Source organism: Toxorhynchites rutilus, chromosome 2, assembly GCF_029784135.1.
Source record: "Toxorhynchites rutilus septentrionalis strain SRP chromosome 2, ASM2978413v1, whole genome shotgun sequence".
NCBI classification, from domain to species: Eukaryota; Metazoa; Arthropoda; class Insecta; order Diptera; family Culicidae; genus Toxorhynchites; species Toxorhynchites rutilus.
In genome coordinates, this window is record NC_073745.1 from 87,607,069 (window position 1) to 87,679,157 (window position 72,089).

At 38.1% G+C, this 72,089-nt stretch overlaps 1 protein-coding gene across 1 annotated transcript; it reads left to right on the plus strand.

The window, feature by feature from the left end:
- Positions 1-932: 932 nt before the first annotated feature.
- On the plus strand, positions 933-29,153 carry LOC129765900 (uncharacterized). The gene is made up of 4 exons (XM_055766339.1): positions 933-936; positions 7,160-7,701; positions 13,671-14,796; positions 23,809-29,153. The coding sequence occupies exons 1-4, from the start codon at positions 933-935 to the stop codon at positions 29,151-29,153; spliced, it is 7,017 nt and encodes a 2,338-aa protein (XP_055622314.1).
- The last annotated feature ends 42,936 nt before the right edge of the window (positions 29,154-72,089 follow it).

Genomic DNA, 72,089 nt, shown 5'->3' on the forward strand with positions numbered 1-72,089 from the left:
TATAAGAATCAGACAGCCAGAAAGACAGAAAGACAGAAAGATAGAAAGACAGAAAGACAGAAAGACAGAAAGACAGAAAGACAGAAAGACAGAAAGACAGAAAGACAGAAAGACAGAAAGACAGAAAGACAGAAAGACAGAAAGACAGAAAGACAGAAAGACAGAAAGACAGAAAGACAGAAAGACAGAAAGACAGAAAGACAGAAAGACAGAAAGACAGAAAGACAGAAAGACAGAAAGACAGAAAGACAGAAAGACAGAAAGACAGAAAGACAGAAAGACAGAAACACAGAAAGACAGAAAGACAGAAAGACAGAAAGACAGAAAGACAGAAAGACAGAAAGACAGAAAGACAGAAAGACAGAAAGACAGAAAGACAGAAAGACAGAAAGACAGAAAGACAGAAAGACAGAAAGACAGAAAGACAGAAAGACAGAAAGACAGAAAGACAGAAAGACAGAAAGACAGAAAGACAGAAAGACAGAAAGACAGAAAGACAGAAAGACAGAAAGACAGAAAGACAGAAAGACAGAAAGACAGAAAGACAGAAAGACAGAAAGACAGAAAGACAGAAAGACAGAAAGACAGAAAGACAGAAAGACAGAAAGACAGAAAGACAGAAAGACAGAAAGACAGAAAGACAGAAAGACAGAAAGACAGAAAGACAGAAAGACAGAAAGACAGAAAGACAGAAAGACAGAAAGACAGAAAGACAGAAAGACAGAAAGACAGAAAGACAGAAAGACAGAAAGACAGAAAGACAGAAAGACAGAAAGACAGAAAGACAGAAAGACAGAAAGACAGAACTCCATTTTCATATCCATACAGCGATTTCATGCCAAACCGATAAAGTAAAAATAAGTTAACAATTTGACGTTTAAAATGGGGATGTTATTTCGTTGTAAAAATAAGTTAACAATTTTACGTTTATAATGGGTATGTTATTCCAACCACTCTAGAGATGAACCAGCCTTTGGCTGAAAATCTCTTTACTAAAGAAAGTAAAACAAATATTCCAACCACTCGTTTTCCCCCACAACGCAACGAGCAATCTGTTTGCATACAATTCGGCGTTAGCTCACATTGTGATTAGATACGTATTATGAATTATTCTCAATTTGCCTATAATAGGCATTTATCAGTTGGCAGAACCAATGGAGGGATGATCTAGAAATGATCTTGAAGATGATACTGGATGGTTTCACCCTATTCTACCCAAAGATTTGACGAGAGCTTGGCCCGAAAGGTTGACAAAGATTTTATTAGATTGAAGTTTAGGTTGTTGTACAATCAATTCGTGCTCAATTCCCGTTTTATCCTGTACTTCTTGTTACTAACAGTTTATGTAATTGTGGTCCAGGATATCATTATATCGAGCATGTTGTTTGGTTATGTAAAAATGCAATTAGTGGATTTCAAAAAAGGAGTTCGAAAGGATTTTTTATTTTTTTATTTAGGGTGTCTTTCTATTTTAGGGCGGTTCAAAAAATCAAATTTTTCCAATTTTTTCCAAAAATGTTTTTTTTTAAATTCATAAATTTTGAACTACTGGACCGATTCATACAATCGACATATAAAATTAAAGCCAATTATCTTTAAAGAAAGTATAAATAGTTTAAATAGTTGATTGTTTCTATAATCTAGAGAGTGGCCTTACCCCGGGTGGCCGTCTTCCCTCGTCCTCCTCTAAATGAGAACAGGATGCATGAAATCGTTAGTCCGTCAGAGAGAGAATGGTTGGGAGAGAATGGTTGGGAGAGAATTTATTCGATTTTTGCTGCTCTCTCGCAACTGAAGGATAGTTCAACTCATTCACAATTTATGTGTCAATTGATAATGATTTCTTGAATTGAGGTCGAATTGATTAAACGCATCAACTCACATTGTGAGCTAACGCTCGAATTTAGGCATAAAGAATGATCGTTGCGTCGGGAGGAAAGCGAGTGGTTAGTGCATCAAAAGAAAACATACCCCTTTTCAAATTGTTAACTTTTTTACTATATTCACTGTTCATGTTTCAAGCAAAAAAAAAGCTGGATAAATTTCCTGTCTAATGGTATATAACACAACATATGTCGCAATAACGATTTTGAGTAATATGCATTTGAAAACTCTTAATGAATTGTTACATTTTTCCCAGATTAGATTAGATTAGCTCTAAAAGTCGTACGAAGACAGTTTTGATGTAGAATTGCCTTTTAGAGCTTATCAATGCCAGCATTTTGCGTTGAAGAATTTGTCAATATCCTAGTCCTGCTCAAAGTTATTGATAGGGTTTTACAAAAAAACTCATGATTTCAATTTTAATTTACTCAAACACAAAAGATAACATATATTTCAAATATTTAAAAATTACATATTGTATAGAGTGAAATTTGTTCTTTCACATTCCGTCAACAAACATTTCAGATGTTTGCCCCAGAAAGAATGGCAAACAATTGAAGAGAGCGTATTCTTTGGGAAGAAATATCAATAACTTTGAGTGAAGATGAGATATTGACAAGTTCGGCATCGCAACATGTTTGTGTTAGTAAGGTCTAAAAGTCTTTCGAAGACATGTATGTAGAATTGTATGTAGAATTTAAAATATAAAAGTTAGAGCAAAAAACATGGTTTTTCATGGTGATCCTAACGTAACCTAGAAAAAAGGCGCTATATCGGTTATTTCAAGAGATAGAAAAAAAAACTTTGTTCTACAAAAAAGCCTCGAAGAACTGAGACTACAATATTGTCGAACTATGTTTTCCTCTATCTATAAAGATAAGAAAGTTATTTTTTTTTCATCGACAATTTTGGTCACCCTATTTTTGATAACATAAAAATGAGCGCTCTGTTATATGTAACAATTTGGTCGAAGACAATTTTTGTCTAGAGAATAACTGTCGAGCTCCAAATGCTAATTTCCACTTAAATGCATCTCCTGGACCATTGTGCATTGTTTTTGTTGGCGAAGAAACATTTCTTCATTTTGAGAAAGAGGCTTTGATGGCGAAAAAAAAAATGAATAGGTCATGAATCCGAAGGCAGAACTGGCCACAGCCGACAGGTACTAGAGTTCGTTCAAGCGAACACTAATGATATCGTTCCCACATTTAACACTTCAATTCATTTCCGCTCAAATGACAAAACGCCCGGGAGCAATAAATTTGATTATTGTAGAGCGGTAGGATTGAAGGTAATTTTCTCGCAAATTTATGATTATGCAGTCCAGTTTACCGGCGTGTGCGAGGCAAAAAAAAAATCACACTTCTCATGTGTGAAATTTCTGCTGCCGGCCAAAGTGAAGCGTAAAACGAGGCGAACCAGAACATTGCAAACGAAATGTCCTCCTAACTCTCCGCTGGGAATTGATTTCTTCTGCTGGTTCTCACCTGCTCGGTGGACAAGTTTTTTTCCACGCCGCACGCCATTCCGACCTCGGGAACCATATATTTCAATTGAACTGGAACCTACTCTGGACTTCGTCGTGCAGAGTCGTGGTGTGTGTGTGTGCTTCTGATTCAGTTGGGAGTGGAAAAGCAAAAAAAGCTAAACCCACCCAAAGAAAACCATAGCGAACTCGCCAAGTGTAAATTATTGCTATGCAAGTGGCAATCTGTGCCATATTTTACGTCTTTTAAGAAGTGAAAAGAACCACACATATGCTGCTGCTGCTGCTGCCGCTACTGGTACTTGTAGGAGTTTTGTTCGCTGCCGGAGAGTGGGGGAGGATCGGCTACGGACTCAATTTTCCAACGTTTCCCACTGACTTCATTTTGATTCCGCACGAGTCGCGCTGCCACTGCCATGTGAGAAGTTCACCATCTCTCGATTTTTTGTCACCATAAAGAACCGATCGTTTCGTTATCGTGACGAGCCAGCTGCCAGTTGGAGACTGGACCAGAACCAGCAGGTGTAATTCACCCGAGGGCAATTAAATCTTGGGTTTTGTGTCGGAATATCGGTCAGAGCAGCGAAGAATGCCACCAGAAATTACAAATATGTTATACCTTGGAAACCAGAGGAAATAATGTGGATTTATCAATCGATGTCCGGAAATGTGCGAAATTTCACACGGCTGCCTGTACGAGTGTGGGAGTCCTTTCCCGTTCATCGAAGGAATTCGAATGGATGAAGTGTTTTCGTTGTATTTTGAAGAGCCACTCCACTCGGACTGTTTTTATTTCGTTTCGGTATTTATTTTTCTCTGACACATTGGACGATTCGAATGGACCCAGTTGAATGGCGATGGGTCATCGAAAAAGAAGTTCTCGCCCTGCATGGGCGCTGTAACATACACACTGAGGAATCGAGTAACGATTTTCCGGAAAATGAAAAAAAAAGTTTGCTTGTGATAGAACCGGAACGCAAAACCATTCGCAATGCGACACATTATGCCGCATGCATTATCCCATTTAATTTGCAAACATTTCCGCCGGAAGAACTCAGTGGCAGAACTTTTCCTGTGAGCTGACGCGCGTTGAGTGTCATACACACTCGACAAAAGCCAGATTATTCGCACATTATTAACACGATCCTCATTTCGGTCGTTTTATTCGATGGGCGGAGGGATAATGGGGTGAGCGGGATGGATGCTCTCTCACTAGCGTCAAATCTCTGCGTTTTTGAAGCAGGCAGAAGAAACTTTTTTCCGCTCATCACACTAACTAACCCATCCACACCCTGAAGATGATGACGAGATAATAATGAGGCTGTGGGGGTGGGGAAGCAGCAAATTTCTTCTGCATACACACGAAATTCCTACCGCCTTCTGTGCGGGAATCCGGCACTGCAAGGATAATCAGAGCACACCGCGAGCCATGTATGTGGTGATTCAATTAAACTTGATGATTATGCAAAGAAGCAGCTAATTAAAATTAATACTGTATGCATACATACCGAAACGGTTCGAGATTGTTGCCACCGCCCATATCTTTCGAAGGGTGCTCCGCTGCGGTAGTTGCCAGCGATGATGGAGGCTCAAAAATCAGATTTGCACTGGGTTGTAGTAGCAGCCACGATGGACGGTATAACTTAACCACATCCCATCACTAGTTCCCGGCAGTGGGTTGGGTTTAGCGTTGATCCTCTCAAAACGATGTAATCTTGTGTGATGTGTGGACTCACGTTACTGCGGGAATCGGTGGAACATCCGTTTTACAGTGCTGGTGAAAATAGAGCGAACATGTTTCAGAATTCAATGTTTGCGAATATAAGACCGTAGCTGCATCGATTTGAGATTTCGCAGAGCTTACAGCTATGAATCCAAAGAATCCAAAGGGGAAACTCCCTATTTACAGGAAGGAAGGCCTGATGGAGTTTCATAATAAACTCGGAAATAGTAAAAACTCTCAAGGATTGGTGAATCTGTTGGTTTTTTCCAAAATATTTGATGGTGCTGGTCGTTTTAGTAAAGGTAGGGATGTTGAGAAAGGCTGAATCGATTCTACAAGAAAGATATTAGACCTTCTTCCGGAGTCTACATGATTGGGCTCTACTTCTGCAGCGATGACCGATGGTGATCCGCTGCCAAGCGATCAAGGAAAAAGTGAAGGCTCCTCATGGTACTGAATGCATACTAACCATTGCACTCCTTGACCAGCTTCAATGTTTCTTCCATCCATGGAACTAATGACACATAGGGCAACCAATCTTTACCCGTAGCTACAAAATCACCAAACAAGATCCTTCACCCCAACTGAATCACCAGCGATTCAGCACTAACCATCCTCAACAAATTAGAAAGACTATGATATCGAATGTTCGGCCAGTGATTTGGACACAACCTTGGAGTTAGTACTATATCAACCTGATGAAGAAAGATTACTCCGATTCGTAATAGAAACCTTCCTATAGGATTAGATTCCAAGTATTTCGGCAGAGATGAATGACTTTCGCATTAATGTTCCGAAAATGTCATAATCATAATAATAATCATAATAATAATCATAATCCAGGAATTGGGCTGCGCCAGGACCAGATTTCGTGCACAATTTCTGGTACAAAAAGTTTTCTTCAACTCATGGGCGAATGGCAGAGTGCTTCAATAAGGTATTAGAAAATCCCCAAACAACACCGGAGTTCGTGACCAGGGGAATTACTCATCTGATGCCAAAGGATCAAGACACAGCGAATGCGGCGAAGTACAGGCCAATAACATGTCTAACGAGCCTGTACAAGCTACTTACGTCGGTGATTAATAAAAAGATACAAAACCATTGCGATGTTAACGAAATATTAACAGAAGAACAGAAAGGCTGTAAACAGAACACGCGGGGCTGCAAAGATCAAGTCGTTATCGATGCAGTCATCGTCGGACAAGCAAGCCGAAACAGAAGGAACCTGAGTATGGCGTACATTGACTATAAAAAAGCATACGACTCAGTACCGCATACGTACCTGATAAAGGTACTAAAAATGTACAAGATACATGATGGCGTCATCAGGTTTATGGAACACGCAATGGTAAACTGGAACACCACGCTTAGTATAACCGACGGAACAACTATGTTGAGATCCAGAACTCTCAATATTCGCAGGGGAATATTCCAAGGTGACACATTCAGTCCTTTGTGGTTTTGCCTTGCGATGAACCCCTTGAGCAGAGCACTCAACCGAAGCAGCCATGGCTACCATATCAACAGAACAACGACAATAAACCATACCTTCTATATGGACGACTTGAAACTGTTTGCGGAATCAACAGAAGCGCTACATAGTCTTCTACAGTGTGTTAGCGACTTTAGTTCCGATGTGCGGATGGAACTCGGAATCGAAAAGTGTAAGGCAGTACAGCTCCATCGTGGACGATTGGTGGAGACTGAAGGATTCCGCATTAACGAGAGTGAAGTGATTCAAGATTTGGTGGAAGGCGAATCCTATAAGTACCTGGGATTTCTGCAATTGAAAGGGATTTGTCACACAAAAATCAAGAAGGAACTCCAGGAACAATTCTTGATCAGAATCAACCAGGTTTTGAAAACAAACCTCTGCGGCGGAAAAAAAATCAAAGCCGTCAATACGTTTGCCGTTCCTTTACTCGCGTACAGTTTCGGGGTGCTGAAATGGACGAAAACCGATTTAGAAACAATAGAAAGAGCAATGAGAGTGACGTTCACAAAGCACCGTATGCACCATCCAAAGTCGTCCATAGAAAGATTCACCTTGCCACGTGTTGAAGGAGGAAGAGGTGTCACTGACATTAGAGCGCTCTGCAGTTCCCAGATCCAGCAGTTGCGGAGTTACTTCGTGGAAAGTCAGACCCGTCACGATATCTATCGCGCTGTCTGTGAAACGGACCGTGGATTCAGTGCCCTGCATCTGGCGCAGGAGCAGTACGAACTTAGCTGCAATTTGCAGACCATAGAAGAAAAAATAACATCATGGAAGCAAAAGGAACTTCATGGGACACACCCCCATCGTTTAGAGCAAACGCATATCGCCAAAGTATTATCGAACACGTGGCTGGTGCGAGGTGAACTCTTTTCTGAAACAGAAGGGTTTATGGTAGCCATCCAGGACCGGATAATAGCGACTAAAAACTACTGGAAGTACATCTTGCACGAAAACGTTGTTGACTGTTGCAGAAAGTGCAATAAAGTAGGAGAGACGATTGTACACGTCATAGCCGGCTGTGGAGCGCTAGCCGAATCAGCTTATCTCAATCGTCACAACTCGGTTGCCAAGATTGTTCATCAACAGCTAGCATCAAAACGCAACTTGGTAAATCAGTTGGTACCCTACTACAAGTATATTCCGGATCCGGTTTTGGAAAATAGCTGCTACAAGTTGTACTGGGATCGCGAGATTATTACGGATGTCCGAATAGCAGCTAATCGCCCTGATATTGTGGTCTAAGATAAAAATAAGAAAGAATTGCTGATAATAGACATTGCAATACCGTTAGACCACAATCTACAATCTACGTTTGCTGCCAAGATAACCAAGTATCACGACTTGGCAGAAGAACTAAAACAAATGTGGCATTTGAAAGGCATCCGTATTATACCAGTAGTGATCTCTGCTACTGGTTTAGTTCCACACTCTCTCACGCAGTCATTGGAGGAGCTGCAAGTAACAGAGCAGCTTGCGGTTATGCAGAAAGCGGTGATTCTTGGAACGTGTAACATAGTGCGACGGTTCCTGAATCACCATAATTAGAACACGATGATTGTGCAGACACTATTACAAAGAGAAAAAAAAAAAAAGATACCACAGAGCCTAATCCCCCTTTGGCATTTAAGAAGCCCGGGGGTAGGTGAATATTCCAGCTCAATGCTGAGAAGTGCCATAAATCATAATCATAATCATAATCATAATCATAATCATAATCATATTCATAATCATAATCATAATCATAATCATAATCATAATCATAATCACAATCATAATCATAATCATAATCATAATCATATTCATAATCATAATCATAATCATAATCATAATCATAATCACAATCATAATCATAATCACAATCATAATCATAATCATAATCATAATCATAATCATAATCATAATCATAATCATAATCATAATCATAATCATAATCATAATCATAATCATAATCATAATCATAATCATAATCATAATCATAATCATAATCATAATCATAATCATAATCATAATCATAATCATAATCATAATCATAATCATAATCATAATCATAATCATAATCATAATCATAATCATAATCATAATCATAATCATAATCATAATCATAATCATAATCATAATCATAATCATAATCATAATCATAATCATAATCATAATCATAATCATAATCATAATCATAATCATAATCATAATCATAATCATAATCATAATCATAATCATAATCATAATCATAATCATAATCATAATCATAATCATAATCATAATCATAATCATAATCATAATCATAATCATAATCATAATCATAATCATAATCATAATCATAATCATAATCATAATCATAATCATAATCATAATCATAATCATAATCATAATCATAATCATAATCATAATCATAATCATAATCATAATCATAATCATAATCATAATCATAATCATAATCATAATCATAATCATAATCATAATCATAATCATAATCATAATCATAATCATAATCATAATCATAATCATAATCATAATCATAATCATAATCATAATCATAATCATAATCATAATCATAATCATAATCATAATCATAATCATAATCATAATCATAATCATAATCATAATCATAATCATAATCATAATCATAATCATAATCATAATCATAATCATAATCATAATCATAATCATAATCATAATCATAATCATAATCATAATCATAATCATAATCATAATCATAATCATAATCATAATCATAATCATAATCATAATCATAATCATAATCATAATCATAATCATAATCATAATCATAATCATAATCATAATCATAATCATAATCATAATCATAATCATAATCATAATCATAATCATAATCATAATCATAATCATAATCATAATCATAATCATAATCATAATCATAATCATAATCATAATCATAATCATAATCATAATCATAATCATAATCATAATCATAATCATAATCATAATCATAATCATAATCATAATCATAATCATAATCATAATCATAATCATAATCATAATCATAATCATAATCATAATCATAATCATAATCATAATCATAATCATAATCATAATCATAATCATAATCATAATCATAATCATAATCATAATCATAATCATAATCATAATCATAATCATAATCATAATCATAATCATAATCATAATCATAATCATAATCATAATCATAATCATAATCATAATCATAATCATAATCATAATCATAATCATAATCATAATCATAATCATAATCATAATCATAATCATAATCATAATCATAATCATAATCATAATCATAATCATAATCATAATCATAATCATAATCATAATCATAATCATAATCATAATCATAATCATAATCATAATCATAATCATAATCATAATCATAATCATAATCATAATCATAATCATAATCATAATCATAATCATAATCATAATCATAATCATAATCATAATCATAATCATAATCATAATCATAATCATAATTTCGTGATGTAATTGTCTTTTCTCGGTTAGTTATAAGGTCAATTGACCTTTTCCAAGGCTAAATGCGAATGATCTGAGAAAACTTCTACAATTCAAAACACCATCATCATAATCTAATGTTCATAATGTGTAACGTCCAGTACGTAGAGTCGCTTTCAAAATAATTAATTATTTTTTGAAAAAAAGTTGCTTTCTCAGACTAACCAAAATGGAGAAATGATTTTTTGAAAATTTATTAATTTTTTATATCTTGTGGAATCGTAACCATTTGAGAAAAGTAATATGAATAATAGAATCTAGATGCGATTCAACATGAAAAACTATTGATAATGTTTTACTTTAAGACTAGCCGTTCTCGAGATATAACCAACCTCTTATAATGAGAATAATTTTACCGCGTAAAAAGCTACTTTAGTGTATCACGAACATAATTTTATTTATTAGTTCAAATTGGTTATACATATCTCGAGAACATAGCATAAAACGTAAAATATAGTTTTTCATGTTGAATCGTATATAGATTCTATTTTGCATATCACTTTTCTTAAATGGTTATGATTTCACAAAGTATTGAAATTTCATAAATTCTCAAAAAATCTTATCCCCCCCATTTTGGTCGGTCCGACACGGCACCATTATACGTCAAACTTTGTTAAGTTAGAAAGATTTTCGGATAAAATATGCAAGAAAACGTCGAAGGAGGGTGTTTTGAGATATAAGAGTTAATATTATATTCAATTCTTGAGTCATGTTTTTTAATAGCGTTTTTTAATTATTTTCTTAAATGGTTATTTGATTTTCCGACAATTTTGTAAAAAATCATATTTTAAATAGACATCTGTATTTTATGCTAGATATTGTTAAAGAAAGATCAATGATTTGGAATACGTTTTTTTCAAAAACCAGTCGTAATTTAAATTGATCATTTTATAATAAAAATTGTGATTTTTGGTAGCTTTCATCATGAGTATCAAGTTGGGTCGAAATTTGCTGTTTTCTGGTTGATTTTGGGTGGAATAGCTATATGGAATATTTGATGTTCTGATGAAGGTTAATTTTTTTTGTTCTGCCCGAATCGACATTTAGGGGGGACCCTACTCAGGAAGACCGAAAAAAGAGGATTTTCGTGATTTTTTTTTTGAATGTTGGAAATGAAGTTGAGTGTTGGGACATTTTGGTGATTGGTTATGGTATATTTGAAGATGTATTTTTGTTCTTGTTTTTTTTTGGATCCCAATATTGGATCAATATAGTGATTATCATGCTGTTACCAGCTAGGCGCGTGGATGATCTCTAATACTGGTGGTACGTTTTTTCTCAAAATCTAGTGGACCGATCTGGCTGATTTTTTTCAGCATGTAGTAATGAATTAACAAAATTGTTTATGACTTTTAAAATACTGATTTTCGTTGGAAGGCAGCACATTTTTTATTTAAATGACCGTAATTTTGGCAATTTTTGAATTTTTAATCCGTTTATTTTCGAGGGGAGACCCTCCCTCAAGGGGGTAATCTAGTGTAGAGGCACGAATTTCGGACAGTTTATCGAACTTCGAAAGCGGCTGTTTGAAAACTGCTGTTTCAAATAAGTTTTCTTACATTTCTCGATTTTTAAAAAATCGTTAAATCAAAAATATATTTTTTTTTTGTTTTATGTGGTAAAGAGATGCATACAGATTGTATTCATATAACATAAATCGGTTCAGTAGAACTTGAGATATTGTGTATGCTAGTTTGAAAAAACTAATTTCGAAAAAAACGCGTTTGAAGTTAATTGTTATGACCGTGCTAGATTAGATACCGCATCACTAAAATAGCAAAAACTCGGTAAAACATTTCTTCAGGAACTAATTTTATGAGTAATTCCTGTTAACCGTGTGTATCCAAGCTGATCAGTGTCTGTCTGCATTCTCATTTTTCTATGCTAATTCCAGCTTCTGACAGTTGTTCTTGTTAGTACTCAATAGACTTTTTCACGCTTTTGGTGCTGTTCTGCTCACACTCACATAAATTCATGTGGGTAACTGCAGTAACTGCTGCCAATGTTGGCAGTTACGTATTAACGCCACCGGAGCGCATTTTTATTATGTATTTATTTTTTGAAAAAAAAAAGTGCTCCAATGACGTTAATACGTGATGATGAAGGACTTTTTTTTGCAGTAGAAATGTTTCGAAATTTTCTTTGGTTTGATTTGTAGCGAAGCTGCTGCTGAATGAAGTATTTCAATCTGAAACGATATAATGAGTCGAAACATGCGTCAAAATGTAGTGAGTTTGCGAAGGGTTGTATGGAAGCAGCTGTTCAAACGAATAGCTTATTACGAAACGATTGGAGAACATGCAGAAGATCTGATTTCAAAGGTTGAAAGTAAGATCTACTGACATTGTATTTTATTCAGTGGCGATGGATGAGAATACATATATTTATTATAAAATCAATCTTTATTTATAAAAGAGAGTTTTTCCCACGTACGTAATACTCATCATCAGAGGGGAACGGCTCAGATCTGCGTCGTCCATATATTTTGTAAGTTTGTCTTTACCCAAATTAGGATGATACAATACTTTGGAGGATATTTGAGATAAATGAGAAAATTTAAAAAAAATTACTATGCATAATTTATATTTAGGACAAGGATATTGAAAATAAAAAGGGAATATTCGAAAAAAAGAGGTACGCATGTGTATGTTTCGCAGTGAAAACCATAATTTGGACCAATTTTACAGATCTGAACGATAACATACAAACTTTCTTGAAATATAATCGTTGTTTTTACCAACCAATATATTCGCTTGAAATAAATTATAAGGCAGAACAACGTTTGCCGGGTCAGCTAGTTAGCTATATATTTTGGGACATATCCAAAGAATTTGGCGGAAGAATTGATTTGCCATTCACCAAGAAAGGATCGTCACAAGGCTTCGATATTTTCAACGCACCGCGTCAAGTTCAGCAGAAATCAGATTCATTGTTGAAGAAATAACGTGCAGTTGCTGATGGAGCTCCTGATATGTAGTAAAGAGCGAAGGTGCAATTGCTTATCTTCGAAAATACCCCGATATTTCAGAATAATACATGCATTATCATTGCATCATACATCAGGAGAATTTCTGTGGTAAAATGTAGGGTTCAAGAATGTCGTCAAAACCGGAAACTGAAAACAAAACCGAGTTTAAAGCTTTTCTTGAATATAAAACAGAATAGTTTCTAATTTAAATGCTGTAGTGACCCATAGAAAGCACCAGTTAAATCCGTATGTTTTATATTTTATCATAAGCAGCAGTGGAAAAAAATTACTGCGGCCCGCGGCTTTGATGAAAAATCTGATTCAGCCCGCATCATGTCTAAACCTGACCACTATTGTTCTAGAGTATATTCTTGAATGTCCAAACTTCAGGAATATGAAGAAATTTAAAAAAAATTGTTTTCAAATTTTCAGACTACAAATGGCTTGGTCAGTTTGGTTTTAGCACTCGTGAGATAAACATCTCTTTAGCGAGCTCTCCAAATCAATTCTACGATTTTTTTTTCTCTATTGTTTGGTACAGTACATTTGAGTCTCATAACAAAAAAAACTATTGGATATTTGGATCTAGTTTGGCCAATTAGCAGATATCGCTGATTATGAAACAAAGAAACGACCTTCGACAGGAACGATGCATAAACAGAAGAAACGCGGAATTTCCAGAGATCTAGTTCAGGAAAAACAGTTTTCCAAGGAAGTGCGTCTAGAAGGGAAATGGACCGCGTTACTTGGTTGGACTCGTACAGCTAAAGAGGAGACAATGGAAAAGGTGTCGCCATTCTTCATCAAGAAAGCAGTGGATACCATTTCTCTTAATGTCACAATCAGTCGGATGCGAGATGGCAAATTGCTATTAAAATCTATCGACAGACAACAGGCGGAAAAATTGTTGAAACAAACAATTTTGGGAGGAAAATATGGTATTAAAATTGAAGAACACCCAACCCTCAATTTGACCAAGGGCGTAATCAACTGTCGGGATTTCATGTTTCTTAAGGACGAAGAGATCTTGGAAGAACTAGAGACTGAACACGTGATTAGCATCAGACGATTCTCGGATCGCATCAAGGTCGGAAAAACGATACGATCATCCACAGTACTAACCTTCAACCTTGGAAATTTACCCTCATCGATCAACGTCGGTTTCTACAACTGTAAAGTGAAACAGCATGTTCCATCTCCTTTGAAATGTTTTAAATGCTTGCACTATGGACACGACAAAGAACGCTGTAGAGGGAATCGGATATGTGCTAGATGCGCGAACTTCTACCACGAAGGAGAGTGTTCAACACCAGTGGTGTGTGTGAACTGTCGTCAAGATCACCACGCTCTCTCAAAAGAATGTCCTATATTCCCAGACGAACTTGAGATCCAAAAGCTGAGAGTAACTGAAAAAATCTCCATCCGTGAAGTTACCCGTAAACGACGACTTCAAACTCCCCATCCGATCCCACACCGGTTAACTAGAAGTTTTGCTGATGTTACTCAACACATAATCAACGTGAAAGCGAGACCCGAAGGTGCTGCTGCTATTGTTGTGGCTACTACTTCAGACGCTGCTGCCCAATCATCCAACAAAACTGAATTAACAATTAATCTGAACAACAAACCCGAAGACGCTGAAATGGTCGAGAACTCTATCGGCCCAGAGAGAGAATTTCCGTTAAGACCAACTCTCACAAAAAATAGAAACGAAGGTAAACTAACACCACTAACATCAAAGAAAAATACTAGTTCAACTGAAGTGAATGAAACAAATACGTTGCAAAATAACATTCAAGCCTCCATTGCGAGAAAAGCACAAGATGAAACACTAATACCAACAGAAAACTTATTTGAAAATTCAATTTCTTATCCCGTAATGGACGAAAACGAATTATCTACAATATCACGAGCAGTCAATACGTCCATATTTGTTGACGAGGTTCATTTAGATGAATTGTAAAGATCCTCTGTGTTTCCTTAATAACACGCTAACCTTTTGACGTAGGATTACGTCTTTTGGGAACATATTGGGGTGCAAATTGAAAATCGAAAATCGAGCATATCGTGAAAATTGTCCAATTTCAAACGCTTATTGCTCAGTCATTTCATGATGGATTGATGAAATTTTTGCGTCAATCGATTTCGGTACTCCATAACATTTTTTTATATTGAAGAAAATACTTTAGGTCATGAAACTAACTATCGAACAATTGAAAAATCTCAACCCCTATCCTAACGGAAACACTCACTTCTGATTGGTTCGAAATTGAAGATACATGCGGTGGGTCCCTAATAGAGACATCAAAACCAAGCTGCCTGGAGGAAATCGACATTGCAAATACATGAAAGTAGGGAAACTTTGTTCTTACCGAAATGTGTTTTCTAACAGAAACATTAAAACCAAATAATTATCAAAGAGTTTAACGATGTAATTCCTCAAACATATCCAAAATCAACAGATAGCCTAACGGAATCCTACGTCAACTATGCGGTCGTGTCTCGGACACAACCCTCCTGTGACTTTTTTTTATTATGAATAGAACAATCATACAATGGAATCCAAACGGTTTTTATAATAACTTCAATGAACTAAAGGTACTGATAAGTGAATATAATCCGTATGTAATCTCGATTCAAGAAACTCATTTCGATTATGGTCGTAGACCTACTTTAAAAAATTTCAATATGTATTATAAACTTGATCAGTCTCATTTGAGAGCATCAGGAGGTTTGGCAATTGCGGTTCATGAAACCTTCTTCTCTGACGGAATTAATGTAGATACAGAACTTCAGGCTGTAGCTGTAACGCTCACTTTTCCAATCCAAATGACTGTTTGTAGCCTTTATTTGCCACCAAATAAACCATTGCTATTAAAATCTACCGAAATTAACGATCTATTGAAACAGCTCCCTGTGCCATACTTGATTACAACCGATTGTAATGCACATAACGTAATTTAGGGTTCTGACAATACAAGTTCAAAGGGCCGACTTATCGAAAGTGTAATTGATCAACACAATTTAAATATTTTAAGTGATGGTTCTTCTACGCATTATAGTGTTGCCAACAACTCATATTCCGTTCAGTCACCATCCCACTTTTTGTGGTAGGTACATTCCGACCTATGCTCGAATGATCACTTCCCTATTATACTGATACCTCTCCAACGTAATCTCGATATTACGAGAAGCCCTCGTTGGATCACGCAAGAAACTGACTGGGCGAACTATCAACATTTAGTATCCTTAAATGCTGATTATGATCAGCCTGGCGATGTGTTGCATAAAATAGAACAGTTTTCCTCTTGTCTCATAGATGCTGCTAAGCGGACTATTCCAATGACTTCTAGTGAAACCAAAAAAGTTAAACCTCCATGGTGGTCAAAGGATATAACAAAGTGCATTGAGGCTCGAAAGAAGGCTTTAAAGAAATTCAACAGATGTATGACCACAGAAAACGTGGCTGAATATAGAATCTTACGGGCAAGGGCCAGGCGAGAAATAGGGAAAGCTCAATATGAATTCATTCGGTCTAAATTCGTACCAAGTATAAATCTAAACACACATGTTCGAGAAGTGTGGGCAAAAATACAAAAAGTTAGTGGAAAAGGGAAACCTCGAGCAATTACGACATTGAAAGTTGATAATAATGTCTTAACAAATCAAAGTGAGATTGCTGAAACACTTGCAAACACATTCTCATCTACATCTAGCTCAGAAAACTATTCTCCTGAATTTTTGGAATACAAAATTCAATCTGAACAACAGAATAGTATAATATATGAAATTGGAGGTGTCAGTGAACTCAACTTGCCGTTTACTTTCGCTGAGCTTGAATGGGCATTACATAGCTGCAAAGGAGGATCCACTGGACCTGATAACATTCATTATGCCATGATTGAAAATTTGCCTTTGGAAGGACTGTATCACCTACTAAAATTGTACAATAACGTTTGGGAACAACGAGTTTTCCCACATCAATGGAAGGAATCAATCGTTATAGCTATTCAAAAACCGTTTAAAAGTTCTTTGAACTCACTTAATTATCGACCGATATCGTTAACGTGCTGTCTCTGAAAACTGATGGAAAAAATGGTCAACAAAAGATTGATGTGGTATCTAGAATCTAATGAGATACTAGATTCGGTACAATCAGGTTTTCGTAAATATCGAAATACGATGGATAATTTGTTCACTCTAGAATCAGCTATTCAAGAGGCTTTTGCCAACAAAGAACACTTAGTGTGCATCTTTTTCGATATTGAAAAAGCGTACGATACTTCGTGGAAATACTTGATTATTCAACTATTATCTGACTATGTCGTCAGGGGAAATATGCTTAAGTTCGTAGATAACTTCCTCCGTGATCGACAGTTCCGAGTAAACGTTGGAAACAGATTCTCATCGCTACATAATCAAAAAAACGGAGTCCCCCAGGGAGCAGTGTTAAGTGTAACATTATTTTTGGTTGAAATGAATTCCATAAAGAGATACTTTACCCCTTCTATAAGAAAGCTCATCTTTGCTGACGATTTAGTAGCTTTCCTCCGCAGTAAATCCTTGAGAGAAATTCAACAAAATTTGCAGTCATTGTTAAATAGCCTCCAACAATGGAGCAATCATACTGGATTCAGATTTTCAATCTTAAAAACAAAAGTCATGCATTTTTGCAGACAAACGTCATGTTCGTCCCATCCATCGCTCTTCTTAAATGGACAAAAACTGGATGTTGTGGATTCTCATAAATTCTTGGGAATGACCCTGGATTCAAAACTCAGTTGGAATAACCATATTAAACAACTGAAGGCTCGTTTATTGGCAGCAGTCAAAGTCATACGTACTCTGTCAAACACAAACTGGGGATCAGATCCAAAGACACTTCTCACATTATACAAAGCTATAGTCCTGTCGAGATTGGATTACGGATCAATGCTATATTCTACAGCTCGGAAGAACATTCTTAAGCAACTCGACCCTGTTCATAATTCCGGAATAAGACTAGCCACAGGAGCATTCAGAACAAGCCCGGTTCCTAGCATTCTTGCTGATTCTGGAATGATTCCATTGATGTTGCGAAGAGACTTACAGACTGTTACATATGGAATAAAAATCCAATCACTCACGAACCACCCTCTGTTTCCTTACATGAGTAATTCGGAAATCACAAATCACTACTGATCTCGACCTCGGTTAGCTCGACAATTCTATGTGAGGTACTTTGAAACATTGGATAAATATCAAATAAACATTGAAAGTATTTCTCGTCGTGGTTTTCATACGATTTGTCCATGGATCGGAACGAAACCAAACATAGATTTATCGTTAGCTCGTTTTGAAAAAGCTCATACTTCAGATGATCAATATCGTAGGCTTTTTAGAGAAATGGAAAACAAGTTCTGTGATTTTTTATTTGTATATACTGATGGCTCTCAGTCCGGCGACTTCACCGGGTTTGCAGTATTTAGTTCGTCGTAGCAGTATCAAGAACATCTCGCACCAGGATCAACGATTTTCTGCGATTTTCTTTCTAAGCTGCTTCAGTCGAAATTTTGACATAGCCCGCACATAACCGGTCCCCGATGTATTTCAAGCACGTTTTATCACCAAAGCCTTAATTGCATCCGATTATCTGAGCTCTCTGAGAGCTATTGAAAATATTTTCAGTGATAATCCATTTATCCAAAATATTCAAGACGATTGAAAAACCGCGAATGACTATGGCAAAGTAATTAACTTTTTATGGATTCCAAGTCATTCTCGAATATCTGGAAATGAAACGATAGATGAACTGGCCAAACAATCTTTTGTGTTGCACATTAATGATCCAATTCTAGATATACCTAGTGGTAAAGCTCAAATAAAGGCAAAAATAAAAGAGCGTTGGTTCAAAACCTGGAATGCTATCACCGAGAACAAATTACGAAATATAAAAACTGTGCCTTATGAATGGCTTACGTCATATCGAAAATCACGAAAAGAATCAGTGATTTGAACGAGAATGAGAATTGGCCACACACACACATGACACATAGTTACCTTCTCGATAAGTCCCCTCGCCCACTATGTACACAATGTAATTCATATCTTTCAATCAATTACATTCTAGATGATTGCGTTATATATGCAACAGCGAGACAAAAGTTCGGTATCAGTATTTCAAACTTAGGAGACGATTTCACTGGTGTTGAAAATTTGTTAAAATTCATTAAAGAAGCAAAACTAGAGAAGCTTTGTTAGATCTTAAAGTTAGATAAAGGTTATTTGTAAGTAGGACGAATTGTGTAGATTGTAGTATGTAATAGCTTGTATGTGTAAGTACTGTAGAATAGGGTACACTAATCCATATTTGTGCTATGTGCATTGCCTTGATTAAAAAAGACGGGTGGGTAATGTCGAGGACATAACCGGAGTGACGTAGGACTATACAAAAGGGACAGCTTTTGTTAAATATATATTTTAAATATATTGTTTTATTTTCTTCTCCTACGTGAATACCTATCTATCCACCTGAAAAATGGATTAGTTTACTGTTTACTCTTTATGAATATGTTTATGGTTCTGAAAAGAACCTTTGGTGTTGTGTTTTTGTTATCACTCGATATTCCCATCTTGTTCGGTTAAACCTTCCTGTTTAGCTATTGCGTTTGCCACTCGCCACAGCTTTCACAGTTGGAAAATTTCTTCCCATCCAGCTTGTGAGTTGTTCAGTAAATTACATTTAATGCGATGTTCCGGAGAAACACTTTGCCACTCACTGAAACTAATTGTTGCCTTGATGAGCGCCGAACCGAAGCTGCTCTGTTCTTGATGCGGGTTTTCTGATTGTCGTGAGCAGCTTTGCAAGCCAACTCGAGCACTTCGACGGCCGAAACTGTATAATCGCTGTTAGGTATACTGGTGCTCCGGCACCAATCCGTTCGGCCTAGTTACCCTTGCGGAGCAATCAGTGAATGCGACCAACAGGGAACTGGAGACCTGCACGGTTCGAGTGAGACTTTGCCTTTCCCTTAACTTGTCCTCCTTTGTTACGTCCACGATGCCGATGCCGTACAACCACACGGGTTTACGGTTTGAAAGAAAATAAGATATTTTTTTAGGGTCCGCGTGTTTTATACTCTAGCGGTACACACTCACAGGATAGAGACAAACTGGCAGACTCAGCCAGAGGGGCGAGTCCAACGAGACGAACGAATGAGCGTTAAAAGGGAGCGATGGCAAAAAAATACATTCATTACGATTTGTTCGCTCGTTGGATTCACATGCAGGCTAAAAAGGGTCCTTTTCTGGATCACAAAATTATCTACAATCTAAAGAGTTTATTGTATTGTTATCACTCGATATCCCCATCTTGTTCGGCTAAACCTTTCTGTTTAGCGATTGCGTTTGCCACTCGCCACAGCTTTCACAGTTGGAAAATTTCATCCCATCCAGCTATGTGACATGTTGTACAGTAAATTACATTCAATGCGACGTCCCGAAGCGCCACTCAGTGTCGCATTGGAGGCGATTTTAATCTGTAATTGAACATTTTCGATGACAGTGGTACAGTGTCGACTTTCAATGTTGGGTCATAATTTGGATCTCTATGTTTACAAAAATGTCCAACTAAATAAGTCGCAATACATGTCCGTTCAATTAGCTAAATGTCGAACTAATTGTAAATTACTGTACTTTCAATCTGGAAACAATTTAAGAATTGGTGAAAATTTAATAATCAGGAAAGTCCCCAACTATCAATAAGCTCAGAACAACTGCCAAATTCACATACTCATCAGATCCTGGCAAACAAATTATGAAAAAAATCAATTTGTGTTTTATTATTATTTTGGATAATGTTTTAGAAAGCATTGAACTGTATTTCCTAAACTCTTTTTTGGAAGGTCCTGAAAAGCGCCTTGTTTTATGGAATGGTTCCAATTTAGAAAACTTAGTACTCGTGGTTTTGAAAAAAATCATTTCGAACGTCCTCGATGCCGCCTTGTTCTGGATTTGCCACCAAAGCAGTTTGTATAAACAAACTTTTTTCTTCTGCTACCTGATGCCGTTTTGTGATTGCGTTTGCCACTCGCCACTCGCTGCAACTGCCTGTTGTCTTGATGTCCACCGAACCGAATGTGTTCTGTTCCGAATGCGGGTTTTCTTATCGTCGCGAGCAGCTTTGCCAGCTAACTCGATCACTTCGGCGGTCGAAACTATATAACGCCGGCTAGGTGGACTGGTGCACTGGTACTAACGCGCTCGGCCTAGCTACCCTTGCGGGGAACTCCAGATCAATACGGTTCGAGCGGGATTTTGCCTTTCCCTTCACTTTTCCTCCTTTACCATGTCCAGACATGGCTGCTTGGGTTGGTTTGTCGATGTGTTGTGATGCGAACCGATGTGGTGTACGGTTTGAATGAGAATGATCGTTACGGCAGCGGAGCGGGGATTTTTAAGCTGACTGGCTGGCTCGAGAATTACGCATGTGTGACACTGCGACCAATGTTTCGTTCATTTTTTTTCTTTTTCCTTTCCAATCGTGCTTCATCTATTTCGCTGCTGCTCTGGTTGCCCGTTTTGGTCGGTACGATTTGAGGAGCACAAAATGGACCAATCAAAAATGGGCACATAGTGCATTTTGACAATGCTTGATATTTCACAATTATTCAATTATTTAACTCAAGAAAAATGAAATGTTATTCGTTATGATAGATGCGTAGATATATTTCCTATCAATTGATGCAAAAACCTTTGCGATCTATTGAGAAATGCTCGAGTTATAAGCGTTCCAAATCTTGCATTTTTTCCTACTTGTTCAGTGCCTAGATTTCCATTTCACCCCCTATATCTTCCGGTTAGACGTAGTCCTACGTCAAAACAAATGGCTTGGATCGTCTAGTTCTGATGCCAGGTGACAGAATTAGGTAGAAAATAAATAGGATTTAACCGGTTTTGCAGCACATCTTGATTTTCAAATGCGTGTTTTATAGGTAATAGATCGATTTTGGCGCTGTTTCTTACTGCCAATAAGTATATTTCAGGTCCAAAAAACCTAAAAAAAAGTTTCTAAAATTTAAGGAATTGGCCGGTTTTGCAACTAGTCGACATATTTATGCTGTGATATTTTCTAGTGAAAGGCTATGACTTTATATAACATGCATACATGAATATATTCGAGACTGGTTCGACAGGTCCTACTAACTACATGGGTTGTAATTTACGAAGCAATTATGAAATTTAGACAGAGCATCAGTTAAAAATGTGCCTCCTTCAACAAAAGCACCCTGGTCACGTTAATCAACATTACACTAAAACCTGTTCTTGTGCGTTTTTATGCGACTTTTTTTGCGCGATCGCCCAAAATGAATGCATCAAAAATCCCGTGCGATTTTTTTTGTGCGACTTTTTTTGTGCGGTATTTGAAAACAATGTTATCGGTATTTGTTTTCCTATCTTTGGCATGTCATCGCTTTACAGCTTGTTCCCATTCTCATATTGTTTTGTTTGTTATAAGGTGTCAGTAGGAGCTTATTGAAAGGAGCAAAGAGTTAATTTTATGATCTGCGCAAGTGAATAGGCCGCTTATTAAAGTAAAAAAAAGGATATCGGATGTTGATCACGAGTGGAATCATTACAATTTGGGTAATTTTTTTAAGGGAACCTATCCACCGCACAAAAAAAGTTTTTCTAAATTGTGTAGCGAACAATATTTTTTTAAGCTACTGGTGAAGTTTGGTACAATTTTTTGGTGCGATTTTTTGTGCGGTTCCTCAAAAACAGGTTTGCCTGTATTACGAATAGTGCTAATATTCTGACATAATGAATGGTTGATCGTATTAGTTTTAAGTGTAGATTGTTGGTAGCAATCCGACAACTCCGACAATGCCTTACTATTCTTCATTAATTGTCGGTCAGTTCACCATGAACTGCAGTATGGTAGTAGAATACTTAGCTTAGTAAAATAAAATATCCTAGCCATTCTTGCTGGAAGTATCGTGCTGAACACTAATAAATGTAGTAACGTAGTACAATAAATTAAAGTTGTTTGTGAATCTAAATGTGTGTTCAGAATTTATGTTTGTGAAATAGTATCCAGTGTACTTGTTCCGATATACCGTGGTAGCATTCAAATGCTGCGATTATGGTTCAGTAAACCCTGGTCCTGACTGCTACCATTCCTACACGCACGCAACGAAATCTGTAATCTAAAACACAACGTAGGGTGTGTGACAACATAAAATTTTGGTGCCGTGACCAGGATTTCCACATCGCAGACGGATCACGACAATTGTGTTATTCAGTTAATATCACACAATTGATTGACGCCATCATTGGCTATGTTTCAATACATCATTATCCATTAAACCAAGGACGCCATCACTGGAAACTCAAATTGAATGCAGCATATCCAGTGCCACCACCAACTTAAAGCAGTTTATTGTATGCAAGGCATTTTGAATTTTTATAGCAGGTAATTACCTGTCCAATATCTGCTGATAGTTCCACAGGTATGAGTTAGATACCTTTTCTATATTTGCACGCATATTTCTTCGCCGCCTGATTACTCCGGAGCCTTCACAAGTAGAGGAGCACCTTTCTATCATTCATAAACGGAACAAGGATATACCGAAGGTTGCATCTTACAGCATTTTTAATTTCAAGGCTCAATTTGCCTTGGAATAGGTGAGTACCATTCCAAGTGCAAATACCTTTTCTCGTTGGATCTACCGTGGTGCTTTTTGCAGAAATTTCAATCGACATTGACCTCCGTTCGCGTTTTATCATGAGTACTGCAGGAGAAATCAATCAACTGATCTCACGGAGAACATCGCTTCTAGCTAGTCTGGGTCGGGCAGAGAACTTTCTGGCCGAGTTCGACTCACAGCGGGATCAAATACAGCTACATGTGCGTCTTGAGCGGCTGGAAAAATTGTGGGACGATCTCGAAAGTACACAAGATCAGTTGGAAGAGATAGAGACAACTGATGAAGGTAGGAAAATGCAGGAGAAAATTCGGGCTAATTTTGAACCTCGACTCTTCATAATAAAGGCAAATTTAGCTTCCAAGCTTTCTTCGTTAGTCACTGATGCTCGTCCACCTCAACCAACGTACACAAACTCCACTCTCTCTGGCATAAAATTACCGACAATAACGCTCCCTGAATTTGATGGGGATTACATGCAATGGCTTACGTTTCATGATACCTTCTTGGCATTAATACATTCCAATTCTGAAGTTCCACCAATTCAAAAATTTCACTATCTGAAAGCAGCTGTCAAAGGAGAGGCTGCTCTGTCTATTGAGTCCATTGCTATTAGCTCTGCAAACTACGAATTAGCTTGGCAAACATTAAAAGATCGATACGCAAATGAGTACCTTTTGAAGAAACGACATTTGCAAGCTCTGTTTGATATTCAAGGCATTAAAAGGGAAACGGCAGCTACGCTCCACGGATTGGTGGATGAATTTGATCGTCATGTCAAAACATTGCATCAGCTAGGTGAACCAACAAATGCTTGGAGCACTATACTTGAACATCTGTTATGCACACGCTTACCTGACGATTCGCTAAAGGCTTGGGAAGATCATGCATCGAAAACAGATAATCCAGATTACGAAAGCTTGATTGTGTTCCTGCAACGTAGAACTCGTGTCCTTGAATCTATATCGGTGAACCATAACACTGCATCCACAAGTTTCAATACATCCGGCCAATCAACGAGAAAACTTCCGCATCTTCGCTTGTCATCATACACCTCTACAACGGATTCGAACAATCAATGTCCAGCATGTGATCAACCACATCCATTGATAAGGTGTCCAAAATTCTACCGTTTTTCTGCTACTGAGCGACAGCAGCTGGTCATGTCGAAGCGACTTTGTCACAACTGTTTACGTAGAGATCACATTGCTCGCAACTGCTCTTCGAACTTCAACTGCAAACATTGCAACCGTCGTCATCACACGCTTCTGCATTCTGCAAACAATGCCCTTGTGGCTAGTAATGTAACCGACATTTCGTACGGCCTAGCGCCACCCGAAACTAGTCAATTTAGAGAGTTAGAGGAAATTCAAAGTCAAACTTCGGTCGCTGCCACCAAGAGTTTGCCAAGTTTCGAAACAAGTGTATCACTCCAGCAACCTTTCGAAAATGTTTTCCTACTCACCGCCGTAGTACAAATTGTTGACGCATATGGACAAGAACATCTAGCGCGTGCTCTTTTAGATAGTGCTCCACAGCCAAACCTTATGACAGATCGCATGGCAAGAATTTTAAATTTGAAACGAAACAACGTGAATATAACCGTACAAGGCGCAGGCCAACTTTCCCAAGTAATCCGGGAGTCAGTTTTTGCAGAAGTAAGGTCAAGAAAAGAAGGCTTCTCTTGTGGAATTGATTTTCTTGTGATGGATCATGTCACCGCTGATTTGCCAGCGCATCATGTAGAAACAACTGGTTGGAAGATTCCTACTGATCTTTTTCTCGCAGACCCTTCTTTCAACAAATGTCAACCGATTGATCTCGTCCTAGGAGCTAAGCATTTTTATTCCTTCTTCCCTGGTGCAGCTCGAATTCACTTGAAGGAAAAGCTACCATTGTTGATAGACAGCGTTTTTGGTTGGATTGTAGCAGGTTCAGATTGTTCTGCTTCGCCATCGCAACACTCCACAGTCTCGAGTTATAGCGTCGTAGCGGTAGCAGCCTCTTTAGAGCAAAGCATCGAGCGTTTCTGGAAAACTGAAGAGTTAGTCGTTAAAGATAACTATTCCATTGAAGAAAGACAATGTGAGACACTATATCAATCTACTGTAACGAGAAACAACGATGGGCGCTATATGGTTCGTCTTCCTAAGCGACCAGACTTTGAAATCATGCTAGGTGAATCAAAGCAAAATGCCTTTCGACGATTCGAACTTTTGGAAAAAAAATTGGAACGAAATCCAGAAATTAAGAAAGAATATCACGAATTTATGCGTGAGTATATCTCTCTTGGTCATATGAAACTAGTCAAGAGTAGCGACGAAAATAATAAGCATTTTTACCTGCCTCACCATCCGGTTATAAAAGAGACAAGCTCAACAACTAAACTACGAGTCGTGTTCGACGGATCAGCCAAATGTTCCACTGGATTTTCGCTTAATGACTCTCTTTGTGTGGGACCTGTTATCCAAGATGAGTTGATCACGCTTGTACTGCGCTTCCGAAAACACCAGATTGCTCTTGTTGTTGACATCGCCAAGATGTATCGACAAATACTGGTGCATCCGGATGACACCCGCTTCCAACGAATTTATTGGCGATTTTCTACCCAAGCTCCAATACAACCCTATGAACTCCAAACGGTAACATACGGGTTAGCACCGTCTTCCTTCCTCGCCACAAGAACTCTTGTACAACTAGCAACTGATGAAGGGAAATCGTATCCTCTAGGAGGTCCAGCATTACGTAATAATTTTTATATGGACGATTTTATCGGTGGTGCTGAAACTATAGAAAAGGCTATCCAATTACGAAAAGAATTAACGGAATTGCTTGCTAAAGGAGGATTTGTGCTACGCAAATGGTCATCCAATCGACTGGAGGTACTGCAAGGACTAGATAAAGACGCCATTGGGACTCAATCCGCTTTGCATTTTCATCCAAATGAAACTATAAAAACATTGGGTATAAGCTGGGAACCCGAAAACGACTTTCTGCGATTTTCATCTCACGTATATGAAACCGATCAGCCAACCACAAAACGATCAATATTATCATCAATTGCAAAACTGTTCGACCCATTAGGACTCATTGCTCCCATCATCGTCAAAGCTAAAATTATGATGCAAGAGTTGTGGTTACTCGCCTGTGAATGGGACGAACCTGTACCTGAATCCATGAGCGAAAGGTGGAGGAAATATTATAAACAACTACCCCGCATTTCCGACTATCAAGTAGACCGATACGCTTTTCTTCCTAATTCAGTGATTCAACTTCACACGTTCGCCGATGCATCTGAATCTGCATACGGTGCATGTACTTACGCTCGCTCTGAGGACAATAAAGGTAAAGTGAAGGTGCAGTTGCTAGCCTCCAAATCCAGAGTAGCCCCGTTAAAACGACTTAGTTTGGCCCGACTAGAACTATGCGCAGCAGTTCTCGCTGCCCACTTGCACAACTGCATAAAAACCGCTATTGATCTCGACGTGACTAAATCCTACTTTTGGTCGGATTCAGCTGTTACTCTACAGTGGCTGCAATCACCTCCTAATGTCTGGAAAACATTTGTAGCCAACCGAGTTTCGGAGATCCAGCACTTCACACACGGTGATCATTGGAATCATGTATCTGGGAAAGAGAATCCTGCTGACTTAGTGTCACGAGGAATGCTGGTAGAAGATTTTCTTAAAAGCCGATTGTGGACTCACGGACCATGCTGGTTGTCACTTCCACCAAATGAGTGGCCGATTTCTAACCCGCCGAATGTAGCTGAAAACCAATTGGAAATGAGAAATATTGTTGCGACCATACAAACTTCACCGTCTGTTCATCCTTGGTTCTTACGCTGGTCTTCATATAACCGACTTCTTCATGTAATCAGCTACTGTATCCGGTTCGTAAATAATGTTCGCGCAAAGTCTCGGACTGATCGATCACCATCCAAACCAAATTGCCTGTCACTTACCGTTCCTGAGTTGCTGAAAGCAAAAGCTTTACTAATTTGCCTCGCTCAACATGATTCATTCCGTGCCGAAATAGATAGTTTGATGAAAAATATGCCAATACCAAAAAAGTCCAGTATGCGTAAAATGAGCCCCTTCCTGGATTCAGAGAGAGTGTTGAGAGTGGGTGGACGTTTGAACATGTCAGACTTGCCTTTTCAAGCCAAGCATCCAGCAATATTACCTGCCTTTCACCCATTAACACGATTGTTAGCACAACACTTCCACATCAAAACCCTTCATGGCGGCGGGCGTTTGCTTCTAACCGCAATGAGAGAAGAGTACTGGCCACTACAAGGCCGTAGACTCGCCCGGAGTACTGTCCGTAACTGCTTCCGTTGTACCCGTCTAAACCCTATACCTCTTGAACAACAAATTGGCCAGCTGCCTGCCCAGAGAATAATGTCAAGTAGACCATTTAACGTTACCGGAATAGATTACGCCGGACCGCTGTACCTGAAACCCACGCACAGACGCGCTGCCCCTGCAAAGGCTTATATATGCGTCTTTATATGCTTCACCACGAAAGCGGTTCACCTTGAACTGGTTGGAGATTTGTCAACCCAAGCATTTATCGGTTGTCTGCGAAGATTTGTTGCCAGACGCGGTCGCCCGTCTCACTTGCATTCGGATAATGGTAAGAATTTTGTCGGCGCAAAGAACCAACTAAAGGAATTGTTTTACTTGCTACAAAATGCGGAAGAACAACAAAGAATTAGTTCCGCCTGTGCCGATGAAAACATCACCTGGCATCTTATTCCCCCTAGGGCGCCGAACTTTGGCGGTTTGTGGGAAGCGGCAGTGAAGGTTGCGAAAAAACACTTATTTCGCCAACTTGGATCCACCCGTATTTCCTTCGAGAATATGTGTACGGTGCTCACGCAAATTGAGTCTCAAATGAACTCTCGACCGCTATTGCCGATGACTGAAGAGCCAGATGACTTAGCTGCGCTCACTCCTGCTCACTTCCTAATCGGAACTTCGATGAATACACTGCCCGACCCAGATCTCAGCCACCTACCGATGAATAAACTCGATCAATACCAAAGTCTCCAACTGCATACACAAAAGTTTTGGAAACACTGGCAACGAGAATATCTTCAAGAACTTCAAAAAGATACCAAATGCCGTGGACGTAACAATCAAATTATACCTGGTAAACTAGTTATACTCATCGATGACCTGCAACCTCCAATTCGCTGGCCTTTGGCTCGCATAGTGTCAACTCATCCCGGCTCCGATGGAATCACTAGAGTCGTTTCGCTGCAGACCGCAAGAGGACTTATTACACGACCTGTCTCTAAAATATGCCTGCTGCCATATGCTATGGAAACTCCTGTGGCAGATTCGTTCAACTGCATCAGCAACATGGTTTTAGATAGATAGAAGCGAGCTTTGAATGTCCTTCAGACAGACAAGTAAACAAGAGATTGTTGTTTGTTTTTATTGAATGTAACTATTCAAGGCGACGGGTATGGTTGATCGTATTAGTTTTAAGTGTAGATTGTTGGTAGCAATCCGACAACTCCGACAATGCCTTACTATTCTTCATTAATTGTCGGTCAGTTCACCATGAACTGCAGTATGGTAGTAGAATACTTAGCTTAGTAAAATAAAATATCCTAGCCATTCTTGCTGGAAGTATCGTGCTGAACACTAATAAATGTAGTAACGTAGTACAATAAATTAAAGTTGTTTGTGAATCTAAATGTGTGTTCAGAATTTATGTTTGTGAAATAGTATCCAGTGTACTTGTTCCGATATACCGTGGTAGCATTCAAATGCTGCGATTATGGTTCAGTAAACCCTGGTCCTGACTGCTACCATTCCTACACGCACGCAACGAAATCTGTAATCTAAAACACAACGTAGGGTGTGTGACAACAATGAATACAATAAACATAATTTCATTCAATCCATTCACCACATCTTAATATGAATTATTAGAATTCTCGTCTTATTTCCGTTCGTCTTATTTTACCCTCGACTGTACACACGTGGAACACTATTACAGCTTAGTAGGAGCACCGGTAGAAATTCCACACTTTATTACGGTCCCCGGATGATGGGAAGTGCTTTCGAACATCTTAGATCTTTACTATGGAGCGGAACAGATTACGATGGAATGTGGGAAAATGTGCTTCTCTCGTACGCGTCTGGTGGCTCTCAGGGATGGCACTAATTGAAGTGCACACCAGATATCCAGCCGTAATAAAGATAGTGTCAGATGAAATCCTCATTATCCGTAGTGTTCTACTAAAGATATATGCACAATTATATACTGACATTATTTTAGTTCCATTTTTTCCATTTTCCATTCTCCACACAAGGATAAATATCGATTTCGCAATAGTATAACTATCATCCCAAAAACTTTATGCTTCCAAGGCGCAGAGGTGACGAAAAGACACGCGCGGGCATAGTTTACGAACGGAACGACACGGCTAGAGACTGATAAAAGTGTTTTTCCCGAGCAAAATTTAAATATAATCTGATAAAGTAATAACCGTAGGCGCTACATCCGTTTTTCTTCGGCGAGAATACAGCGAGAAGATTTTCAGTGCCAGCAGACTGAGCAAGTGAGCAGTGCGAGCAGGGGACAGACAGGAAGCGCTGGGGATATTGTGGGAGGCTTATCGAAAGTTATTTCCAAGCTTTGGCCGCGTCCGATAGGAAGGGCCCCGGGACGGTTGGAAGGTCACAAGGTTGATTGAATTGAGTTTAGGAAGCCCTAATAATATTTATCGAGTTTGATGCTCGGAGCCGTTGTTTCAGGTCAGCGCTATCATCCCGTTGTGGATAACAGGACTACCCCGCCACCGCCTTCAAAGCCTGATAAATTATACGAAATGTGTTTACTTACCTTGGCGGAGACGGTTAGGCCCATTTGGTGGTGGAAGAGGTGGACTGAGGTTGCTGACAGTCGGTGCGTTCGGTGCGATAGAAGGGCGGGCTTCGACTTCGGATGCTTACGTTAGAATCTCTCGGTTGTTCAGGGAACAGTTTTGATATGGAGAAGCGTAAGGTACAGCTTGTCTGTTCGGATGATTGATTTCTGTTTAATTGGTCCTGGAGGTGAGCCCGTCGGAACGGATGAATTTCATTCGAGTGATGGATATTAATTCTCTCAGTTTAGCTTGAGGAGCGCTTTGGTTCGATTTGAGTTTCGGATAAATTTGAATTCGAATGCTTTGTGCCATTTTGCAGTTTTCAGGCACTTTTACAGTTCATTTAAGAGACTGAAATTCGATCATTGGCATATAACTCAAATATCACGCCATTAAGCGATAGTTAGTAGACTTTTGATTTTAGTCTATTCATATGCAACAATATCACCGTAAACTCATGTACATGGCGTAAAATTTCCTATAATATATTTTTTTAAAGCTCTAGAGTCGAAACGTAAATTGTTTTTTTACCTCGTTCGCAAATACATTTCCACAAATAATTCCGGTTCGCACAAAAGATGTCAGAGGAACTCGCTGCACTCCCAAATGTTGCCACATTCAATCGAAAAACATATGCACTCACTTTCCGGTTGGAGTTTTTCCGACTCATGCTCATCCCTGCACTACTCCCGACAGCGCAAATTGATTCCTGCATCAGTATTTGATTAAAGTATGATTCCTTTGTCGAGACGAGGGTTTTTTTCCCTCGAGCCATGTAAAGTGTAAGTAAAGTGGCTGCCGTTCAAAGTACCAAAATATTGTTACAAATTTGTTTTATTTCGTCAGCACTCACCGCTTATCGGGTCTGTCCGCGCCATTGAGCAGCGCCGCGTCTCACAATTTATATGTACCCGGAGGAGACGAACAACCCGGTGCCCCAGTGGGTCATCAGAGCATTCCGATGTTCGGTCCCAATCGAAAAGCAATCGATACTCTCCGGACCAGTCACCCCTCCCCCCCGGCCCCTTTTTCGTTTTTGCGTATACTCCCCACCATATCCAGTTTTATGGCACTGACTTTAATACGGAATTGCGAGAATAAAAATAAATTCCAAAATTAATGGACTCTGGCGAAGCTTCTCTCGGGGATGGCTTTGTTTCAATTTCATCGATCGATCACGATTGGCGGAACACATTGGGAACGCATTTCGCATCGCAAAAGCTTATCTTTGCTTTCGATTCCACACCCCCTCTCACCAAAGGCTTTTTTCGCCAGTTTTTTTTTCGGCAGGAAGATGGAGAAATATGCAAATCTACCCTTCGTAAATGACTTTCGTACTTGAAGTCCCACCGTCGTCGAGCCAAACGTGGTAAGCTAATGTCGATCTAAATTTATTGTGCTATCAGCGGGAAACAGCCTCGCAGTGTCGTTGTAGGAGATAATCGGAGGTCGTAAAGATGTTTGCTGGCGGGGGAATGTAAGGACTAAGGCCTCCTCTCGCTCTCATTCTTTCTCCGTTTGGCTCTGTACTCCGATAAATAGCTAGGATCACACTAATTGATTACCGCGATTTGCTGCCGGTTCAGAAGCGCGGTGGCGTTGTGTATGGTGTGGAAAGCAGTTTAGTTGGTGTTTTTCTGCATCAAATCAATCGTAAGGAGTAGTCTCAGTATCCTCTTATGGCATTGTATTCCACTAATGCTTATAAGACTCTTTTCAAATCAGATTTCAAATAAATTTTAAGAAGTAAATGTATGATATTATTGGAATTAATACTATAAATAACACACCTGTTCAGCTGTTTTATCAAGAATCAACACCAAGCTTTGAAAAACGCTTATTTAAGAAACTGACATTTTTCATTAAAATATTTCAATATTTCATTTTTAATTTTTTTTTTTTGAGGTATTTGAGCAGTTCTTTATTTATTTATTTATTTATTTATTTATTGAATACATCAACAGGTTGACATAGAACCCTAATGATACAGTCTACTCTAATTTATTTTAATCTAATTGGGATTGACGTTGCTTAAGACGATTTTTTATCGTATATCTGGATAAATGGAAGTCTATGTGTTCAAACTGACGGTTAAATATTCGAGCCATGCTAGCAACGGGCTCATGATAGGCGTAATTAGTGCGTGCAGCTGGTAGTCGGAGAAAGGCGTGATTTCGCAAATTTCTTCTTCTAACGTTGAAGTTAACATAACTCAGCAGTTCAGAACAGTCGATGTTGGCTTGGATGAGATCGTATACGAACATAGCTCTAGCCGTATCCCGTCGTTCGCAAAGTCGATCCAACCCCAGAAGCTTACATCGATCTTCATACGTTGGGAGGTTTTGAGGGTCATCCCATGGAAAACGACGTAATGCATAGCGGACAAATTTACGTTGGACGGATTCAACTCTCAATATGCTGTTCTGGTAATATGGAGCCCACACAACCGAAGAATACTCCGGAATCGAGCGAACAAGGGCACAGTATAGCACTTTAAGGCAATGTATGTCGGTGAAGTATTTGGTTGTGCGAAATAGGAATCCAAGAGCTTTAGAAGCTTTTGGAACTGTGTATGCTATAAGTTTGCTGAAGGTGAGCTTAGAGTCCAAAAGGATACCTAAGTCTTTAATCACCTATCTTCACAATCATCCTACGACCAGTCAGATACGATTTCAGCCAAAGTAGTAGTGGTCTCAAAAACTTATTTTTTTTAAATTCCCAAAAATATATATGTGAATAGCTCTTACAATTTCCAACAAGTCGTCCATACATTGGAAGATGGGCACTTTTACAGGGAAAAAGTTTTTCGAACAACAGCTTTTTCATGTTTTCTTTGAAAAAAATACAACTTAACCTAATTTTGTTTCATGTCAAGATAGCGATATAGTGTATTCGACAAAGTTTAAGATCTTTTTAAAATATAAACTTTTGTCGAAGACGTCAACTTTCTATCAGTTATAGTTTTGAAACAAAATTAGGTTAAGTTGTATTTTTTTCAAAGAAAACATGAAAAAGCTGTTGTTCGAAAAACTTTTTCCCTGTAAAAGTGCCCATCTTCCAATGTATGGGCGACTTGTTGAAAATTATAAGGGCTATTCATATATATATATTTTTGGGAATTCTAAAAAAAATAAGTTTTTGAAAAAAATGAATTGGATGTTAGTACTACGCCAGATCGCCTCCAGATGTATCTGATCTTGCATCTGATTACTTTAACATCTTGCTAATTTATTAGATAGAACGAATTATTGCACGCAATTTTGTGTTACATACAACATTCATGGGAACGAAGTTGGAAAAAAGAATGCATAATACATGATTTACCTTCGCATCCGCTCGCAAATCATACATCTCTTATTTGTTAAATTGCTCACTTGTTTTATAATTTTCATTGTTTTCATATATCGTAAGAACGATTCTGCGTAATATGCATTTGAAAACTCTTAATAAACGTTACATTTTTCGTAGAGTGACCCTCTATATAGAAATCAAAGATGTAGTCCTACGTCAAAACTCACCAATTCAATATAAGATAATTATCAATACTGAACACAATTATCAATTTTTCACATCAGGGTGAAAATGAACACAACAAAACAACAGACATCTTAAACCTAACGACCCGTTCTTAAGCGGGAACACACCTTGATTTTTATTTATGAAAATTGAAATAAATCGTTCCATACATCAAGTCATTTTTAACACAACTGCTACCATATACAATTTTACACTTAAATATGTGCTCAATTTTTCACAATACACGATCGATCATCGATATGAAATTTCACAAAGCAACCAACATTAAAGTTCCAAATTTTTGCTAAAATTTATCGTATCATTCACCTTACTTGCAATATAAAAATGCCCCCGACTTGCAAATACTTGCAATGTCGATTTCCCCCAGGTAGCTTGGTTTTGATGTCTCTGTTAGGGAACACATTTGGATGGGAGCAAAAGCTCCCCATACATTCATGTATTTGCAATGCCGATTTCTCCCAGGTAGCTTGGTTGGCTTGGATTTTTCTCTGTTAGGGAACCGCCGCATGTGTCGTCAATTCCGATCAATTAGAAGTGGATATTTCCGTTAGTGTTGAGATTGAGATTTTGAGATTTTTCAGTTGTTCGATAGTTAGTTTCATGCCATATATAATTATATTCAATATAAAAAAGTTACAGGAGGGTTGTGTCCGAGACACGTCCGCATAGTTGACGTAGGATTGCGTTAGGCTATATGTTGATTTTGGATATGTTTGAAGAATTACACCGTTAAACTCTTTGATAATGATTTGAGGGCAATTTTGTTTGATTGTTGAATATTGTTAGTTCACTCCACCAGTGTTTACCGAGTAGTGATGACAGAAAGATGGTAAACAGTCGTTGGATGATGCGTATCAGATAAAAGATACCGAAGTGGAATGAGATATGATGAAAACCGCCCTCTGTGATCCTAGACGAGATGCCTCCTATGTTATGTATGGATGAAATATGAAAAAAACTCACTAATGGAATATAAAATAGTTACCAATACCGAACACAATTATAAATTTTTCTCATCAGTAAAAACATGTTACTTCAATATAGAGAAAACATATTTGAAATGGGAAAGGTAATTTTCTTTTATAACTTTCACTTTCTGAGTGTTTATTCAATCCAATGCGAATTTTAATTGGACTAACAGCACCTAATACTATATGTAGAGCATATGAAAAATCACTTTTTCTAATATTTTTTCACTTTTCAAATTTTTCTCGCCGTATAAACTTTCCTTGGGTGAAAATAAACACAACAAAACAGACAGCTTAAACCAAACGACCCGTTCTCGAGCGAGAACACACCTTGGTTTTTATTTATGAAATATGAAATAAATCGTTCCATACATCAAGTCATTTTTAACACAACTGCTACCATATACAATTTTACACTTACACTTGTGCTAAATTTTTCACAATACACGATCGGCCATTGATATGAAATTTAACGAAGCAACCAACATTAAAATCCAAATTTAAATTTGATTTGCTAGAATTAATCGTATCACTCACCTTACTTGCAATATAAAAATGCCCCCAACTTGCATATATTTGCAAAGCCGATTTCCCCTTGGCACCTTGGTTTAGATGTCTCTGTTAGGGAATACATTTAAAAAGGAACAAAAACTCCTCCTACTTTCATGTATTTGCAATGTCGATTTTCCCCAAGCAGCTTGGTTTTGATGTTTCTGTTAGGGAACACATTTTGGTAGGAACAAAAGCTCCCCCCACTTTCATGTATTTACAATGTCGATTTCCCACAGGCAGTATAGTTTTGATGTCTCTGTTAGTGAATACATTTCGGTAGGAACAAAAGCACCCCCTACTTTCATGTATTAGCAAAGCCGATTTTCCCCAGGCAGCTTGGTTTTGATGTTTCTGTTAGGGAACACATTTCGGTAGGAACAAAAGCTCCCCCTACTTTCATGTATTTGCAATGTCGATTTCACCCAGGCAGCTTGGTTCTGATGTCTCTGTTAGGGAACACATCTCGGTAGGAACAAAATTCCGCCTACTTTCATGTATTTGCAATGTGGATTTCCCCCAGGCAGCTTGATTTTGATGTCTCTTTTAGGGAACGCATGTCGGTAGGAGCAAAAGACCCCACCCCCCCTACTTTCATGTATTTGCAATGCCAATTCCCCCAGGCAGCTTGGTTTTGATGTCTCTGTTAGGGACTCGCCGCATGTGTAGTCAATTTCGACCAATCAGAAATGGGTATTTCCGTTAGGATAAGGGTTGAGATTTTTCAATTGTTCGATAGTTAGTTACATGACATATATTATTTTCTTCAATATAAAAAATTGTTATGGAGTACCGAAATCGATTGACGCAAAAATTTCATCGATCCATCATTAAATGACTGAGCAATAAGCGTTTGAAATTGGACAATTTTCACGATGTGCTTGATTTTCGATTTTCAATTTGTACCCCAATATGTTCCCGAAAGACGTAATCCTACGTCAAAAATGGGAAAAGACCCTCTGATTTGGTATGCCGAAGCTGTAGTCGATGGAATCTCTCTCGAAACATGGTTCTCGAAGCTCATAATCAGCTCACAGTGATTGGTCACGGTTCCGACAGTTGCCGCCACCGCACAATGTCGGAACCGTATGGTCAGGAGATTTTTCGTTATCTAAAGATCCGGGGAATTTATCGACACTCGTCGCGTTTCTTGCTTGGCACGGATTCAATCGCCACGTTATGGGTGTAGCTACCTACGCCACGTTATCAGGACTACTTAATCTGCAGTCTCAGCGCAGTATGCTAAAAATAAGAATGTCGCAGATTGGGTCGAAAAGTGTCCAAGAGTGGAAGTAGCAGAAATATCAAAGTGACTCATGGTAAAGAAGGTTTACTGCTACGAAACTGGTAGTCGACCAGTATTTCTGCGAAGCAGCAATTTGTAGTATTCAAAAACTCTTGTAACAAGTTCTTGCTTCATGATATTGTCGTTGGGCACACTGTGTTTCACGATGATGCACCAGCTTAATCGTGGTAACGACTGTTAAGGACCTGTTTTGTTTATGTGCGACTGAGTATCTAGTGAATTGAGAGAAAAAGGCTCCGACTAAAATACTCAGAGTCAAAGTGAGACTTCAACGATATACTTTAGCAAGAAAAAGAAAAAGTTGATACTAATCTCAAGCAGTCTGGGGAAATATTGAATGTTCGAACTTGGTTGAAATCAATCATTCCCACAACAAATTGCATCACGGAAAAAACGCTGTAGAAATTCGCCCAGTAGACCGATCCTTTTGAAAATTTTAGACAGTAAAATAAAAACTATTAAACAACTTTTGGCATTTTCTTTTTATTCATACTTCGAGCCCAAGCCCGTATGCTCGCACCTTCCTCTTTACCCCGTCCATAAGGTTCTGTACAACGTCGGGTTGTAGTTTTTTTTTAACAGAAATCCATTTTCTCTTGAAGTCCGCCTCCGATTTGACAACTTTTGGGTTCTTCCGGAGGGCCTGCTTCATAATCGCCCAATATTTCTCTATTGGGCAAAGCTCCGGCGCGTTGGGCGGGTTCATTTCCTTTGGCACGAAGGTGACCCCGTTGGCTTCGTACCACTCCAACACGTCCTTTGAATAGTGGCACGAAGCGAGATCCGGCCAGAAGATGGTCGGGCCCTCGTGCTGCTTCAATAGTGGTAGTAAGCGCTTCTGTAGGCACTCCTTAAGGTAAACCTGCCCGTTTACCGTGCCGGTCATCGCGAAGGGGGCGCTCCGCTTTCCGCAAGAGCAGATCGCTTGCCACAGCATGTACTTTTTGGCAAACTTGGATAGTTTCTGCTTGCGAATCTCCTCCGGAACGCTGAATTTGTCCTCTGCGGAGAAGAACAACAGGCCCGGCAGCTGACGAAAGTCCGCTTTGACGTAGGTTTCGTCGTCCATTACCAGGCAATGCGGCTTCGTCAGCACTTCGGTGTACAGCTTCCGGGCTCGCGTCTTCCCCACCATGTTTTGCCTTTCGTCGCGGTTAGAAGCCTTCTGAACCTTGTATGTACGCAGGCCCTCCCGCTGCTTGGTCCGCTGGACGAATGAACTTGACAAATTCAGCTTATTGGCGACATCCCGGACCGAACTTCTCGGATCACGTCTAAACTGCTTAACTACGCGCTTGTGATCTTTTTCACTGACGGAGCATCCATTTTTGCCGTTCTTCACCTTCCGGTCGATGGCTAGGTTCTCGAAGTATCGTTTTAGTACTCTGCTGACCGTGGATTGGACGATTCCCAGCATCTTACCGATGTCCCGATGTGACAACTCCGGATTCTCGAAATCAGTGCACAGGATTAATTCACGACGCTCTTTTTCGTTCGACGACATTTTTCCAAATTTACGAAAAATTGACAGTGAAGCATGGCCAACGTGATCTATACACTCTTATCTGATTATAAGCGACAGCTGAAGATATAATTCCTAAAAATTAAATTTCTACAGCGTTTTTTCCGTGATGCAATTTGATGTGACACACCCTTTAATAGTGGGATACTGAAAACCATTACCATTCGGCCAAACATTCCTCATCTTATCATGAACCTCTAGCTCCAAAAGTAACATGCAAAACCACACCCAAAAATTCGAATCACAACTTCCCGATCATCAACGTGCAATCGGAAGTACTCCTTCTCAAAACACCCGAATCGGTAGCTTCATTAGCGGCTTCAAATTCTCCAATTAGTCCAATCAACGCTCGACTGGAAATATCACTTCTGGCGAAACTGATATAATTACTTTCGTTACATCGCTTGAATTGATATGAATGCTTACCGGCGACTCTCACTTTGCCCAAAAACCTTTGGGTGGGTAGGTGCTGCGTTTGACGAATGGTTGTTGGGGTGGGGGAGTCAAACTTTGCCTACAACAAGATGCGTGCGGGGCACGTGAGTGGAATGCCGTGCAACTAAATCTGACAAGCGCAAATAAAATTCATTTCCTTTCGTTTCGTTTCACTGCCAGCGGTGTGTGTGTGTGTGAGAGAGAGAGAAGTCCGCAGCGCAGGGAGCTATCATCTGTCAAAATCAAATCCCTCCCAATCTTGCAAACGGCCAAACCCAAGGAGCAGTCGAAGTTTAGGCTCATTTCCTGGCAGGCTTCGTTTCCTTCTCTGACAGCCGGGTCCTTTAAGTGGGTGCTGAGATGGGCTTTGGCGTCGGCAGTTGAAACAAAGGAATTTATCAATGCAGAGAACAGCCTCCTGTTTGGGTTTTTCTTACTTTTTGGATGGTTCGCTGGCAGGTTTGTCGAAGGTAACATACCAGCCAGTTCATCATCAAGTTCGAGTCCGAATTTAGGGATGAGAACGAACTTCTACACGGCTTGATTAAGGGTGCTGCGTGGGAAATGGAAATTTTCTAGGAACTTTCATTTGCAAACAGTTCCGTTTGGTTGCACGTGGAGAATCTGCCGAATGATGCTCATGCGAAGTCCTTTGTGTTGAAAGCAACACATTCTAATGCTCACCGGAATCCCCTAAGAGAACATACCTGACACAGCACGAGGGGAAAAACTTTCAATCAAACCCGCATCCTTCATTGTCACACTTTGTAGCCATTGTAAATTAATTACCCTGACATAATTTTAAACACCCTCTCAATCACCTGGTGCCAAATCGACGCAGTCAAGTCGACAACGACGAACGGCGATGACTCCATCGCACAGCATTTTGTCGTGTTTCCTTCAGCCGTATGGGGGCGTGTGGTGTTCACGACGGGGAGCAGTAGTTAATTGAATCAAACGCTGGCGAGCGATAGCAGCATCCAACCAACCCTCAGCCCACCGCACTCCCTACACTCAAGCATCCCAAGTTGGTTGGCTCGACAAAGTGCCCGCGGAAACACGAAAACGTCTCAAGGTCTGAGAAGAAGTGTAAAGTGCACAAAAGTCTGGTTGACGGTTTTCGCGGTTCACTTCCAGGTACATGAATTAGCCATTAATTAATAGGGAAAAGGAGTTTCTTTTCCCCCTTTCAGTCTCCGGTGGAGTGGCTTTCGGGAACGAGGAGTGGTGCGGTGCCGAAGACGTTGTTATTTTTGCGCTCCATCTGCTTCACCCAAGGATGGTAAACTGGTTTTATTGGGTGATACAGATCTAGGCGGGAAGAGGGAGAAAATTTGGGGGACGCCATTAAGGATTGTAATTTCATTATTTACGTTAATTAACAGACAAAAGCAATTTAATTATTTTAGGGATTTTTGAAACAAGGGCGGAGATCAATTTCCGACGCAAATGCTGGCTGAGGTTTACCCGGTTTGAACGAGATGAACATTTGTTGGCTTTACTTCCACTTATGTTTATTTTGTAGATAACAGTAACAAACTCGACTCGCTGCGGGCAGTTCATTGAAATATTCGCATCCATAGACGGTTCCTCCCTTGTCATCCTGCTACTCGTTTTAAATCATTTATATTCACAAACCAAACGATTTTCAAAACATAAACGGTGTGATTGAAAATTGAGTAAATTCCCAACAATGATCATCAGCTGATAAATATTTTACAGTTAAATTCAAATACTTTTGTGACGAAATAAATTCCGATTTTCAGCGGTTTGAACAGAACCTGAACAGTTTCGTTATAAATCATACATATAAACTTTGTATTACGATTTGTAAACAATACAGTTCTCGCGCAAGCTTACAAAAGTCGTGAACATAGCGGCATGCATTTTGTGACGTGGCAGGACACCGAAAATCGGATTCACATTGAGGTTTATGTGTTATTGTTTTGTTATATTTGATTTTATAGACCGTGTTAGGGAAACACCTTGCGGCTTGCACAAATGTATGCGAAATCATATTCTCTCACTCGTGTATAAAAAGATTCGCAGCTTGCATACCGAATTCTCAGCAGCACATTAACAAAATGGCCTCTGACAGTTACCACGATCCAGTTGGGGGCAACACCATGAAACACTTACATGGAGCAGTGGTAATATGCTATACCCGCAACACTGACCATCGGTCCTAGCTAGAGACAGTATTCAAGATAGCTAGCCTAGAGATAGTTTCGCTCATATGGAAGATTGTGGAAGGAATAAAGAACTTGTCTCTTCGTAGGATGGTAGTCGATCTGCACGATTTGTCGTACGTCTTCCTTCAGCTGCGCACAAAAAATAAACCTTAACTTGGAGAACAGACGCCCCCCTAAACCTTCAGTGACCCGGGGCTTCCCTGGTTTTTTTTTTAATTTTTCATTTTTGTGCAATACACTGACTTTATATCTCTACTGTCAACAGCTGGACCGTTTGAAGCTAGTAATTGAAAAGAAACGGATAGAATTGACCACCGGAAGAGGTGAGGTGGTTCATCAAAACAACGTAAGGTCACACACGTTTATAGTGACTTACCAGAAACTGTATATATTTTCTGAGACAGAAATCAATAATTGTGAGTTACCATATAAATATTGGGTTTGCTCTAGTTAATCAGCTAGTGAGCAGGATTTATTCGAAACAATGGAAGATATCGCGCACTGTTCATTTCCTGAAGAGAAGCAAAATATTGCGCTGCAAGCCCCTCCTCTGTGTCACTCTCTCCTGCCAGTCTTCTTCTTGAATAACACTAACTTTACCTTGCGTCATTTTTGTTAGTAGTACTTAGTTGAGATTTATTATGTCAAATAAATCACCTTAAATGTATTTTTATATGTATAGCCGCCCCGCTGTCAAGTAATTTACTAACCGTGAAGTAGTTAACACCACTAACCAACAGGAAGAAGAATCGAAAAGAAGCAGTCATCAAATCCAACATCAGCAGCAGTAAACGAGTTTCATTTTTCCCGTCGCAACCTGAACGAAAACACAAACGCGTGTTTATGATTCGCTCTTGTCGCGACCAGTGCCGAAAATATTCACGTTCACAACATTCAAATACGGCGAATTTTAGCCTGCCTAGTATTGATAACCTACTGCTCAAGCGAGAGTCGATAAATATGGAACAACAATATCAATGAACACCAGTGGAATGAACATCAACATCATCTTGCCAATAAGTTCATTTTGAATTAGCATCTTCATTTTGGTCATGATATTCGTAACGTCGAAATTGAAGATCATTGCGTGTTAGTGAAAATCAAAGCATAGAATTCAACGTCAACCAATTGAGAGTGAAATCGATAACACAAAATTCTTGTTTTTGGAGACTTCGGCAATGTAATGCATAGTATAGCTCTTGCCATGTTTTATGAATATACTCCCGATTGGCCGAAAATGTCATACAGCCCAAATTAGATGGGCAATGAGTGACAATAACAGACGAGTGTCGAACCAGCCAAAAAGTGTTGAAAGTCACTATAATACTGTATAAAAAAGGAACCGAACGCTAAACCTCACTCAGCCGCTCAACACCGCACAACGGTCAACGCTCAACGAAAACTTATGTTGCCTTTTCCGGATTCCTGGTTTTTTTTCTTCTAAATATGAAAATTCTCACTCAATTCTCGTGGGCGATTGCAGTGGAAAAACATGCCATTTTGTGACTGTTGAAGTCGTATCCTCATTTGTTATCGACCAGTAGCGTAACACGGGGTGAGTTGGACATACGGGGTGATTTGGACCACCCCATTATCTCAAAAAGAACGGCTCAACTTGGATTTTATATAATGTCATCTTCTTTCATTAATGAACCGTATGTAACTAACGTAAAAAACCTTTGGAAAAAATCGACAGGTGGAAGGAAACGGTAGCATGAACACAGCAAGCACTTTGATTGTCAAAAAATGTGAATTTTCCGATTGTTGTTTTTAAGGTTTTTCCCACTGATCAAACAAACTTTTCGTGTGTTGTGCAGTAAAGTTCTGTTCGCCTACAGAAGAAGAACAATTTGATGCAGCGAAACTGTAAGTTTGATAACAATAAATGAAATTAATTGCATTTTAATTTTTGCATGTTGTGTGGGGTGACATGGACACGTTTTTGTGGGGTGAATTGGTCCTACTGATTTGAGGTTTTTCTTTGGTCTAATTGATTTCAAATGCCGTTGAATTACAAAAAGAGGATGGACATTGTTCAACGTTGGAAGAAGGAGGAGCTTAAAAGAGCAACACAGGCCATCAAGAATGGATTTTATTTGACCAAGCATCGAAAATGTTTGAAAATGCTCGAACAACAGTGAAAAGATCCTTGCAGAATTCGAGATGGTCTCAATCCAATTTTTCTGGTCTGGAATCTGTCCAAGACACCCGGTATCGACCCCAGAACAGTGTTACTAATTGTAACATTAGTCCAAAATACTTTACATAAACATAAGAATATTTTTTTCGATGAAACACACACTGGACCAAATCACCCCGCATCAACATTTAAGTGTCCAAAAATCATCACTTTTGTTTTATGATATATTTGGTAGTTTAAAGCTTGATATAATGATTAAACATTATTGATTGAGAGAGAACAAGTGTAGCTGAGTATACAATGTGACATTTTTTATTTAGACCGTATTGGTTTGGATATATTAGGCGATTTGCTTAGGTGGTCCAAATTTCCCCCTTTTCCACTACCAGCAATGGTAGCAAAAATAGGATTAGGCATTTCCAAAGGATTTGAACGATCTTTAATCATTCGCCGTTCCAAAGGGGCAATTGCTACTCCAGATTCAAAGATGTAGTCATCATCTACATTGTGAAAACTTTCGGACAAAAATAGGCGATTTCGAATGCAATCCAGTTAAACTGTGAATTTTGAAATAATTTATATTTATTATTATTATTTATTATTATTTTATTATTATTATTATTATTATTTTTAATATTTGTAGTCAGTTCAAGTATTTGGTATGCTATTACTAATGACAAGAATATACATCTTCTGCAGCCGCTATAACGTGGTACAAAATTAAAATGTAAGTTTACAATATTTGACCCTAACTGATACGAGAAACTCAATTCAGCATAACGTTTCCTTTCTCCAAATACACGAATCAGACTTTCAAAAATTACGAAAAGCTACTTAAGTAGTTAAAAATCGTATATGTTTATTCAACTTCTTCCATGTGTGAGGCATCCTCGGTGTCATCCTCTAGTGGAGGAGCATCTTCACCAGTAGTTGCGGCTGGACTACCATAAGATAGATGCGAGATGCGAGATGCGTGCACACCTGGCTCATCCAGTGAGAATCCAGACGATAACAGCGCAGTTTCGGACAGTAGAATTACAAGATCCTTGACAGCTTTATCATTTTATCGGCTCATTGTCTAAGGATAAAATTCAGCTTTTAAATTTATTTAAATGCGATAATAAATATATCTTACCTTGATGGCTGTGTGAGGCGACTATAAAACTAATGTTCACTGTTATAAAGAATAGTCAATCAATCAAACTTTTAGCGTAATTATTACGGAATTGGCACCGGACATTAAGTCAAAACACGAATGCGAAATCAAAACACGGATACGAAATCAAAACAATTGGAATAACATACACTCATAGACTCAGGGCCCCCATTGACCATCTTTGTGTTGTTACAGAATAACTACGTCCACGCAACAATCATCAGCGATGGAGATCGATCCACGGACGAAATAAGATCGATTCATCCATACAACTGCTCGACTCTGCAAGACACATCGGGCTGCTGTTCTATAAATAACTCAACAATGGATCAAAGACTGTCTCCGCTGTCCAGTCTTAACTGGATAATGGAAGAACAGATAAAAAACTCATACGCCTAAATGGCTACTGTGTAAATTTGTTCCATTTGCAATGGTATAGAAGGGAATACTCTAACGCCGAAAAATGGCAACTGTGTAATGTGCTAATTATAGATATGATAAATATGTGACATGTACACGATTCAAATTCGGCTCTGTTACAGCTAAAATGCTAATGAGCTTAAATTAAACAAAAAGGATATAAAAAAAAAAACATACACTCATATTAATGCAAAGGGACTTATCCCAGTGATATTATTTTTCATCAATAATAATAAGAGGAAAAAAATTATAAAGAAGAACGAAATTATTTCCCGTACATATTTGTAACAAGGAATGAATATTTTTAAAATCAAAAAAATATATATTCATAAAACACATTTAACCTTCTACAGCCCAAGACCGCCTTTGGACGGGCTTCGCGGATTCTCTTTTCAAATTATTCAGACATTATTTTCTATGTTCACCCCCACTAGAACGTCTTTAGAATATTTTCATCTATCACACATACACATTGTTTTCATGCTGGCAGCTTTCTGCTAGGAGTATTTTTTTTATGTTTAAAGTCGGAAATAAAAGTGGAGTAGGTTTTTTTTGAGATAAATAAAAAAACTTGGGCGGTAGAGGGTTAATGCATAGAGCCTTTGCAAAAAACACAAGCTTTGACATATATTTCAATGAACAGCCTCTCACGTCAGGGTAATCGCCTTCGGCGAAACGGTGACTTGGGTCATGTGACTTTGAGGAGTTTATTGCTGTCACATTCCATTCGCGCAGGAGAAACAGGCCCAAAGTTCTTGCGTCTCGACTCTTGTGATAACACAAGAGTCGAGACGCAAGTGTATGAGTATAGAGTATAAACTCATTATAACAGATATGGTGTTGAATGTCAACAGAAGAGAATTCATCCGACACTGGGAAAAGGCTAATTCCTTCATTCGTGAATAAATTTTAATAATTTATGGCACTGGTCGCAACATGTTTTAACGTTTGAATAAAAAAAATGAACAAAAAGTGCTGATTTTTCAATTTTTCATGGATTTACCTTTACACGCACTGAAGAAACTACCCATGCAGCATTAATCATAGTATATATATATATATATATATATATATATATATATATATATATATATATATATATATATATATATATATATATATATATATATATATATATATATATATATATATATATATATATATATATATATATATATATATATATATATATATATATATATATATTGCGAATTGAGCGTTTGGCCATAGGGAAGCAGCTCATAATAGATTATTCCTTGACAATCCCACCAAACACACAGCAGAACCTTCCTGGCCGTTAATGAGGGCTTGGCCACCGTCTGAGCCGCTTCAGCGGGCTTCGACCACGACCGTTTGCGCTTCACGTTGTCGTAAGTGACCCACTTTTCATCGCCAGTCACCATCCGCTTCAGAAACGGGTCGATTTTGTTGCGATTCAGCAGCGATTCACATGCGTCGATACGGTCAAAGATGTTTTTTTTGCGTCAACGTGTGTGGCACCCATACATCGAGCTTCTTTATGAATCCAAGCTTCTTCAAATGGTTAATAACGGTTTGATGACTTATCCCCAGCTCTTGGCCGATGCTACGGCTGCTACTATGCCGGTCTTTCTCGGCTAATTCAGCGATTTTGTCGCAATTTTCGACGACAGGCCTTCCGGAGCGTGGCGCATCTTCGACGACCTCTACACCAGAACGAAAACGTTGAAACCATCGTTGTGCGGTGGAAATGGAAACTGTATCGGGTCCATAAACTGCACAAATTTTATTGGCAGCTTGAGATGCATTTTTGCCTTTGTCATAGTAGTACTGTAAAATATGTCGGATTTTCTCATTATTTTGCTCCATATTTGCGACACTATAACTCACGAACGACTTAACCAAACAAAACAATGTCAAGGACTATATTATAGCGCGACTATATAAATACCTTTCCAACAAGCTATAGTATGACTCGATACAATGAATACAACAAGAACTACGCGCTTACAACGACACCTCGCGGAAATACCGCAGGACTTTTTGGACAGCCTAATATTTCGGTTTGTGAATTAACAGAGAAGCGATATTGGGTATGTACAGAAAAGTAAATTCATTTTTGAGTGGAAAATTTGAATTATTGAAATAACTGTACTGGTGGGGTAAAACGGACAGTTGCCAGTGAGAGTGAGATGGACTGTGGAAAGTCTGTTTAATCTATTCCTAAGGAATGCACTGCGTCTATGAATGGAAATTAAATCGCCAAATGTGGACTGTTCATAAGCTGACTGGATCCAAAAGCAAAATAGTTGAGGGTCTGTCCGTTTATATTGCTGAAAAGCACGATATCACTTCTAGCTGATTTAATTCGATTTTTTCATCAATTAACGAATATTCGTGATGAGTTCAGACCTTGGTTGACTAAACTTATTCCTCTCGCGATCGATAAACCTCTACGCTTCATATATTATAAACCTGTCCATATTACCCCCACTACATGTCCATATAACCCGCATCGAAAAAAATGTTGTACTTTTCGGACTATTTTAATTTCAGTAAAAAACATTGAAAAATACTTTTTTTGTAAAATATTTGGCCCTTTAGGTAGGAAAACAGTATATTGAATTGCAAGAAACTGCATCGAAGTTTTGGGAAACATGAGTTTCCAAAGATATAATTGAATTTCTTCCTAACGTGTCCGTTTCACCCCCACCTCCCCTACATGGTCCGCTCTGACTGCATACTATGAGGGGTTTAAGTTGATCAATCATAACAATTTCGATTCGTTATTCCTGCTGTATGCATGATTTTCCAAATCTGATAAATGTGGTATGTAGTTTACATAATGCTTAATCAAATATAATCAATAACTCGAAATTTTCTATTTTGCGACTTGATCCCCTCTGACTTAACTCTGACCAATTGGAATTTTGATTGGATTTGATTTGAACATCAAATGGACTAACAACGCTTGTAACTATGTAACTTAAAACATATTGAAATTTTCGAATTTTCCCATTTCCCTTCAGAGTTTTCCGAAAATTTTCAATTGTCATGTTTGGTTGAAATATGTTTAATATTTTTATGTGACCTCCTCTCCATTTCAGAGGAGGTAGGGTTGTCATACCATCATAGAAACATTTCTCGTACCCAAAAACCCTCACATCCCAAAGGAGTGTCTACCCAACATTGAAACATTTATTGCACCCTAAAACCTCCACATACCAAATTTGGGTTCGTTTGGTTGTTTAACTCTCGAGTTATGAAGAAATTTATGTTTCATTGGTATGGCCCCTTAGAGAGGGGGAGAAGTGTCTATCCAATATAGAAACATTTATTGCACCCTAGAACGTCCACATGCCGAGCTTGGTTTCAGTTGCTTGATTAATTCTCAAGTTATAAAGAAATTTGAGACTCATTAGTATGGCAGGCCCCCCCTAAAGAGGGGGAGGAGTGTGTATTCAATATAGAAACATTTATTGCACTCCAAAACGTCCAAACGCCGAATTTGGGTTCGTTTGCTTGATTAATTCTTGAGTCATGAAGAAATTCGTGTTTCATGTGTATGGCCAGGTACTTTTTCACTGTTTGACCGATGTAGCCACTTTTCCCTGGATCTTCCTCATCAGCATCCTTTAGAGCTTCTTGTCGCTCAGGGTCGTAGGCCGTACGGAACCGGGATTTCTTTCGATGCTCTGATTGTTGTCCAATAGTACCAAGATGTTGTAGATGCAGGAACGGTTGTATCCGGCGTCTACAAAGTACCGCACTATGTCCGTTTTCGACGCGACGGGGTACCGTTCTTTGAAAGCGCATACTTATGAACGGATATATATATATATATATATATATATATATATATATATATGTATATATATATATATATATATATATATATATATATATATTATATATATATATATATATATATATATATATATATATATATATATATATATATATATATATATATATATATATATATATATATATATATATATATATATATTTATATATTTATATATATATATATATATATATATATATATATCCGTTCATAAGTATGCGCTTTCAAAGAACGGTACCCCGTCGCGTCGAAAACGGACATAGTGCGGTACTTTGTAGACGCCGGATACAACCGTTCCTGCATCTACAACATCTTGGTACTATTGGACAACAATCAGAGCATCGAAAGAAATCCCGGTTCCGTACGGCCTACGACCCTGAGCGACAAGAAGCTCTAAAGGATGCTGATGAGGAAGATCGAGGGAAAAGTGGCTACATCGGTCAAACAGTGAAAAAGTACCTGGCCATACACATGAAACACGAATTTCTTCATGACTCAAGAATTAATCAAGCAAACGAACCCAAATTCGGCGTTTGGACGTTTTGGAGTGCAATAAATGTTTCTATATTGAATACACACTCCTCCCCCTCTTTAGGGGGGGCCTGCCATACTAATGAGTCTCAAATTTCTTTATAACTTGAGAATTAATCAAGCAACTGAAACCAAGCTCGGCATGTGGACGTTCTAGGGTGCAATAAATGTTTCTATATTGGATAGACACTTCTCCCCCTCTCTAAGGGGCCATACCAATGAAACATAAATTTCTTCATAACTCGAGAGTTAAACAACCAAACGAACCCAAATTTGGTATGTGGAGGTTTTAGGGTGCAATAAATGTTTCAATGTTGGGTAGACACTCCTTTGGGATGTGAGGGTTTTTGGGTACGAGAAATGTTTCTATGATGGTATGACAACCCTACCTCCTCTGAAATGGAGAGGAGGTCCCATAAAAATATTAAACATATTTCAACCAAACATGACAATTGAAAATTTTCGGAAAACTCTGAAGGGAAATGGGAAAATTCGGAAAATTTCAATATGTTTTAAGTTACATAGTTACAAGCGTTGTTAGTCCATTTGATGTTCAAATCAAATCCAATCAAAATTCCAATTGGTCAGAGTTAAGTCAGAGGGGATCAAGTCGCAAAATAGAAAATTTCGAGTTATTGATTATATTTGATTAAGCATTATGTAAACTACATACCACATTTATCAGATTTGGAAAATCATGCATACAGCAGGAATAACGAATCGAAATTGTTATGATTGATCAACTTAAACCCCTCATAGTATGCAGTCAGAGCGGACCATGTAGGGGAGGTGGGGGTGAAACGGACACGTTAGGAAGAAATTCAATTATATCTTTGGAAACTCATGTTTCCCAAAACTTCGATGCAGTTTCTTGCAATTCAATATACTGTTTTCCTACCTAAAGGGCCAAATATTTTACAAAAAAAGTATTTTTCAATGTTTTTTACTGAAATTAAAATAGTCCGAAAAGTACAACATTTTTTTTCGATGCGGGTTATATGGACATGTAGTGGGGGTAATATGGACAGGTTTATAATATATGAAGCGTAGAGGTTTATCGATCGCGAGAGGAATAAGTTTAGTCAACCAAGGTCTGAACTCATCACGAATATTCGTTAATTGATGAAAAAATCGAATTAAATCAGCTAGAAGTGATATCGTGCTTTTCAGCAATATAAACGGACAGACCCTCAACTATTTTGCTTTTGGATCCAGTCAGCTTATGAACAGTCCACATTTGGCGATTTAATTTCCATTCATAGACGCAGTGCATTCCTTAGGAATAGATTAAACAGACTTTCCACAGTCCATCTCACTCTCACTGGCAACTGTCCGTTTTACCCCACCAGTACAGTTATTTCAATAATTCAAATTTTCCACTCAAAAATGAATTTACTTTTCCGTACATACCCAATATCGCTTCTCTGTTAATTCACAAACCGAAATATTAGGCTGTCCAAAAAGTCCTGCGGTATTTCCGCGAGGTGTCGTTGTAAGCGCGTAGTTCTAGTTGTATTCATTGTATCGAGTCATACTATAGCTTGTTGGAAAGGTATTTATATAGTCGCGCTATAATATAGTCCTTGACATTGTTTTGTTTGGTTAAGTCGTTCGTGAGTTATAGTGTCGCAAATATGGAGCAAAATAATGAGAAAATCCGACATATTTTACAGTACTACTATGACAAAGGCAAAAATGCATCTCAAGCTGCCAATAAAATTTGTGCAGTTTATGGACCCGATACAGTTTCCATTTCCACCGCACAACGATGGTTTCAACGTTTTCGTTCTGGTGTAGAGGTCGTCGAAGATGCGCCACGCTCCGGAAGGCCTGTCGTCGAAAATTGCGACAAAATCGCTGAATTAGCCGAGAAAGACCGGCATAGTAGCAGCCGTAGCATCGGCCAAGAGCTGGGGATAAGTCATCAAACCGTTATTAACCATTTGAAGAAGCTTGGATTCATAAAGAAGCTCGATGTATGGGTGCCACACACGTTGACGCAAAAAAAAACATCTTTGACCGTATCGACGCATGTGAATCGCTGCTGAATCGCAACAAAATCGACCCGTTTCTGAAGCGGATGGTGACTGGCGATGAAAAGTGGGTCACTTACGACAACGTGAAGCGCAAACGGTCGTGGTCGAAGCCCGCTGAAGCGGCTCAGACGGTGGCCAAGCCCTCATTAACGGCCAGGAAGGTTCTGCTGTGTGTTTGGTGGGATTGTCAAGGAATAATCTATTATGAGCTGCTTCCCTATGGCCAAACGCTCAATTCGGACCTGTACTGCCAACAACTGGACCGCTTGAAGGTAGCACTCATGAAGAAGAGGCCATTTTTGATAAACAGAGGCCGCATTGTCTTTCATCAGGACAACGCCAGACCACACACTTCTTTGGTGACGCGCCAAAAGCTCCGGGAGCTCGGATGGGAGGTTCTTTTGCATCCGCCGTATAGTCCGGACCTTGCACCAAGTGACTACTACCTGTTTTTGTCCATGGCGAACGAGCTAGGTAGTCAGAAGTTAGCCACAAAAGAGGTCTGTGAAAACTGGCTATCCGAGTTTTTTGCCAATAAGGAAGCGAGCTTCTATAACAGGGGTATTATGAAGTTGGCGTCTCGTTGGGAACAAGTCATCTAACAAAACGGCGCATATTTGACTTAAAACAGATGATTGTAACTAATTTTATGAACAAATGAAAATTTTAAAAAAATACCGCAGGACTTTTTTGACAGCCTAATATAACCATTAGCGAATTGAATTTTGATATTAAACCACTCAAAATGCTTAATATCGAAGCAGCTAAAATTACATCCACACACGGAATCATGTATGATTTTCGGTTTTTGTTTCCCTTTTCCACATTTGATCAGTATTTATTGCTATAGGGTGGCTTAAATATTAAAAAATAACATGTAGAAGGTGTTCTCATTAACAGAAATCTGAATTTCAAAATGTAACTATACAAATCAACCACCTGTCCATATTACCTCCACTATCCATATTATCCGCGGTTCCCCTACCATTTATCATGGCGAAATGGCTCTATATCATATGCAGAGTGAACCATGTGTCAATCATTTGTATATTCAATTTGAACAATTTTCAAGCGCCGAGTTTAAACCAATAAAACTTTTTCTTGAAGCTAATAGGTACCTTGTTGAACTGTGCTTGAACTCGATGGTGTAATAAAAAATAGACTTAGTCCACTCTGACTGAACGGATCAAATTATGGTCGCATGAAATTGTGATTTTGGGTAGTTGCCACCATAGATAGAAGCAAAAAAAATCGGAGAGGGTCGAGTCAAAATATTCCGTCTGATTTTGGCGTGAAATTGCATTATATGTAATTGCTCCAACTTTAGCAAAACTACAATTGATTTTAGAATAGAGAAATAAAAGAAATTTGTGCTAGCAAAAACAAAATATAAAATTTGAATATAATCGTTATTGGTTAATTCAAAATTTATCAAGGTATACAAATCAACCTGTAATCATGTATCTCTTCCTTTCCCTTATTCACAATGAAGTTCCATTGGCAGGAACAAAAAAAACAAAACTAGAATCTAGGTCAGTTTTTACTAAACCACACTCCAAAAGTCGAATGCAACTGTGGGACTTGAAGTTTCGCCCGCAATCCAAGGCGAACAACTGTCCCACCTTCCAATCGGCACTATTCTGGTTGTGAGAAAGTAACCATCTGTGCATCACGCCAACCATAGTGCTTCCGCTGGGTTTGATTTCTTGCCGTAAGTTTTTCTCGTTTCCCCCGGGGGGCCTCGTCGGAAGATCCGCGGTGGATGGCACAGTTGGAGACCACTCTTTTTTGTATGCGCTTCAGCCACTTTATTGGCATTTCCGTCTGACCACGTGTAGTGGAATTTTTCTCGACCTGCCATGATTTATTATACTTTCCCACTTTCAACAACACTTGACTTTATCTGCCGTTTGGTTGCTACCTGTAGTTAGTGAAAAAGTGGTGAAACGTCCTTTCAAGTAATAACAGAGCTCTCTGGCGATACAATGAACCTTTAACTTGAAAAAAAAAATTAATGGATGAAATTTCAACTTCGCCTACAAGTGCTCTGGTCAAAGCTCCAAAGTTCATCACACTATACACTCTCACAACTTCAAACATTTCAACAAAGCTATTGAAGTTCCATATTTTACGCTTCATCAAATAAGGCAACCATTTCCCTACTCATTTCCAACGTTGGTTCTTTGCTTTTTTGGTGCAGTGAAATTTTTTTCACAAGAGGAAAAAGTTACCGGGGTGCAATCATCACTAAATCGATCTACCATCGAAATTGATCGATGTTTCGGAACAGTCATACCAGAAGTCCACCCAAGCGACACTAACCGACACCCGGGCTGTGATTTCATTTTAATCAAATTCCAAACTTTAATATTTCCAATAAGTTTTTTTTTGCTTCTCTCTCTCTATCACAAACTTCAAACCTTTGGCAATGGGATGTTGATTCGGGGGAAAGCGAGATTTTTTTCATTCTCTTGGCTAGCTGCATCGATTCGAGTTAGAAACGAAAAACTGGATGCAGGAGCAGGAGCAAACGTGACAAATGTTCAATTTTCTGCGGATAGTTTTCAGTTGTGGTTTCAATCGGAATGCGAATCACGAGAGGAATAACTAGTTCCAACCAAGGGAAATGTGAAAAAAAATGATCTCGTTAAATCTTGTTTATGTGTTGGGTATGCAATGTAATATTTAGTTGCAAAATAAAAGGAATAGAGAATGATAATTGTCCTGAAATCTGAATAAACCCAGGAGAACGTAAACGAAATAAATCGTAGTCTTCCGAGTTAAATATTCTGGGATGAGAATCTGAACTTTTAATTTGTTAATAGCCAACCATAGGCACTACACAGTGTCAAGCTGTTAATTTCATTCCTACCATTGATTCTCCAAACCAAGTCATGTTTATTTATCAGCAAGTGACAACAGTTTGCTACAACATCGATGGCATGACTCTCTTTGTCTCTTTGTCTCTTTGTCCCTCGGCTTGAATGAATGTTTTCACTAACAAAATCGTATCAGCAGCTATCATTCCACAACCTCAAAAGTAGAGCAGAAAAAACAGCAACATCAACAACAAAAGCTAAATCACTTCCTCAATTCCAGACAACACTTCTGCAGGACAGCTCCAAAACGTTCAATCTTGTTGTCTCGTGCAGAGTGGGACGGGTTGTGAAGGGGGGGGGGGTCAATGGTAAGGTGTTGGGGCCAGATCCGAGCTAAAATGGCAAAGTCCATTATTCTCGTGACGTGAAATAAATTACAGCAGACTGTGTATGTTCTCAAATAGATAGAATAAACAACGCACAGCGCACATTTGGACCAAAAATTCATTTACTCTTGCAGCACACCGGAAATCGGTGCCGGGCGTTCCGACGGTTGCGGGGTGGCACCGGGATGATATGTGGGGGAGCATTAAGAGCATATATCAGATAAAACTGAAAATACATTAAAATAGACCATAAATTTATCTTTTTCCCATGGCACATCCACACACAAAAACATCCCCCGCCCAGCCCAGGAACTAGGATGACGAGCGGACACTAGTTTGGCTGCACAGGATCATCCCCTTCCGTGATTGGTCGAGGTGTGGTTCCCCACCGACGTGAGCTTTCTTTCCCGTCCGGAGAATATTCTTGCAAGAAACTGGACAATTCAACTCGTCTCGAGACGGTGTGTCGATTGCTTACAGCTCAAGGTAATTGTTGTTAAGAGAATTCCGTACCGCGAAATCCTTCGATAAAGCTCGATTCCAGTCAACAACAAATGACACATGAAACAGATAGGTTCACCCAATCCGGAAAAAAATCTACATTTTTCACGCCGCTCCAGGCTGTCCGTAAAGCTTGTAGAAGGTGGACAGATTTTTCCCGAATGCACCGAAGGAATGAAGCCACAACACCCGAAAAGTCAGCACACGTTTCTTCTTGCAAGCTGCTAAAGTGCCAAAACAATAGCAAATATCGAAAGACTACAGCTCCAGCTACATCTGGAGCTGCTTCCCCACTGGCGAAAAATGTAAACGATAATGAAAAGTAAAAGCCCTCATCTCACAGTCTGTTGTCGTACAGCTCTTAAAACATGATAGTTTCGTTCTCTCGATATCCCCAGCTAGCGGTTGGCCGGACCAGGGATTACACTTATTCCGGCGGTGATCGCTGTTTACCGGGAGAACGGGACGAAAAATAAATTGTTAGCAGCTCAATTGCACCCCTCATCCTTTGCTGGGAGGAACTTCTTATGTTGCCCCCTTGATTGGTGACCATGTGGGAGTGTGTGTGTGTGTGGAGGTCATCGTCTATTACAAGCAGCATCCTGAACGAACCATAAGCAACGTTAACGTGGTCCCAGCTCATCGTGCTACAATGCTCAGAGGGAGTGGACGAACTTTCGGCTGCATTCATGATGAGCTGCACTTATGGGATCATACTGAACCAGATGGGACCCTGATTTGTTGTCGCTGAAATTGGATCGCGTTTTCACTTGTTTGACACCCAAAGGGGAATGGTCCGGAAATAGTAAATGACTTTGATCAATCTTTGAGTTTTTGGTTTTGAAATTAATCTTACATGAATGAGTAAAATAATAGTACATACAGGTCGGACTCGATTATATACAGACTCGATTATATGTGATTCGATTATATACAATTTTGGACTCGATTATATACAGTTTGAATAAAAATATATTTTTTATATTTCAAATATGACTTATTTCAAGAAGAAATGTAACCTTTCAACGTTAAGGTGTAATTTAAGTGACTAATTCATATACAGTGGGGTAAAAATCGTGATTTTTGAAGATTTTGCTTGTATTTTCACCAAGAATTAATTATATCGATATTGCAGCCAAATTAAGATAGATAGAAGTTGGGTGTCAAAGAACAAATTGTAGAGCGGTTAGAGAGCTTCAATTTGATTGATAGAAACAATCCAGTTTAATAAAAAAATCAGGATGACATTAATAATAATACATTAACAATTACTAACTTTAAAGTTTTTCACTTCCAAAATGTTATTAAAATCCATAATTTAAATGTTCCACTACTATATCCTGTATCAAATTTTCTCATCTGTCGTTGTTGAAATTCGAACATATGCGTAGAAGGATTTTTTCCATCAAATATAATCGTCTATCATCCTCTGAGAGAATCTGGATAATTTTTTTTTTCATGTGAGAAAGGTATTTTCTGACATTAAGGGGATGAATCAAAAATCAAATTCCTTTTTTATATTCAAAAAAAAAAAAGTTCCAAGAAATGATTTTTGCTACATAAAGGGTGTGTCACATCAAATTGCATCACGGAAAAAACGCTGTAGAAATTCGCCCAGTAGACCGATCCTTTTGAAAATTTTAGACAGTAAAATAAAAACTATTAAACAACTTTCGGCATTTTCTTTTTATTCATACTTCGAGCCCAAGCCCGTATGCTCGCACCTTCCTCTTTACCCCGTCCATAAGGTTCTGTACAACGTCAGGTTGTAGTTTTTTTTGAACAGAAATCCATTTTCTCTTGAAGTCCGCCTCCGATTTGACAACTTTTGGGTTCTTCCGGAGGGCCTGCTTCATAATCGCCCAATATTTCTCTATTGGGCGAAGCTCCGGCGCGTTGGGCGGGTTCATTTCCTTTGGCACGAAGGTGACCCCGTTGGCTTCGTATCACTCCAACACGTCCTTTGAATAGTGGCACGAAGCGAGATCCGGCCAGAAGATGGTCGGGGCCTCGTGCTGCTTCAATAGTGGTAGTAAGCGCTTCTGTAGGCACTCCTTAAGGTAAACCTGCCAGTTTACCGTGCCGGTCATCACGAAGGGGGCGCTCCGCTTTCCGCAAGAGCAGATCGCTTGCCACACCATGCACTTTTTGGCAAACTTGGATAGTTTCTGCTTGCGAATCTCCTCCGGAACGCTGAATTTGTCCTCTGCGGAGAAGAACAACAGGCCCGGCAGCTGACGAAAGTCCGCTTTGACGTAGGTTTCGTCGTCCATTACCAGGCAATGCGGCTTCGTCAGCATTTCGATGTACAGCTTCCGGGCTCGCGTCTTCCCCACCATGTTTTGCCTTTCGTCGCGGTTAGGAGCCTTCTGAACCTTGTATGTACGCAGGCCCCCCCGCTGCTTGGTCCGCTGGACGAATGAACTTGACAAATTCAGCTTATTGGCGACATCCCGGACCGAACTTCTCGGTTCACGTCTAAACTGCTTAACTGCGCGCTTGTGATCTTTTTCACTGACGGAGCATCCATTTTTGCCGTTCTTCACCTTCCGGTCGATGGTTAGGTTCTCGAAGTATCGTTTTAGTACTCTGCTGACCGTGGATTGGACGATTCCCAGCATCTTACCGATGTCCCGATGTGACAACTCCGGATTCTCGAAATGAGTGCACAGGATTAATTCATAACGCTCTTTTTCGTTCGACGACATTTTTCCAAATTTACGAATAATTGACAGCGAAGCATGGCCAACGTGATCTATACACTCTTATCTGATTATAAGCGAAAGCTGAAGATATAATTCCTAAAAATTAAATTTCTACAGCGTTTTTTCCGTGATGCAATTTGATGTGACACACCCTTTATATGAAGACTGATACCAGAGGAGAATCGATCGGTTTTTTTTACCGAAAAGCTATTCCATGGAAGAACATTGAGACTGATGGTTCACCATCAATGGTTGGTCGTCATCGTGGTTTTACAGCTCACTCAAAGTTACAACTGCGTAAGGTAATGGCCATTCACTGCGTGATTCACAGATAGCATTTAGTAGCAGAAAATCTGAGCCCTAGATAGCTTCAGTCTTTACTATATGTTGTGAGTGCTATCAAAAACCTTCGAAGCAATTCTTTAAACACTCGATCATTTGCTCAGCTATATGAGAAAAACGACGAAATCTTTACTCGGCTACTCCTACATGCTGGAGTTCGCTGACCACCAAGAGTCTTTTGCATAGCAAGATTTCCATTTTTTTTTTATTTGTGTTTCAGGGTGACGATTTCAACTTGATTGAAACAATATCAATAGTATTGGCCCTTCTGACAAAACTTTCAAAACAAAATTTCAGCAGAGGAGAATGTTCACAGTTTCCGCATTTGTCAAAATTATCACAAAAGCTTCAAGACCATGTTATGTGTCTCTCAGTTGGACGCATTACGCAAGGATTTCACTAAAATGTTTTTAGATCTTCAAAATTAATAAATTAAAAAAAAATAAAAATAATAAATATAGCACTGATTTATTATTTTAATTTTTTAATCCACATCCATGAAATGAGCCAAGGTGATAAAGCGAGAAAAGTTGATTATCATCAGCACAGATGAGGCAGAAGTACAACCAAGGTTGTCATATGTTCTAGTTATGACGAAACATTGGAAAACAGTATCCTGCAATGTAAGACATTGCTAAAAATACCTTCTCGTTTTCCCATCATCACACTTTGTTGAAAAAGCCTTCATTATGGTTACAAACAACACGAAACCGAAGGAACCATTTGAAAATCAACGAACGCGGAGACTTAAGCCCTTAACCAACCAATATTGAACCGTATTTTGATTGTTTGGTAGGTGTGGATAGATTGGTTTGCGATTCGAATGTTCTTATAGCTTGTGAATAGTTTGTATTAATACTTATTTATTACACTTCATACTTACTAAATTTTATATTTATTTATTTTGTTGAGTATGATGAGAATATATTTTTTTCTGTATTATAGTGACTTTCAACACTTTTGGCTGGTTTGTCCATTTCTTGGAAGAATGTCGGGAGTGTGAATTGAACTCGTAGCCTTTTGCGTGTGAGGTGCGGATGTTATCACTACGCAAAATCGCATCCGTGAGAAAATAATGTCAAGTTTATTCATTTAACCATTTTCCATTCATATTTTCAATACATAAACTCAATTTAACTGAATGTTTTAAAATTGATAATTATTCAGTAAGAAAAAAAAAACTAAAGATAGGATTTTCAAAGAAATTTGGTTAAGGGGGTCTAAGGTAATTCTTAATTCTGGAAAGGGGGTCTCTTGCCCAAAACAGTTTGAGAACCCCTGCTGTATATAATCGAGTCCGCGCTGTAGTGTAAAATAAACTATTAGTTATACAGCCATTCCATGCCAAACCGATATAGCGGTTCTCAGATTTCCATGAAAAGTGGTAGTTTTGTTCTTTATTGCAAAAAATTAGACCCGTATTTTTTCATTTTTTCGTTAGGGTGACCATTTCTATTTTGAGGTGGTCCGAAAAATATTTATTTTTCAACTTTTTCCCAAAAATGATTTTTTTCAAAAAATCATAACTTTTGAATCACTGAACTGATTTAGATGATCGACATATCAGATTAAATCCAATGAGCAAGCCTTTTGTTAAAAGATATTGAACTTGCAAAATCCAAAATCCAAAATCCATTGTGATTTTGTTTCGTAATAAATAAGCTAACCTCCTTTGAAAAAATACCACAGGGGTGGGAAGACTGGATTCTAGACGCATAGGTCTAGTCTAGTCACATAGGAATATTGAATGAAGACTTAAAACATGTTAAATATAAAAAATCATATAGTTACGAGAGAAAGGATATCGAGGACAAGGTGGCGATACAACCTTCACTTAAGCGCCAGGCTAGGATATGTACTTGCCGTGAAGAAACGAGATTTGTCTCAAACGTTTCCCGTGCCCGACCGTGAGACCTCACGGCGATTTGTCCAAAATTAATTTGTCTTGGCGCTCATCAAGGAAAAGAATTCATCAAACAAATGTGTTCCACAAGTTGAAGGACGGAAAGGTTTCCTTTGAAGGTTTGCCTTTCCAGAGCCTATGCTAATCGTACCGAACCCGATAAACTGAAGGGCCAACAGCCACCAACACTACCAAATAATTTTCATTTCCAATGGAAATATACTATGTACAATTTTGTCTCTATTTAATTCAAATTACCCCCATTTACAAAATTATTTCTTAAATCTATGACTTGCAGGCTTTTGCGGATCCCTCGGTGGTCGAGACAAGTGCACTGGCACTGTCTGAACAAGATATAATAATATATTCGATCAACTTTTCAATAACCATGAATTGTCTGAAAAGCACATACATTGTGTTTCAATATGAATTACTTTTCCGTGTACACAGGATGACAAAGCAAAGAATCTTCTGAAGGGGAGAAATCGAACATTTCATTTAGAGTTCCTTCCAATTTTCGGTTGTTAGAAAACGTGGCTTCTCTCTAGTCACCATGGTCGTGTGCACTTGAACCACTCTGACTGCATACTATTAGCAGTTTTTTCTGATCAGTCAAAATAAATTTATGCCATAAACCTGGCCATTTGCAACATAAGTGTGATCCGATGAAAGTAGAATGTAGGTTAAGGATTCTTCGAATTTAATTTGAAAATCCTTCTAATTCAACAAAGTTTCACGTATAATTGTGCCGTGTCGGATTCGCCAAAATGAAGACATAAGTTTTTTTAAATATATGATACTTCAATAATTATGATTTTGATTTTTCAAAAAAAAGTTAAAACAAACTCAAAATTTCAAAAAAGAATTCTCACCCAGAAACTATAAGACCTCAAAAATTTTAGTTAAAGAATGTAATGTAGCAAACTATTTATGTTTTCATCCCAAAATATCAAATAATTTTTCAAAGAAAAATTTCTTCGAAAAAAAATATTTTGAAAATTAAAATTCATTTTGCTCAAAAATATGTTTTTTTTTAATTCTGAAAAAAAAATATGAATAGCCATTACAATTTCCAACAAGTCAGCCATTCATTGGAAGATAGGAATTTTTACAGGAAAAGAGTTTCGCTAACAACATCTGTATCATGTTTTCTTTAGAAAAATACTATTAATGTTTTGGAGGCGATCTGGCGTGGTGGTAACATCCATGCCTCTCACGCTAAAGGTCACGAGTTCAATTCTCACTCCCGACATTCTTCCAAAAAGTGGAAGTGAAGTGACGAACCAGCCAAAAGTGCTGAAAGTCACTATAATACAGATATAATAAAAAAAACTATTAATGTTTAACTCGTAACATTTTTATGTATAAACTATTTCGTTATCACATTCACATTTTCTTACTAAGCGCACTTTCATGGGTCCAACTGCAGAACTGTTCATTGATTGATCTTCTAATCTACCTTTTAAAATCACCTTTCACTATAAAATTCCTAGCACTTCTACCAAAACTCATCATTATAATATCAGATTACTTTCAGTCACAATTCTCGTTCAAGATTTTTTAACCACATACAAATAACATGTTTTCCGTTGCATGAAATAAATGTTTAATACAGAAAATATGATACAATAAAGGCAGCCCTGAATCGGACAATTCTTTCTCGAGTTTTGGTCTTATCAACTCATTCGGCGATCCATTTTCATTTTTATAGATAGAAGAAGCTATAGGAGTGAATTAATGAAAATCCACTTCCACTTTCGAATAAAGATCAGTTTCGTTAGCGCAAAGATCAAATGGACTAACAACGCTTGTCACTTTGAAATTGTAGAACATATGGAAATTGAATTTCCGCAAATTTTCCCATTTTCTTTAGAGTTTTCCGAAAGTTTTCAATTGTTATGTTTGGTTGGAATATGTTTGATTCAAATGTGTGTATTATTTTTATGGGAACCCCCTATCTATTCCAGAGAAGGGAGGGGTGTCATACCATCATAGAAACATTTCTCGAGTTTTGCCGAAATTTATGTTTCATTTGTATGGCAGCCTTCCCATAGAGAGTGGGGAGGAGTGTCGAACCACCATAGAAACAATAATTGCACCCCTAAACCTCCACATGCCAAATTTGGTTACGTTTGTTGATTAGTTATCGAATAATGCAGAAATTTGTGTTTCATTTGTATGGCAGCTCATAAAATCTTCACGTGTCAAATTTGAGTTCGTTTGCTTGATTAATTCTCGAGTTATGATGAAATTTGTGTTTCATTTGTATGGTAGTCTCCCCCCCCATTAGAGAGGAGGAGGTGTGTTTATCCAACCTAGAAACATTTTTTGCACCCTAAAACCTCCACAAGTTTTTTTTCTATTTATAAAAAACATGTTGTGAACTTGTCAAACGCGATAATTTATACTCAAAAATGTTACAAGTAAAACATATTTTCCAAATATTTTTGTATGAAGAATCCTGAAAAAATAATGTTTTACTCGTAACATTTTTGAGTATAAATTATCGCGTTTGACAAGTTCACAACATGTTTTTTTAAATAGAAAAAACTGCTAACTGCTACTTGCCTAATTATTTTCTAGCTTTTAGTACATTATTATGTTTAATCACAATTAAACCGTTTAACTTAAAAAGTTTTTTTACTTATTTCATTTTCTAGTTTTTAGTGCATTATCTGTTTCATTGGAATGTTTCTCTACAATAAAATCATTGTACTGTATTCTATCAGTCAAAAAATTTCATTTGATACCGATATTGAGTGGATTGCAGAAAATACATAGTGTGTTCTCCAAGTCAAGTTCGTTCGTATGATACACATATCTCAATCAACCTTTTTTTGAGATGATATGGAATCAGCTATTTTGTAGCGACGGCCAAATTGGATTTTTCATGTTTTAAAATGACAGCAGAGATAGAGGTATTTTATAAATTCGGTCAGTTCCAGTCAAATTTATATTATTGTGGGACATCCCTACAGACATACAGACATACATACGAACAGTTCAAGCTAAATAAAAGCGTTTAATAAAATAATTTGCTATTTTGTGATTGCGGCCATCTTGGATTTGAATTTTTCATGATCTACTGTGATCTACTATTCAAGCCCTTTCATTTGATACCCATATTAATCGGATTTTGAAAAAATATGCAGTCCGCCATTTGATAGTGGCAGCCATCATAGATTTGCATTTTTCATAAATACCTGTGTTCTACTCGTCAAGCCCTTTCATTTGATACCCATATTAATGGGGTTTTGACATAATATGTAGTCCGCCATTTGGTAGGATTTTGAAGGATTTGCATTTTTCATAAATAACCGTGTTCTACTAGTCAAGCCCTTTCAGTTGATAATAGGGTTTTGAGAAAATATGTAGTCCATTTTGTAGTGGCAGCCATCTTGGATTTGCATTTTTCATGAATAACGGTGTTCTACTAGCCAAGCCCTTTCATTTGATACCCATATTAACGGGGTTTTGACATAATATGTAGTCCGCCATTTTGTAGTGGCAGCCATCTTGGATTTGCATATTTCTTAAATAACCGTATTCTACTAGTCACGCCTTTTCATTTGATACCCATATTGATGAGTTTTGGAAAACCCATATTGATGAGGTTTTTAGAAAATATATGATCCGCCATTTTGTAGCGGCCACCATCTTGAATTTTCAAGATCATGAAATACGCAGTTTTATAATGACTACAGAGATAAAGGTGTGTTCCAAATTTCAGATCAATCGGTCAAATTTCTATTAATGTGGGTCAGCGCTACAGACAAACATGTTATAATCATACAAACATACAAACAGATTACAGGGCAAGCTAAATAAAACCGTTTAAAAAATGGCTACCAGATGGTAAACCTATTTTTGACGTATTTTGTGGAACATCGAATTTTTATGAATTTTCGAAACTTCAAATTTTTGTATGTTAACAATCATATTTAGCCACAAATCATGAATCCTGATGTGATTTAAAATAAAAAAAAGTTCTTTATCAATCTCCTTCTAAATGCAGCCATTCTCGCGATATTTGAAAAAAAGTTTTAAATTTATTGTTTTTTTCAATTTTAATTTCTTTAAATTTATCTACGTATTTATTAATTTTTGTATATTACACAGTAGCCATTTTAGGCGTAAACAAGTTCATTCGTGTTGGTGGTAAGCTATCTAAACCAGGTCTTTTCGAGAAAAATCTTCCCAAACCATAAAAAATCCCGTATCCAAAGCTGCGGGTCCAAAAACTAATGTGGAAGCTAATCCCACGGGTTTCACTATTTCAGGATACTTTTCTGATAAAAGGAAATTTAACTTGAATAGAATTTCTTCATACTGGAAGGACTTACGGAACGTGTCATGTAATTTTTCAACTCGACAGTTTGATGGTTTGGGGAGAATTTTCTCAAAAAGGCCTGATTTAGATAACTTACCATCAACACGTGGAGGCGATCTGGCGTAGTGGTAACATCCATACCTCTCACGCAGAGATCACGAGTTCAATTCTCACTCCCGACATTCTTCCAAAAATGGAAGTAAAAGTGACGAACCAGCCGAAATGTGTTGAAAGTCACTATAAAAGAGAAAAAAAAAACCATCAACACGAATGAACAGTCAGAAGTGCAACGAAGTACTTCAGGGTCATCAACTGCTGTTTTTGCATCGGAACAACGTGATAGTTGAGTAGTTTGGCATCGATTCATAAAATCCGAAAGGTCATGGCATGGTTTAATGAATAAGGGCTTCAGATTCTGAACTGGTCAGTTTGTTTACTAAATCAAAACCCAGTGACCTTGTTATGAGGAGTGATCGTACGGATATTAAATGCAGCTTACAAGCAGTATGAGTGATTTGAAGAACTAAAACGAGCAGTATCCTCTGCATAGAACGAGATACACATACAACATGGCGCAGTTTGGTGGAAACCACCCCGAATGGATTATTTGAACTGATTGAAAACTAAATATGACCTACCAATTAGAAACATAATGTATTCATGTTAAATTGACGTTAGTTTTGTGAAGAAGTGAGAGTTTTTTCATCTGGTAGTACTGAAACACTGGAATTTTAGTTTTTCGAATGTTTCGCGCCTGTACATAACAATAAAGTTGAAATGGCCAGTCTTACACCCAAAATTGCATTTGCCCAAAACCTAAAATAAGCATTTGTATAAGATACATGGTACAGCAATATAAGATTAATACGAATGAGCGAAACAAAAGACAAATAAGCTTTCCGCATACCTTGCCACATACACGGCCCAGACAGGGAAAGATATTGTTCTCCTTCATGCGCTCCTTTTTTACTCTTAGAAAACACTTTGCAACTTCATTATATAATCAGGTGCAATATTATCACGTATTTGCTGAAGAATCATTAGCCATGTGGATAGCGTGGTCGTGTAAATTAGCTTTGCATTCCAGCCGGCCTTGGTTCGATCCCCATTGACGTCGTATGGACTTTTTTTTGGCACAATCCCAAATGAAATGAGAAAAGAAAACAGAAAGAGATGTCTGCTCGCATACATACAAACCATTTTTAAGCTTTTAAAACAGCTCATTATTTGCGCATTTGACCCTCCAGCACACGGAATGGCATCATTTCTGCCAAAGATGAAATGTTTTCTGCCAACGCTAGTTTGGGTGTATGAATGAAGAAAGTTATTGTATTCTACACTATATACTTCAATTCAACCGACTTGTTACATATATATGGAAACACAGAAAAAATGAGTGGTTCTATAGTTATGAAACGCATTGTATAAAAGATAGAAAGTTGACGTTTTCGACAAAAGTTCATATTTTTATAAGATCTAAAACATTGGTGAATACACAATATCGCTATTTTGAATTTAAAGAAAATTAGGATCAGTTGTATTTTTTCAAAGAAAACATGAAAAAGTTGTTAGAAAAAAAATTCACTGTAAAAGTACCTATCTTCCAATGTATGGGTGACTTGTTGGAAGGGCTATTCATATTTTTTTTTGAGAATTTTTAAAAGACAATTTTTTGAGAAAAATTAATTTCAGTTTTTAAAATAATTCTTTAAAAAAAATTTTGTTGGTGTTTTTTTTTATAAAAATTCAAAGAATTTTCTTCCTTCGACCAGAATTGTGTTGGTATTTTAGTTATTGATTTACAAATTTTTGTAAAAAAATTAGATACAAATTTTGACCTTTTTTAAAAAGTAATCTAATTGTTATTTGAATATTTCAAAATGCTTAAATGATCAATGTCTTTACACCCACAACGTTTCACTTCGACCAGAATTGTGTTGGTATTTTAGTTATTGATTTACAAATTTTTGTAAAAAAATTAGATACAAATTTTGACCTTTTTTAAAAAGTAATCTAATTGTTATTTGAATATTTCAAAATGCTTAAATGATCAATGTCTTTACACCCACAACGTTTCACTACAGATGTTGTTGCCAATGTTGTTGCCAATGCACAATGGTCCAAGAGATGTATTTAAGAGGAAATTAGCATTTAGAGCTCGACAGTTATTCTCTAGACAAAAACTGTCTTCGACAAAGTTGTTACATATAATAGAGCGCTCATTTTCATGTTGCCAAAAATAGGGTGGCCAACATTTTCGATGAAATAAAAAATCCAACTTTCTTATCTCTATAGATAGAGGTAAACATAGTTCGACAATGTTGTAGTTCTAGTTATTTAACACATCTTTGTAGAACAAAGTTTTTTCAATCTCTTGAAATAACCGATATAGCGCCTTTTTCCTAATTTGCGTTGGGGTCACCATTAAAAAAAAATGTTTTTTTGCTCCAACTTTTATATTTCAAATTCTACATACAAACTGTCTTGGAAAGTCTTTTAGAGCTTACTAATACAAACATTTTGCGATGCAGATCTTGTCAATATCTCAACTTCACTCAAAGTTATTGATGTTTTCTTCCAAAAAATACGCTCTCTTCAATTGCTTGTCATCCTTTCTGGGGCAAACATAAAAAAAGTGTATTGACGGCATTTGAAAGAACAGAGTTCACTCTACATAATGTGTGATACTCAAAACTATGTTATTTTTCGTGTTTGAATAAATTAAAATTGAAATCATGAGTTTTTGGGTGAAAACCATCAATAACTTTGAGTAGGATTAAGATATTGACAAGTTCAGCACCGCAAAATGTTGATCTTGTTAAGCTCTAAAAGTCGTACAAGGACAGCTGTGATGTAGAATTTGAAACATAAAAGTTAGAGCAAAAAAACCGTTTTTCTATGGTCACCCTAATGTAATTTAGAAAAAAGCGCTGAATCGATTTTATGAAAAGATAGAAAAAAGCTTTGTTATACAAAGTTAGTTAAATTAATTGGTGCTACAATATTATCGAATTATGTTTATCTCTATCTATAAAGATGAGAAAGTTAGATTTTTAATTTCATCGGCAATTTTGGTCATCATATTTTTGATAACATAAAAATGAGCGCTTTATCATATGTAACAACTTTGTCGAAGACAGTTTTTGTCTGAAGAATAAATATCTCCCACAATGTTGTTTTTTAACTAAGTTGTATTAGGGTAACGCAAATTAGGAAAAAGGCGCTATATCGCTTATTTCAAGAGATAGAAAAAACTTTGTTCTACAAAGATGTTTGAAATAACTGGAACTACAACATTGTCGAACTATGTTTACCTCTGTCTATAGAGATAAGAAAGTTATATTTTTTATTTCATCGAAAATGTTGGCCACCCTATTTTTGGCAACATGAAAATGAGCGCTCTATTATATGTAACAATTTTGTCGAAGACAGTTTTTGTCTAGAGAATAACTGTCGAGCTCTAAATGCTAATTTCCACTTAAATGCATCTAATGGACCATTGTGCAATGGCTAATGGAATTTATCGTGAAATACGTCATTTGTCTCTGCCCATTCAAGGGCTATTGACTTTAATTTTTCGATAAAATATTTGCTTACTAATACTTCTCGAATGTGGATCTCTGTGGATAAATATTATTTTTTGATAACTTGCGTATGCATGAATTTGGAATTCGTTAAATCGTAAGACTTTATCTAGCTCTCCTCGTGATTCTACCGAATGTTTTCGAGTTGCTACAAAATCGATAATGGTAAAGTCCCACAATTTGGTCGCGATAACATTTTTCCCCACCCCAGAACCACACTAACAAGTATATTGTGATAAAGTGTAACCAAATCCACATCTCCCATTGTGTCGGATCAGACTTTTTCCATTCACAATTTTCGGTACGATTCATCGCCACGATTCCACCGCCCACCGCCACCATCGGTACCAAACTCTACCCCGGCAGACGACCCGAACAATCCTCTCAATCAACCGGTCTCCTTCGCATGATCCATCTTCAGGGGGCCCGCCGGTATGCGAGTGTGTCCCAATATTTGGACGCATACCGTATAAATTTTTATTATTTATTTGTTTTTCTTCCTGATTGGTTCCGGAAGAAGAAGAAGTGACGGAAAAATGAAAATGCCAGCCGGCAGCCGGCGTTGATTGGATGTCGCTTGTTTCCTAGCGTTCGCCGGTGTGTCGTGTGAGACTGGGGTGACCGTTTCCCGACTCCGTTGGGATGAAAAATAAAAGTGAAAGTGAAAATGAACGAGAATCTGAAGGACGTGGATGGAGGTTTGTCTCGGTGTAGTACCTGAGCAAGACTATCTAGTGGACACATTTGCACATCTTAGGGAGCATTTGTTTATAAATAATTGTTTGATCCGGTCCATCTCGACAGGTTGTGAACCCTCTGGGGGTTGCTGCAAAATGCAACTTCATTAGAAAATGTTTATTTTACGTTATTATCCTCGCAAAACACAAATGTTATTTTCACTTACGGTCCGAATGTCGGCCCCATTCAAAGGCTACAGCACTGAAATGTGCTGGAAAGGAAAAGGGAAATAAAAACACATCATCGATGCCGTATTTACTCACGGGACAACTTTCACACCATCCGTCCAGCTTCGACCCTTGTCCCGATCGTCTCGCCGGCTATCGATTGATTAGACGACACCGGACGCAGTTTCCCGTGTGATGGGGTGGGAGGGGAGCATGGATCGGTTGGGAACTAAGTTGTAAATCGATTGCTACTTCATCGGCATCGTCAACGGTTCGGGACGTCAGTATTTTGATGAAATTCATAGACCTTTTAGCAGATATTGCCGGCATTGGGATTTCGACATGGACTTTTTACCAAATGGAAGAGGGTAATCCATACTCGATGGATCGGTGTGCGGAAGCTGGGAGGAAGAGTGGTGTATAACAAGGAGACGTGAACCGACAGCACTGTTTACTGCTGAATCCTGTTCGAGGATTCGTGGTCCGTGGTCCGCTCACTGCAGGCCGGGAATTCGACGGACTGCAAATATTGGCATCTCGCTTGGAATGCAAACCGGGACGGGACAGAGAAAGCGAACATGATGAGAGTGTCACGCTTTTTGAGTACAATTGTGAAGATTGATTGGAAAGCATAACAATGCTATTTTGATGGATGAGGATTAGATTGCTCATTGCGGTGCGAGTCGGAGAAGAAGCGGGGGCAGGGTAAACGGTATGGACGCAGCTGTGCGAGGGGAGACGAAGGAAGGTGGAGGACGATATTGTTCGACACGCGCTGTTCGTTGTTTGCCTAGTGGAAAAGTCACGATGTTTATGGTAAGCCGAAATAGGTAAATAAATCGTTTGTGATGGAATAACAAAACCGCGTGCCAGCGTCGAATGCAATCAAGAACAGGGGATCCTGGATGGCTTTTTATGAAATTGGAAACAAATTTTAGGGACTTCGCTTCTAGGAAAATTGAAAGAAAACATTCCGTGGAAGTATCCGATTTGGAGGAGCTCGGCGCAAATTGAACGCAAATAAATTTGAATTATCTTACTTATTTGGAATGTAGCCATTGGAGTGGTGTTTATTGGATGTTTGATGCGCTGAGCATTTACAGGATTACGACATATTTACAGTGATGGGCACAAAAAATCCACCCCCATTTGAAATCAAAGTGCTTTTATATCAAAAGTTTTTTCAACCTTTCAGTATTCCAGACAATAATCCGTAGAAGAAGACCATTTTGTCATTTTAGTAACGTTGATTTATTTTTCAGAAAAACAAAAATTGCATTTGTTCCAGAATGGGTAATTTTTGCGTATGAAAATGATTATGATGGTCCCGCCTCCTTCCTCTACAGAGGTTTGAGCAAGACGAGTTATCTAAAAGATATTATTTTGTTTTCTCAGCATTGAAATCAGCTCAGCAAAATAAAACGAACTGATTTTATTTACAGATATAAGTTCAAAAAATTACAATGTCAAAAGACAAGCCAATACTCAGTCTTGTTCGCTACAGAACCGATACGGTCCCGACAAGGCCGTTGAAGCCAAATGGTCCACCAAGGCACAAGTCCAACCGCCAGCCTTGTTTTGGATTGACTTTAAATATCCCCATCCAGAGAAATCGAGGATTTTTTCTTTACGAACAATTTCTAGACCGGCTCTTACAAAAATTTTGAATTCTTATCCTTTATATCTGTACAACGCGCGCGACGCTCAAACTTTTGTAGACTACTTTTTTTTTCAACTACTACAATATAAAAACAACAAAATAAAAATAAAAATAATGCATCATCACCATGACAGACATAATAGAGACGAATACAAATTAAAAAAACAAAAAATATAACATAAAAGAAAAATTGTTCAAAATTGTCTAAACAATATAATCCTTTTAAAACAAAACTTCGTCAGGTCATACATTGAGAATAATAAAAACAAAAAAAAATCAAAAAACTGTTCACTTTAAGATATCCGTTCGTATAAAACTTCGTCAATCAACATCGTTATCAAAATAAAAAAAAATTTGGCTGTTAGGAAAATACAGCTTTAACGTGTGAAATACAGTTTCTCTTAAATTCTGCTGGTGTTGTTGCACGTTTAATATGTCTTGGCATCGAGTTGAAAACATTTACTCCTTTGAAATATAGAGAATTTTGTGAAGCACATGTTAAGAAATGTGGTGTTCTTATTTCATTCGCGTTTCTAGTATTATATCCATGAAAGTCACTTCCCCTTTCAACTCGATCACACAAATATCGAGGCAGCAAACCGTTAACTACCTTAAAAATGAACACCATAGTTAAATACACAATTCTTTGCTTCACAGATAACCATTGCAGAGCGTCCAGCATCAAATATGAGGAAATGAACCTGCTACATTGTAAAATCAAACGCATTATTTTATTCTGCAAGCGCTGTAATATCGATATTTGTGTTTCATTGGCCAAAAACAAAATGGAAGAACAAAAGTCTAGATGAGGAGAGATAATTGATTTGTATAGCTGTATTTTACTGCAAATAGTTAAATCGTTTCTTAGTCGACACAAAATTCCATACTTCTTGGCAATTTTCTTGATGATATTGTCAATGTGAGTATTGAACTTAAGTTTGTCATCAATAATCACGCCAAGATATTTAATCTCCCGAACGCGATCAATGGTCTCATCATCAATCACAATAGAGACGTTTTTATTTATTCGATTTCGCGAGATTACCATAAATTTAGTTTTATTTATATTCAACTTCAATTGCTTATACTTCAACCATCTACTTAAAGAACGCAAATCTCCATTCAAATGTAATTCGACCTCATGTACATTCTTAGCTGCAATGAATAACACAGCATCATCAGCAAAAAAATTAATATCGCAATATCATAAAACTCGTCGCATGTCATTGATGTACATAATAAATAAAATGGGCCCTACTACACCTCCCTGAGGTACTTCAAGATTATTCCCTACGGGACTGGAAATGAAATCGTTGAAAGCAGTCCGTTGAGTTCTGTCATATAAATAGTTTTCAAACCATTTATATGCAGTACTCGTAATTCCAAAGCGCTTAATCGTGTTCAACAACAAGGGCCTAGAAATTGTCTCGAAAGCGAGCTTTAGATCCAAGAAAACAGCAACAATCGTGTCTTTACCTTCTAGTTTTTCGTTCCATTTTGCTAACACCAAGTTCAATGCGGTTTCACAGGAATGTCCTTCCCGATATCCCGATTGTTCTGGTATTAGTAAAGAGTTACGATTCAAATATTCTAACAGCTGGCCTTTAACAACAAGTTCCAACATTTTCTCTAACGTGTGCAATATGTTGATGGGACGAAACTCTTCGGCTTTAATCGTCCC

Excerpts from the sequence above, each read along its gene's own strand:
- LOC129765900 (XM_055766339.1), top strand. Across the intron at positions 7,702-13,670 it reads TAGCATCAAAACGCAACTTG|TTTGGCCAATTAGCAGATAT; the intron begins GTAAATCAGTTG and ends ATTTGGATCTAG. Across the intron at positions 14,797-23,808 it reads CACAAAAAATAGAAACGAAG|AAATTTCAATCGACATTGAC; the intron begins GTAAACTAACAC and ends TGCTTTTTGCAG.